This window comes from Callorhinchus milii, unplaced genomic scaffold (assembly GCF_018977255.1).
Source record: "Callorhinchus milii isolate IMCB2004 unplaced genomic scaffold, IMCB_Cmil_1.0 Scaffold7, whole genome shotgun sequence".
Classification (NCBI taxonomy): Eukaryota; Metazoa; Chordata; class Chondrichthyes; order Chimaeriformes; family Callorhinchidae; genus Callorhinchus; species Callorhinchus milii.
Genome location: NW_024704748.1, coordinates 11,593,271 through 11,660,929, shown reverse-complemented (window position 1 = coordinate 11,660,929; position 67,659 = coordinate 11,593,271). Strand labels below are relative to the sequence as shown.

The 67,659-nt window shown below is 37.1% G+C and overlaps 2 protein-coding genes across 2 annotated transcripts in view; one reads left to right on the top strand and one right to left on the bottom strand.

Annotated features, from left to right (window-relative positions):
• The first annotated feature begins 11,482 nt into the window (after nt 1-11,482).
• LOC103181704 (oxoglutarate dehydrogenase like) lies at nt 11,483-50,542 on the top strand. The gene is given in 24 exon segments (XM_042336927.1): nt 11,483-11,611; nt 13,486-13,702; nt 14,291-14,456; nt 14,459-14,472; nt 15,335-15,437; nt 20,921-21,036; nt 22,590-22,744; nt 25,075-25,221; nt 26,046-26,136; nt 27,455-27,634; nt 28,971-29,099; nt 29,200-29,379; nt 30,125-30,277; nt 30,749-30,851; nt 31,613-31,741; nt 34,273-34,423; nt 35,781-35,908; nt 39,422-39,600; nt 40,946-41,017; nt 44,593-44,718; nt 45,608-45,680; nt 46,945-47,108; nt 49,323-49,477; nt 50,189-50,542. Coding segments are annotated over 23 exon segments (3,006 nt in total). The 5' UTR covers nt 11,483-11,611; nt 13,486-13,510; the 3' UTR covers nt 50,289-50,542.
• A 13,080-nt stretch (nt 50,543-63,622) lies between these two features.
• Nucleotides 63,623-67,659, bottom strand: part of cunh10orf53 (chromosome unknown C10orf53 homolog) — a 5,417-nt gene continuing 1,380 nt past the window's right edge. Inside the window, exons 2-3 of the mRNA XM_007898377.2 lie at nt 65,578-65,697; nt 63,623-64,821 (exon numbers count right to left, since the gene is read on the bottom strand). Of these exons, the coding sequence (XP_007896568.1) occupies nt 64,757-64,821; nt 65,578-65,697 (185 nt within the window). The 3' untranslated portion in view covers nt 63,623-64,756. The remainder of the gene's footprint in view (nt 64,822-65,577; nt 65,698-67,659) is intronic.

Sequence of the window (67,659 nt, the reverse complement as noted above, 5' to 3'; positions counted from 1 at the left end):
TTGCTCTTATCTATCAGATAACAGTAATATAGTTAAAATACATAGTGCTTTGCACTGCCCCCTTTGTATTTCATGAGCATCTTTGGCAGAGGCCTAAAATCCCACTCTCCAGTCAAGGAACGGTACGTAGCACAGGGAAACAGACCTATGGACAAAATAAAGAATAAATCAATATCAAAGAAGCTAAGATTATTCCCCTTTCAACATAAAATGGAAATTTCAATTGATATGATTACTTTCACTACTAGGTGTCCGAATGATTAGATTATTTCATTACACGCAACCACTTGCATATATGCAGTAGTTATCACACACATATTAGATTAAATGCAGATCAGAAAAAGAAGTCAAACTAAACAGGTCAGTTAACATGGTTTCAGCTACCTCATCAAAGTCATGTCAATTCCATAATCCTTGGAAATGAAAATGGCAGCTGGCAAGTGAAGAGATGAAAGTGCTGTGGGATTCAGTCAAGCTGTTAAAAAGCACAGAAGCAGCATCTTCAGAGAGCATCACCCATGTGTGGAGAGGCTGGAACTCTAAATGGTGGGGGAGACAGCATCAGGCTTTGAACTGAATTTCTGAACCAGGGCCAGATTACGCATACCTTTTATGAATATTTTATGTGTAAAATCATTCAAGGAGAAGATTCAAAGTATTAGGAGAGTTGTGAATGTAATGGGAGAAGCAAAAGGAAGCTTTGTATGGAAGGTGCACAAGTGGTGTATTTTTTTGAAACTTGAAACTAACATTGCCTCTCTTGTGATCATGTGGGAGCTGTTTTTTTCTTGAAGGATAAGATTAAATGAGCCCAAGCATCTTTTTTTTATTTTGAATCTCTCTTGTGAACAGATTCTTCGGTGGCTTACTTCAAAAAATGCCCTCCACAAGAATGTACATCACAAAAGCATTTTATCCTTCTGAAGAGAAAACAATTTCCTCCTATAAAAACCATAAAATGACTTTAATGCAGTTTGTTGTGGAATTCCACGTGAAAATGTACAGTTCTCCAACTGACAGTTTCCATCCACCTTTGTGGCTACAAACTGGAAATAACTTCATTGAATATGTTGAACAGTTCACATTGTTCGTCACCCTTACTCTCATTATGACATTACACTAGAAATGAAAGGAAAAATTGGGCTAGCGCCTTGGGACGATCTCTCGAAGTGAAAGGCGCTATATAAATGCAATTTGTTGTTGCTTTGCCTCATTTGTCAGGTTTAATCTCAAAATTCACTTGTAGCTCACCAGAACCGGAAGTCTGAAGACAGATTTCACAGCTACCAAGTTACTGTTCCACAACAATCCTGGGCAACACTCGACCTGGACAAATTGTTCATTCACTTCATCACTGTTTTTGGGATCTTGCTGTGTGCAAATAGGGGGCACATTTGCTTATAAATAGAATAACAGTGTACGTCTCCAATATCTGGGACTCTGGTTGAGCCTTACAGTGCATATCTCACATGCTTCAATGTTGACAATGTATTTTGCTTTCCTTTGTATTCAGTCATGAGTACTCAGCATTCCCAGAAACTTCTGTTTTTATTGATGACTATACTGGTCAGACTATCAGGGTCAGACTCCGCCACTGTCAAACGCTCCAGGACACTACCCAACGTGAAGGTCGCTATTTTAATGCAAGTTGTTGTTGCTGGCCCAGTTTCATGACATAATACTTTTACTTTTGCTCTACTGGATGGTTTGTGCCAAAGTGGGCAATGTCAAACTCACTGTCCAGACTCACACCTGCAGTGATGACATTTGCAGATCAAACAACAGGTAATGAGGATTCATAGCATCAGTTTGAAAGAGCCAACTTACAAGCTGTCCATCATTCAAGCTCCTTCCTGTCATACACAGCACCTCTGTGGAATCCCTTACTGCTTGAGTGCACTGTGACTGACAATCCCCTGAAGGAAATATTGGCATTCAAGACAGCACTGTACAAACATTTGATGAATACAGAATACTGCCTTGAGTTTTTCCTTCACAAACTTACCAAACAATCAGGGTTGCGGGGAGATTATGGGGGAGAAATTCTTCCTGGGTCTAGATTTACTTTTACTCTTATTCTCAGAAAATGCTAAATTTGGCATTTTTTAAAATTCAGTCTTAATTTTGAAGTTGGGTTGTTGTTCTTAAAAGTGCACGGGATCTCTAACATCCACCTGAACAGGCAGATGAGGCCTGGATTTAATGTTTCATCCAAAGAATGACACCTCCAAAAATGCCACATACCCTGAGCACTGCACTGAATTGTCAGCTTAGACTATGTGAGTAAAATTGAAACTTGTATTGCCTAAATTGTACCACTGAATATATGTTTAATTGTTGTATAAAGTTATACAATATTTTTCTATAAAGTTTCAATATGGGGCTTGAACCCACAATCGTCTGACTGGGCTTTGCTGCAATAATTTTTTTTGTAGTAGACAACTAATTTTAACTTTTCTGCCTTCGCCATTTACTGTATTTTTGCATTGTTCCATGAAAGAGGTGGGAGAGGTTAAATTGATGTGGCATGTAGGAAGCAGTAGAACAATTCTGTCTAGAGGTAGCATATCTGAACCGACATCCACACTGAACAATATACTATTTCACTGTGGACTATTGGCAAAAGTTGTATATTTTAAAATCATCTCCATCTCTTGCCAACAAATAGGATAGGTGATAGAGTTCCTTGAGGGTCTGTGGATTAGAATGCTTTGCACTGTATGTTGATGGATCAATTAGGACTAGAATTCAGCTTCATCTATCCACATCTTAATTGTACTTGAGGTGTTTATTTTTGCATGAAGTATTATGAAACTGCTGTTCTTTGTAGTGATTGATAATGCTTTACTAAACTTTTGTATAAGTAATGAGGATCTGTGCTGTAATTAACAGTTCAAAAGCAGCACTGCCCTTTTGTGTTTGTCAAATATTTTTCTTATTTTGATTTCTGAACTTGTGAAATAATAGCTTAAAATTACATTGAAATGCAGCATTGCTTAAGTGCTGTTATAACATTGAGACAGAAATTAAGTATGGGTTTTGGACTACCAGATATTTCCAGGAAGACAGTGCCTTTTAACGGAGCTCTATGTTTAAGATTGTTTAACCTGTCTATTTTCTAGCAGTATAATAATGGACATTCATATTCATAAAGGTTACAAATGCAAATATGGCTTACTCAGGCGCTATATTGAAACTGATACAACAGCCTAACAGTTTAGTAACCTGATTCTATGATGAGTTGCCTTTCTGATGTCTAAGATAGATCTGGTTAATTAATTTTTTTGCTTGAAGTTTTAAAAAAAATGTAGATTATTCAGACAAGGTCTAGACTTAAATAACAAAATGGTTCAGTGATTTAATTATACATATAACTTCAATGCGTCCTGGACAACAAGATTCCTCCCCTATGAGTGATCGAGTATTCTGTATTAACATGTGATTATATAACATTATTGCATAATCATATGATTATATATAAATACATGTATTTATTTTATTTTTTCTTGCATTAAATTCTATGTTTTAACTGTAGTTTGTAGTTTATGCAAACTTTAATGGACTTGGAAATATTTTGTTATGTATTAGCAAAACATGAAAGATTTTAATGGAATAGTTGCTTATTTTTCTGTGCAAGTAGGCAATGCCCTTTTTGACGCATTTAATGATACAAATATGACTGAACTTTTTCCGCTGTTTCATGATCAGATATGTAGTTAGAATCTTAACAATACCTTTCCTGACCTTTAAGTAATTCACCAGCTGAAAGTTGTTTGAAAGCTATTATTGGTTGAATGTCATGTTTTTATTTCATTTTAACTGTAAAAGCTTATCAGATGGACGGTTATAAAGGTTCCAGAAACATGGAAACAATTTATTATTTCAGAATGACCGTTTCAGAACCACTTAAATATCAAAGAAATTAAATATATTGTGAATTGAACTTCATAATTGCCTTCCACAAATACCTATACATAACCAAATGTTTCCATGGCTGAATCTCCTACTGCATCAGCCTGGCTCAAAGGTATCACTTTCATCTTTGATTCAGAAGTCGGGTTCAAGTCGGGTATTTGCACTCATACTCCAGTCTGACACTGCAATGTAGTGCGCTGGGAGGAGTGGTGCTGGATTGCCAGAGGTTCCGTCCTTCAGATGAAACATTAAACCAAAGTCCCATCTCCCTAATCAGTTGCACAAACAACAATAACTGGTATTTATATAGTGCCCCTCACGCAAGATAGTGTCCCAGAGCGCTTGACAGTGGCGATTCCATATTCATATACTCAGATATATACATATTAATGTATATCATATATAATAATATTCACATTCATATTTCAGATTCGCTGAAGATTCCATAGTAGTTTTTGAAGAGAAGGGAGTTTCTCTCGGTGTCCTGGCTATTTTAAAGGCACGGATTATTATTTCTAGTCTACCCATTCATAATTAAAGGAGAGGATTTCTGTGTTTTATATGAATCGGTGAAATAATCATACGTATCAACTGTTGAACCTAGATTAATTTGTAAAATAAAGATAAAAATAATAGTGGTTCCTGCTGGTCTAGGGCATGGAATATTACGTCAGGAAAGGTGGAATATTACGTCAGTACCTTGGAATGCGAGATTGGATGGATTATCTGGGGTTGACCTTGTGCTAAAAATACTGCAGTTTAGCATGGAATTGCCACAATTGTTTTGCAGATTCACTGCAAAATATACAGTGTAAATAATGATTGAGTCAGAGCTGGAGCTCCATTGGTGACAAGACCTGGAGAGGCTCTTTTTAGGATCAGTTTGATTCCCCACGCTGTTGTATAAATGCAAAATGAAGTGAATTGATGCCAACTCCATTTCTCTGTGGCCTCCTGAAAACCCTCAGGCAGTTTTCATTCAATTCCCCCTGAAGAGTGAGAAATATAAATCAAGCTGAAATTAATTGAACTAAACTTCAGTAGTTGAACAGAACAGTATACTCTGGAAGAAGAATCTTTTAAATGAGAAGATTTACATATTTTGAACATTGATTGTGAATCTATTAAATGTTTGAAAACGTGCCTGACAAAATGATTTGTCAGAAATGTATGAAAGCACTAAAGGTCAAAATGGCTTGTTGCAGCCAGTTAAGATTTTACAATTTATCTTGAGTTGATGGAGGCCAGGGCCTTCCTCAGTGCCTCTCTGCCCTATCAATCTATTATCAATCTGTATAACAGACCAAAACAATTATCTCACTGCATGGCTGATGTAAATAAATGATCAGATCGTTTTGAAGCTTCTATTCTTATTTCCTATCTGATATATGCTTATCACTGAAACACGATTGACCCCGACTGTGTCCATTTATGAGATACTTTTCCATGCTCTCTGTGATTGGTGAAGTCCCTGTCATTCGTTCAGGAGCACCGGTTTCTTATTACCGCCCGCTACCTCAATTTCAGGGGAATTATGAGTACGGTGACATAGGTGACAGGCTGTCTGTTGTACAATCAAGTCTCACTCTTGGGTAGATTAAATCTGGTGGTTGTGCTGGGTTTACCTCAATCAGTAATAGGAAGGGAATTAAAGAACCCTGTCAACACTAAAAGCAAGCATGTATAAAAACATCACATCTGCTCAAAGGATGGGATGGAGAATTTTCTCCTGCAGATCAATTTACTTTTGCTGCATTCCCTGAACCAAACATTAGCCAACTGTTTGATGAATTATGTAGGCAGATACTTGCATGCAAAATGCATATTTTAATTGTTATTTAAAGCATCTGCCCAATGATACAATTCATAAACAAACAAAATGATAAATTAATGACTGTCCATTTTGAATTGACTATTAATTCACCATACAATGAATTATGCATAATGCTGTGAAAGAGATTTGGATATAATTTAAAATCCAATGTGCAAGTTTGAGTTATTTTGGCAAAGACTAATATATACCCCAGTGTGATAAATATTTCCACAAGTGAGCTGAACTGCAAGTAAATTATGGTCAGCTCGAGAGGAAAGATTATGTGATCAATCATTTATTCCTTTCTGCACATCATATGTATAAATACGATTGTATTTTTAAAAATATAATTTCAATAAGCAGTATTGTTTGTATGGAGCACTTTGGTTATTTCCATTGTATCTAATGAGCTGCCTTTCAATTCTTTCCAGCATATGTTATTGCAAAGTATTGCATCACACTGACTCCTAAATATCAGGTGCGGTTGTCACATTTCATCCATCTTATTTAGCCAGTTTGTTTTACTCATGTGAAGTCCTCACTCTCTTAATGCAAGTTGCCAATATTTACTTCTTATTTAATCACTTGGCATGGGAGATGACAATGGTAATCTGGCAAGGGATCTTAGGACTCTCAAATTAGAGGGCTTGATTTTGAATCGCAGCTTGTGACATATTTCGAATTGTCATTTGAAAAATAGGCAAAGATAGATTGTATTTGCTTGATCGAGATGTTGGTGAATATTTCCCATTTACCAATGTCAGTAGTGAATTATTGTACAGACTTTGCCAGCAGAAGGGTATTTGCGCATATATTGTTGTGGTAAATTAAATTAGACCTGTAAATAATTTTGAAATGTATGTGTTAGATAATGCATAAATAATAATAAATAATAATATCCTTGGATTTGATATAGTGCTTTATCACATCTTCGAGACGTCTCAAAGCGCTTAAAATATACTGTAAAAGCACAATTTTTAAAAAATGTCTTACAGTAATTTAAAGATAGAAAATGCTGAAATGCAAAGCAAGTTGATCAGCAGGTGAAAGGGAAAGGTACCTTAATATTTAGCTTTCACTCTTCATCAGATCTTAATTGCTCTTCGATCACGCACATTTGCAATTCCCAAGGTTGTTGTCATAAAAAAACACTGTCCACAGCATTTAACAATTATTTTGTTGAATATATTGTAAACTGTACTGAAACATTTTTCCTTTCAGGTACAAGAGCAAAAAAATTTTTTTTTAATATGTTTATGTGAGAACCCAATATGACTTCTTATAACAAAAAAATTGTTTATTTTCATGATAATATTCTGTGATCGAAAATGAATCTAAATATTCGATGTACATGGGAATTTTCTGGAAATATTCTCTTAGTTAGATTACGAGATGTAACAAGAAGGATTATTCATCTTGTGCTTCTGAATTACAATGATCAAAATAGACAAAATAGTAATTAATATTAAAATGAGGGTTTTAAAGCTTAGCAGAACCTGACGACCAGATAAACTGCAGCACTAATTTCTGAGTAACTGTTTAACCTTTCATTATTCTATACTTACATTTTGTATTTTACTCTCCCTAAATCCAATCTAATGCAAGATTTTTTTAAAAAATCGATGTTTATGTGCCCAGTAATCAGTGAGCAATTATGTTACAATTTGTTTTTCAACTTCCAAAATGCGTTAGCTTGTAGTGCAAGCAATGCTAGTGAAGATCAGACACTGCCTTAGTGTTTGTATCAATTAGGGAAACTTCTTCATTGTAAACAGTTAACTTTTCAGTTATATAATCCTTGCATTTGATATAGCGTCTTATCACGTCTTCAAGGCAACAATAAAGAGGAACGAGAATCAGAGGGGCCTCTTTGCTGCCTTTGCTGCAAATAACCTTGAAAATGTAGATACAAATAGTATTTAGAACAACTTGCTGTGCTTTATAGAGTTCTAATACTGAACCTTGAGAAAAATAAAAGTGGGGGGAAATTGAAGTGTTCAAAGCCAAAGGAAATTTAAGCAACTGAAAAGGAAACTGGAGTCGAATGCTTTATCCAATTGGTGGAAAGAATTAGAGAACCCATAATTAATACAATAAATATGTTCTAAAATGTTTAAAGCAAGTCCAATATTGTTACTAATACACCTGTTTCTCATAAAATCTGATTATTAAGCAATAAATAAATTAAGAGATAATGAAATTATAGTTCCAAATATTAATGTTGGATTGTTATCTTTATATCATTTACAACTTGACAAGGGATTAGCTTGTTGGGCTATCACTGTGATGAGAGATCATTTTCATGAACAAAATTGATAAAGTACATGACAAATTAATCTTCAATAATTTGTTATATCAACGAGATAAGTCAATTTACAGTTTGTCAGGATTCGGGGCTTCACAACTATCATTTCTGGGAAGTGTTAGTAAAGTCTGACAGACTGATAGGCTTTCTCTTTTCCTGAAGCAAACTGCTGATGAAGTGTTTTCTGCTGCACATTGAAGTCAATATTTAACATCTTCTTTTATTTGAGGAAGATTTTAAATGAATGTCAGACTGATTAAAGAATGAATACGAGGTTTCATAGACCAAGGATTCTTTTAAGTATGACAGAAAACTGACTTCAAAGTTTAGACTGAATTCAACAATTTGTCAAATTTTGCATTATCTGAAATAATAAGAGTAAATCCAGACTGAGGTGAAATTTTCACGCACGGTTTGGGGGAGGGGGGCAGTTCAGAAGAGACACCAAATATTTTACAGAGAAAGTAACAGATGATATGAAATGAGATGGGATAGAACTTGCCAAGAGAAAAGCTAAAAGATTGTGGGTTATCAGTTGACTCATCACAACATCAAAACCGTAAGGCAGCAATAACTAATGCAAACATCTGTGTATTTGTAAGGAGTCCTGTAGCTTAGTGGCAAGAGCACTCGCCTCCAAGCGAGAGAACTGGGTTCGATTCCTGACAGGGCAAAACCTTGGGCAAGTTTCCTTACTCCACTCGCCTAATAATAATCCTTCAAGAAAAAAAGCAATAATAAGTTGGCTGTTTGTGGGACACTGTGCTGCGTGCAATTGAATGCCCACAAATGTACAGTCAATTCACTTTACAGTTTATTCTGTGAAGCGCTTTGAGACGTCTAGAAGACGTGAAAAGCATTGTATCAAATGCAAGGATTATTATTTTTATTATTAAATATGGCAACTAATTTGTGCACCACAAAGTCCCACAAAAAGCTATTGAGTGAATGACCAATTTTGCCTGAAGGAATTTTCACTCAGACCCCAGGAGAAACTCCCTTCACTTTTTTTTGAACAGTGCCATGAGATCTTTGATGTCCACTTGAACAAGCCAGCAGGACCTCAGTTTAATCCAAGGGACCACCAAAATCCCAATGTGGATCTTGAACCCACAGATGGCAGTGAGGAAGCTATGTATTGAGAACAAAATGCAATGCAAATATTCCCAATACAGCAGAACGCGAGGACAAGATTCAGGGTTATAAGGACAGAAACCAGGAAGTATTTCTTTATCCAGAGGTTAATTCATGACTGTAACTGGTTACCAAAATAGGTTGTTGTGCTCATTTAATAAGAAATACATTAGGGATTGTGTCTGGGAAGGAATAAAATACAGTAAGGCAGCATACATGTGATGTATTGTTCAGCTTTGAGTGACTGGTAAAATACAGTGGGAAGAAGACTGCATGAAACTAAGGCCACAGTATATGAGTGAGCATTGGATCTCTTTGTCAGATATATTAGAAAGGATGACATTGTGGTTTCAGTTGTAGAAACGTAGACAGAGACTGTTTGATCCAACATGTTTTCGCCTCCTTCTTAGTAAATTTTATTGTTAATCCCACGTTCTGGCTCTTTCTTCATAACCCCTTCTTGCTTTTTAGCTCAGATGCTTATTTAATTATCTTCTTTTTGTAATAATCATTATCATATTTGCACTTAATATAGGACTTTATATCCAATCACACCAGAAGACTATTCTCTTCGACCAAGCCTTCGATCACGCCCCCTCTCATTCCAGTTTGGCATCAAATTACACGGAGGTGAAGTGCTTCGAGATGCTACCCGCGTGAAGAGCGTACGTTATAAATTTTGTTCATTTACATCAAGATTAGTTACATAGCTATTGAGAAGCAAATGAAAAAAGTAACCCCCACTTTTCCCCGCCTTCCCTCCTCCCCCCGGAAATATTGCTCTCAGACTCTTCCCCTGTTCCCCCGAAGAAGAACAATCCATTTGATTACATATGGATTAATAACTATTATTATTACTAATCCTAATAATAATAATTATTATTATATGTCTGGAACAACTCACCTAGCAGCATACACCACATAGGTGTATGCGCGCAGGTGACAGGTGTGTACGAGGGTGCTCTGATAATAATAATAATAATAATAATCCTTGCATTTGATATAGCGCTTTTCACGTCGGGAGGACGTCCCAAAGCGCTTCACAGAACACACTGTAAAGTGAATTGACTGTATATTTGTGGGCGAACGCAAATATTTGTATATTTGTATATTTGTGGGAGGGTCCCCCCTCCCCTCCCGCCCATTGCGTTTCCAATGTCAGCGCCCCTCCCGACGTGAAAGGCGTTTCTCCCACAAAATATACAGTCACTTCACTTTATGGTATATTCTGTGAACCGATTTGAGAGGTCTCGAAGGCGCAATAAGGCGCTACATCAAATTATTATTATCAATTGCTATGTCATTATTGTTATTTACTGTATCAATTATTATCATTTTGCTATATCAATTATTATTATTAATTGCTATGTCAATATTATTATTAAATGCTATATCCATTATTATTTACTACATAAATTATTATTGATTACTATATGAATTATTATTGATTTTTATATCAATTATTATTCATCACTATATGAATTAGTATTGATTACTATATGAATTATTGAATACTATATCAATTATTAATTACGATATCAATTATTAATTGCTATATCAATTATTATCAATTACTGTATCAATTATTATTGATTATGATATCCATAATAATAATAATCTTTGCATTTGACATAGCGCTCTTCACGTCTTCTCGTCGTCTCAAAGCGCTTCACAGAATAGACTGTAAAGTGAACTGACCTTAGATTTGTGGGCGAAACAGATAATAACATCAATGATCACAGTCATCAATAGTAATTCAATTGATAACCACTGACATTATTATCAATTGAATTATGATCGATTAGTACCTCAATTAGTATTAGTATTATCAGCAGCAAATACCACGCGCATTAGTATCGGTCACTGGAGTTGAACTATTATCAGTTGAATTATTATCGATCACGACACGAATTACTACCCATCGGGAGCGCTGTTGGTGACTGCGTCAACCGGCAAACGTTGCTCTGCGTTGAAGGCCGCATTTGGTCACGTGGCGGCGGCTCACGCGGGGACAGGTGGACGTTTTTGAACAGCGGCGACCGTTGAGAGCGCGAGGGCGGTGGGAGGAGGGGGTGTGGAGAGGTGGGAGGGGAGGGAGGGAGGGAGGAGGAGGAGGAGGAGAGACATGGCGGAGGCAGCGGCCGGGGCCGCGCTGACGATGCGTCTTTCAATGAATTCCCGTTCTTTCAATGTCGTTCTCCTCGCAGCGAGTCACGTTGGGTGAAAAAAAAAGAGCGAGAGAGAAGAGAGAGAGAGAGAGAGCGAGTGAGAAAGAAAGGGAAAAAAAGAGAGAGCGAGAGAGGCTTTTTAATTTGTTTTAATTGGGGGCAAAGGAGAGAGAGAGAGAGAGAGGGAGGTAGTAGTTGGTAGTGTTGAGGTGCGGGTAGAGTAAGGCCTCAGAGCCGTTAGCGCAGTGACTGAGCCTTTCAGCACCTCCTCGAGTGGTCAGTAACACACACACACACACACGCACAGCGCACCTCACACATCATCCATCTCACATCACATCGGTTTATTATCATTTCTACAGTCGTATAATTCAGTGTATAAAGCGCGTGTGTGGTGTGTGTTTTTCTGTCTCAACGCAAAAAAAACCCGCACTGGAGAGAGACAGAGCTGCCGTGTTATTGCCTGAATTCAATCAAAATTCAATCAAAATATGTGGGGTCTGAATTTGGATTTGATTCCCCCCCTCCGCCACCCCTTCCTTTTTTTTTTGCTCCCTCCCTCTTCATCGTTTTTATCGATCTTTTAAAAAAAAATCTTATTATTTGTTGTAATAGCACATGCATTACGTGTTCCATGACTAAATGTGTCACGAATGGCTCTTATTTGTTTCGCAAATCCGTTTATTGCGAACAACGTTACTGTTTGTTTGACAAATGTATTTATTTGATAAATCAACCCCTCCCCATCCTGTAAAAACGCACACATTCACCCATGTCTCCCACGAGTACAGTAATTCTGGTGGTGGGACAGCCCATCGTCTTTCCAGTTGCAATTTCTCGCAACCGATGGTGTGCAGCGGTTGTTTTGAGCAATGGGATTTTTTTAATTTGCAAAACAAAAAAAGCACTTATTTAAACGAAACCGCGAATGCAACCCGACCAGTGTTTTGTTCTCGCTCCCATTTATTTTGTATCTTTTCGAAGGGTTCAGTGCAGCACAAGCTCTCTGACCCCTATTGCGAAAATTGTGAAATGGACCTGTTTATTGTTGTGAAATGGATCTGTTTATATAACACGCCCCTGATGCTTTCCTTTCAGGAGCTTGTCAACGTTTTCATTGTCTGTGCCTTGTCCTAACATCAAAGGCGATATCTGTGATCAACTTTTTAAAATGCGTAACACGCCGCAAAGACACCTATGCATTTTTTTTTCCCGTGGAAGCGTGTGAAAAGGAAGCATGAAATTTGGCAAGGATATGTTGTCTTTAAACACTTCGTTGTAAAGTATAACTCTATGGTAAATTGATGTGGCTTATACAGCTAAAATCAGCTGGTGACTTTCAAAGCCAAGATGACGTTGGCATCATTTTTGTGTGCTGACCTTCAAAATATCAACAGTGATTTGCCCCCTATGATTAAACGTCTCTGACCCCCTGCTATACACTATAGAATATTTTTTGATTGATGGATGCACTGATGTGCGTAAGGAAATGTAAAGTAACAAAGGAGTCCAAGTTTTTCCCAAATGACATAGAATGGATAAAACCTACCCCTTTTTGTATATTAATGAGCTGCAGAATCTTTTACCGCTGATTCTGAAGTTGGAATCAATGATTCTATTTTTCTTGATATCTTGTGTTTTTAAATGGTGTTCTCAGTGCTCAGCTTGTTGCCAGTAAAGGTGACATAGAAGCGCAGGAGCATCAAATGTTTTGAACCACATGTGGAGCTGGATACAACGTGATTTCATGGCAGATTCATAACGTATTATTGTATCTGGCTGTCTATACTGCCCACCAAACTTGCTCTAATGATGGTCTGTTTCACTGCAGCATAACCTTTTTAAAAAATGGAAATGAGACCTTTACATCCCTTCTTATTTGTGGGAGATGTAACCCTTCTGCCTTGCTCCTCTTGCCCCCTCCATGAGATCTCTTTCAGGCTCAGTACACAAAAAGCATCACTGATTTAAGGGCTTAGGAAACAAAACAATCTATGAAAATAATTCCACGATATGTATCTACAAGCATTTATATATTGTAAGAGTTATAAATATTTGGAGTGGGGGAAAAAAACATTTTGCGGAATAATCAGGAATTGCAATTTATAATTTCATAGTTGTTTGCTGTTGATTTGATTGATGTTTTGAAGGGATTGCATTGTGGAAAAGGCAGCCATGAATCACTTGAGGGCATTTGCAACAAAAGTCAAACCACAAACCATCAAGAAATTAACTCAACATGATGCAACAGTGAGGATATTGTTAAAGAGCAGGAGATACTGTGCATCTTACATCAATCACAGTAATTCAAATTATGTTGAGGAAATGTACATTGCATGGCTTGAAAATCCCAAAAATGTTCATAAGGTAAGAATTGCTTGTTAATTGCTAGTTAGTTTTTCTTTGTTTACTGCCAGCAAAATATTTTGGTTTGTCTTGTCTTTATTTGATTGAGAAGCAATTGATCTCACTGAAGCAGAAATATGCTACATGTGAGTTAAATGTTAAATTGCAGAAATGAAACCATATTCATGTTTGGATGTTAAATGTATTGGAATCCAAATTGAAAGAAAATTATTTTAGTTAATTTGCCCTTTTTTGCTGAATTTACAATAATCTGGCATGTAACCAAGCATTAATCTATTCATGTAACCTTTATGCTGCAGAATGTCATTTTTAAATAAATACTAATTGATTGTTCTATATTATTATAACAGGGATAGTTGAAGCTGGTGATCTGTGCAGTCTAAGTGGTGCATTAAAGTAAACATGTGACCTAACTAGAGGTCATAGATAAACTCAATGGGTTGCAAAAGAAGAATAAAACAAATTCAAGTATTATTTAAACATCCCTTAGATTAGGGGAACTTTACATCATTCAACGGCTCTCTTCTATTTGCTCCATTTAGAGAAGATTAATTTGTTGTAATACAGTATAATCTTCTTTTTCTACAGTCATGGGATGTCTTTTTCCAACATTCCAATGGTGCATCTCCAACCTCGTCATACTTTAGCCCTACTTCATTGGATAACATCCAAACTCTGGCTCAAAGTTCAGGCCAAGTGCATGTTACTGCGAAAACTGAAAAATTAATAGCAGATCATCTAGCTGTGCAAACAATGATAGAGCTTACCAGGTGAACTTGTACTTTTTTTTTCTCTCCACTGCTTATATATGTCCAACAAGTAGGTTGGTGTGCTGCAAACTCCTTTGTAATTTGCAAATGGATGAGCCTCAGAGATTCAACGAACTGGGAACAAAATCAATGGGCTGCTGAGGGTAGCTGTTTATACACAGGACTACAGTTTGTGTGCCAGTGATTAGATACAGTTTTAGTTGCAAAGCGATGAGCGTGCTGAACATTGCCACTATTTCGCATTTGATAACTACATTTCAAAGAATATTACCATGATATATACCAGATAAATTCTTCATGAGTATCAATTTACTGAAAAACAAAGCTTCATATTGGGTTTTAACAGGTGTTCCCTTAATTTTGTGACTAATAACCAATGTAAAAGATTATAGAATCATTGGTGGGTTCAAATTAGAACCTGACAGTGATTACAGCGACTTCCCTGGTGCGCTAGTGTGAACTTTATCANTTTTTTTCACAATATCTTCGTGACCTATTGTAGTGAGACTGCTGATTTATGTTGGATTTTGGAGAATCTTTGTACTGTTAATTTGCAATTTGAACTGCTGTGTGCAAATTGGCTGCAGTGTTTACCCACAAGATACACTGCACTTTGCAGAATACCCTCTAAAACGCTTTGGGATGCCCTCCCGATGTCCCCAATCATGCATCTATTTATAATTTGATTTCATATTAATTTAGATAATATGTTCTAGTGAATGATTAGTATATCAATAGGAATGCGTATTATTTCCATGTCACAGAATCATTGTCATACATCTTTGTCGATTTTAAATTGCCGTTGTGGGATAACTTCCTAGTACTAAAAGTTCCTTTTCCTCCCTGTCCCATTTGCTTTTAGATACGTGGACATCATGTGGCACAGCTGGATCCATTGGGTATCATGGATACAGACTTCGACTCGTTTATTCCACTTGATTTAATCACTGCAATTGATAAACTTGGTAAGAAATTTGTGTTTTTGATTCTTTTGATGTCTTCCTTATTACTATCTGCATAGAAGTAAGAGTGTAAAATGTGCTGTTTGCAAATTGGCTGCTGCGTTCATCTACAAAAATACAGTCACTACACTTTTCTGTAAATTCTGTGAAGAGCCTTACAACATGAAATAATAATAAATCTTGCTCAAGGGGCTTCACAGAATTGACTGTGGGCAGGGCGCAGCAGCCAATTGCCTCACAGCAGAGTCACACAAGCAATTGTGGATTGAGGGATTAAATTTGTTTTTGAAAGACTACAACAACAAATCACATTTGTATAGCGCTTTCATGTCGGGAGGATGTCCCAAGACATTGGACAGTCAGTGTTTCGGACTTGAGCTGGGGGTAAGGATTGGGGAGGATGGAGGGTAGAGGGTTAGGAGGGTAACTGAAGACAGTCTAAGAAGAGGGTCTTGACTATATCAAATGCAAGGCTTATTATTTATTGTAATTAAAAAATTCATAGAGCATGTTTCCAATATTTCTTCTATTAACTATACACAATCATGAAACTTGTATTTCAGAAGATTTGATATCTGAAATTTCAAGTGATTGAATCCTCATATATTGTAACAAAATAATACAGTAAAACTAACAAAAGTCGTATCAGTCGGGACCATAACATTTAATTGACTTATGTTAAGTCCAAATTACAGGCAAACTTGTTTAAATCGTATAAAATCTGATTAATCAATAATAATAATAATAATAATCCTTGCATTTGATATAGTGCTTTTCACGTCGGGAGGACGTCCCAAAGCGCTTCGCAGAACACACTGTAAAGTGAATTGACTGTATATTTGTGGGCGAACGCGGCAGCCAATTGCGCACAGTCGTAGATTGAAAATGACCAATTTATTATTGTTTTTGGTTTTGGAGGGATTATTATTAGGCGTGTGGAGTAAGTAAACTTGCCCAAGGTTTCGCCCTCCCTGGAATTGAACTCAGGTCTCTCGCTTGCAAAGCGAGTGCTCTAACCACTGAGCTACAGGACTCCACAAAATCCAAAAATCTGAACCGTGCATACGTAATTCAATGCAGTCAGTAAGTGAGCATGCGGTACTTTGTCATTGCAACCAGTAAGAACGCATGTGGCTGCATTGAATTGCGAGAAATGTTGGAAATGTAATTTTGACCCTTTGCCGCATGCACTCGTCGACAAGTATTGGAATCGTATTGAATCGCAATTCAATGCAACAAGTAAGTCCAGGAGTAATGGAGAATAGGGGAATGGTTTTACAAGTTAGACAATGATTAATATCACTCGTATGAAGAAATCTAAGTGGTTTTGATAGGAAACTGAATGGGACTCGGGTGCATATACGTCTTAGGCGATTATAAAATTTATAAAGATAAGAGTTATTCCAGCTTTACTGTAATTTGATTGCATAAATCAGTGTCAGTACCACTACTCTTTTAAAACATTTGATCAACTCTTCACCAGTGTTTGTCGTACCACAAAACATTATTTAGAACACTGAATGGTACATCAGATTTTTAAAAATGTATTTCATAATTCAATTTATCTTTCAAGAATTTATTGAACAAATTATGAATGGCTGACAAAATAAAAATTTTATTGGAGTTGTTTCAGAATTTACATCAGAACAGCTAGAGACTGTTTATACTTTTTGGAAGTTGTTAAATTGGAAGTAAATATGGATCTGCAGTAATTAAGGTAGCAAGTATTATTCTCTCCAGGGAAGATTTCAAGTACATCATTGGAATTAGTGAATTTAATTCTATACACTACAAAGCTGTATGAAATAAAAATGCAAATGCACTTTTCACAGATGTCTGAGCATACAGATTTTAAATTGCAATTCTTAGAACTTTGACCCTTCATTCCACAATGAATACTGCCTCTCCTTCCCCCTTGAGCAGTGACTTAGTAATTATTAGAAAGAAAAAAAGTAAAATGAAATTACCAGCTGTTCATTCTGTCACATTAAATGAAAACCTAATAACATTTTCCTGGTAAACTCTTTACAAAGGTTACTTTCTGACTAATCTGACCCATCCAATGATTCTGTTGATCTTGCTCCTAGCATCTAATCACATTGATGAGATGTCTCAAAGCACTTCAGATAATATACTGCTCTGTCCTTGGCCCTCTCCTCTTTAATATCTACATGCTCCCCCTTGGTGACATCATCCGCAGACACGGGTTCAACTTCCATATGTATGCGGATGATACCCAACTCTATCTTTCTGCCTCCACCCTCAACTCCAGGACCACTGCTGTCCTGACAGACTACCTGTCAGACATTCAAAGCCTGGATGAGGGCAAACTTCCTACAGTTGAATGTGAACAAGACTGAGGCCCTCTTGATTGACTCGCGCCAGCGCCTCTGCACCTCAGGCTCTGGCAGCATCAACCTCCATGATTGCGCACTTCAACTCACCAAGCCAGTCAGGAACCAAGGTGTCTTGTTCGACCCTCAACTGTCTTTTCTTCCCCCCCATTCAAGCCATGACCCACTCTGCCTTCCTCACCTCCATAACATCATCCAATTCCGCCTCTCCCTCACCCCTCAGGCCGCTGAAACTCTTATTCATGCCTTCATCATCTCCAGGCTCGACTATGCAAACGCCCTGCTTGTCGACCTTCCCAACTCCTCCCTCCACAGGCTGCAGATAATCCAGAACTCTCCCGCACCAAACTCCGTGACCCCATCTCCCCCACTCTCGCCCGACTCCATTGGCTCCCTATCCTTCAGAGGATCCTGTTCAAAATCTGAAATGCTGTACACTGTCCAGCGCCTGGGAACGTCCTCCCGACGTGAAAGGCGCTATACAAATGTAATCTTGTTGTTGTTGTAAAGTGAGTTGAATGTATATTTTGTGGGCGAAACGCGGCAGCCAATTGTGCACAGCAGTGTCCCACAAACAGTTGTGGATTGAGTGAACCAATATTTGGGGGGAGGGATTATTATCCTTGGAAAAGCGATCCGCCAATCGACTAAAAAACGAGTTCCTGCCTACTGTGACGTAAACAGACGTGTGGAGTAAGGAAACTTGCCTACCGTTTCACCCTGCCCAGGAATCAAACCCAGGTCCAATTGGTTAGTGCACTTGCAAGGCAAGTGTGCTAACAAGTATGCTACAGGACTCCACAATATTGCTGTTGAAAGAACACTGTTTAACCACATAGCTTGCCATCGATAGCACTGCCTGGTAAACTTTCCAACTGCTTGTCCTGCTAGGACCGCCCATTAGGGCTTTGACTTGCAGGGTTAACAGGAGCTGAGTCCCTGCCCCTAATGACTGGTCTGCCCTTACAAGTCCTGTTGATGAGCCAGACTGCTGTGCTGTCATCAGCAATGCTCTGCAATACTGGAGACCTTTGATGGATCAGGGTGGATCATCCCTGATGAATTTAATTGAATTCTTTAACAGAACCACTTAAGTGATAAAGGATTCCTATAATTTATATAATTTTTCACATGATATTTAATAAGGTGCCACAAAAGGGATTACTATCTAAAATGAAGGTCGATGGAATTGGAGGAAATCCACAATGGTATGGATAGGAAATTGGTTAGGAACCATGAGGCTAAGAAATGGGATAAAAGGTGCATTCACTGATTGGTGGGCAGTGAAAGTAGCATCCCCCAAGGAGTGGAGGACACAGCTTTTCAGGGCATTTCAGTCACAATTCACCAGATTAATACCTGGACTGAAGGGATTGCGCTGTGATTAGAGGCTGTGCAATTATAGTCCTGGCAAAGGCTAACAATAAAAAATGAAGAATAAAGATTTTTGAAGAGTGGTTCTACCACAGTGTTGATAGAGCAGTATAAAATGTAAAAATATATCATGATTGTCGGGACTTGAGCTGAATCCTCGCAGGATTGAGTTGCTTGTTATCTGAAGATGTTAGGGAGGCTATGTTGGTCGTTCCAGTTGCTGAATTCGATTTTAATTGCTTTAAATCCTCTGGGACTAAAGCATGCTATGCTCAATTATTATTTTATATTTGACAATTATTAAGTTTATTACAGTAATATTATGTTCTTAGAGGGATATAATACATTATTTCTTGAAAACTAGTCTAAATAGAAGAACCATAAGTGAGTTGAAGAAATGGGCTTTATATCTGTCTTATAAATTGGATCAGAGCAACATTTCAGTGTAGAATGCTGTCTTCAGTGTTGAACACTGGAGTCTTTGGTTAATATCTATTCACAATGCCTACTTATTCTGAAGACACCTTGGATGTCTTTTCAAATTACATTCCCGCCTCTTTTTGCACTGTTATGTTATTAATAGAGTTTGTAGTTTGTATTGCTGTGAAAACAGGTCAATTACCTCTGTGGATAAACTGGTCATTTGAAAATTAGCATTTAAGATTTGTCCTTGGGAATTATCTTTCCATACAATAAAAATATTTAATTTCTATAATGTTTTCTGTTCAAAACTGCTTTGCCATTTATTGCTACAAGATAGAAACAAAGCTGTTCAAATTGAAATATCTGTATATACTTGTTTCTGGTAACATTTCATCTGGTGTTTCCCTGTCTCTGCCTCTATCTTTCTGCCCCAAGGCAAACATTCCACCAATTTATAAGTTGTTACTGTTAACTCATAAACACAATTGGAATTCATTTGTAATTCTTTTAACTAGATACCCCATTGGTTATTTCATTCATGCTGAGGGATTGTTTATTAACCTCCTAACAGGAGGTTAAAGCATGTGATTGACTCTGCCCTCAACAACTAATTCATGTTTAACTTTCCTAGTATACCTCTGATAATTTTGATTGCAGTAATCATTTTCTCTGTGCATCACCCACAAAAATGCAGTCAATTTACTTTACAGCATATTCTGTGAAGCGCTTTGAGACGTCTAGAAGACATGAAAAGCACTATATCAAATTCAAGGATTATTATTATTACTATCATCTTGAACTGATCAGAATTTGAGGCAGTTATTTCTATTCTGTTTATTAAACCTTGCACTTTACAAAAAGTGAAGTTCTGATTACAGTCCATCACTAAGCATGATTTTCAGGAAATATAAATAATTTATTAATAATAAAGTATAAACTTTGAATTTCATGTAGCATCTTTTACATTAGGATGATGTCTCAAAGTGCTTCATTTATATAGCACCCTTCATGTGGGTAGCGTCCCGGAGCGCTCGACAGTGGTGGAGTCTGACCCCGAGCCAGGGGAGAGGGGGTGAGGAAGGTGATGTAAGCACAATTAAAAAGGAAGGACTTTTGGTGGGATTTGAAAATGGAGAGGGAGGAGGCAAGGCAGAGGGATTGAGGCAGAGAGTTACAGAGTTTCAGGCATAGTGTCTGAAGGCCATTTCAGTTAATACTGTACTTAACCGTTTTCCTATTTTCAACTGCTCTTCTATTGTAATGTTAACCACTTTTTATCAATTTGCCTTTATCTTATGGAACCCTCCTGTACTGATCAAAATCCTAACAATGTAGCATTATATGGATTGAAAGAGTGTGATATGGACAAAGTTTTTCGACTGCCTACAACCACCTTTATTGGAGGAAATGAATCTTCCCTCTCATTGCGTGAAATCATAAAGCGAATGGAGGTCAGTATATGATATGGTTATTCAGCTTATGTAATCTATTCAGGAATTTTCCTTTCTTGATGTAATTAGTGAAATTCAGCACAACACGTAATGTAAATACCAATGAGGTTGGTCACACATGGGACAAAATCTGCAGCCTCAACTCAAACCCTGAGAGTTCTCTATTGCAATAAATTATTTTGGATTTTGTTTCTCTCTCTGCTCTTCTTTTGATGCTGCCGGACGTTAAAATACTCTTTGTACCTTTGGATTTTGAAGTTCGGTGTGAGCTAAACTCTGTTTGGATGTACACAGCAGATAATGTGATAATGTCAATTAACCTCAAAGCCCCGAAAAATTTAATGTGGGGCAGAATATGAATTTCTTTCATTATTTACCCCTCCCTCACCCTCACACATGGGAAATAGTTTTCTGATCCTTTATTTATTGGAAAATATTTATAAATAGTACTGTTTATGTGTGTGAAAATAACCCACAACATGATGAATTTTAATATGATCAAGTACTGTACCAGAACACCTTTGAAGTTACAAGTGTCTAGTGCTTTGGGACTGACTTACGATTGAGCTGTGGTACCTCAGATGTATTTTTGCTTTGGGCACTTTTATGCTAATTTCCTGACAACTGGGACTTCCTTTTATTTGTTTAATAGTTTATAGAGTGGAATTATACAAGCTGCACTTCATTATCTCAAATAAAATTAGTTTTCCGAGTGGCTGAGAGATATTGTTTCAGCAGCGTTTGTAATTCTTCCATTGACCTATTTGCATTTGTTGTGAATGCTTAACTTACTTTCTGTGGTATCAGTCTCAATCTGTTGGTGGAAATGTTTTTGTCTTTCATCTGGTCCTTTCTATTGAGGGAGAGCCTCACAAGTGATTGAACTCTCAATCTTGTCAGTGTGTCAACGATAAGGCTTATTGTCCCAAGTGGAAGTATCATGTTCTTTTTAGAATCAACCAAATTAACCAGTTTATGCTGTTGGCCTGGATTTTGAAAAGTCGACTCCCAAGTGCATTGATTGTATCATAATTTATTAAAAAAAAGAGCAACTTATTAGCAGAAAATACTTAGAATGTGTTTTCAGTCTTATTTTTGGCACATTCTATCTATTCAGCAGTCATTTTCTACTGTGAGTCATAAAATGCCATATTTGATTAAAATGCGATTTCAGATACATTCCAAATTTTGCATGGTAGATCAGTTTCTGCTGAGTTGTCCTCTGAAATGATTGCAAGGAAACACTGCAATAAAATAGCTTTGTCAGATATCTTTTAAGTAAAAAAATAATCATTCCAGGAAGTACACAACAGTAATTATGAAATATGTATAATGATATAAATGTTAATATGCATTAAATTGCTGTACGCCAGGAAACTAAAAAAACCTGCTATTTAATTGCAACAGTTTTTCATCAAAACTACTTCTTTGTTATTAGTAGATTATTGGTTAATTTTAAGATTAAAGGTGGCTACCGTTATGTAAGAGGGTGACAAATATTTCAGGCTGTTGTTAAAGTTTAGTTTAATTTTCATGTTCTTTATTTGAATCAGACCACTTACTGTCAGCATATTGGTCTGGAGTTCATGTTTATAAATGATGTGGAACAATGCCAATGGATCAGGCAAAAGTTTGAAACTCCTGGCATTACAAAAATTACCAACACTGAGAAAAGAAGGCTATTGGCTCGATTGATCCGTTCAGCAAGGTGTGAACTGGTATCTTTTTTAATTCTGTATTTCTATAGTAATTTTTTTTACATGTTCAACGATGCAAGGTGGCAAACAAAAAGTAGCTCATTTTTTACTTAAGAAATTGATTTTAAAAAGGTTGATCTTTTCAGCATCTGACTCCAACATATTGCAATCTGATGTTATTTTGTTTTTGATTTGCCTTAAGATGTTTCTATTTCCCATATTGCTTTTATATTTAGTTTTTGTAACTGTGTATTTGGTTTTGCCTTTGGATAGTTCATTTCTTATTTATTCTTCTCCTGTAAGCTGTCTTTGTTTGCATTTTTCAATTGTGATAAGCAGAATTAAATTGGTATGTTGATCTTAACAGCAGTGTTGCATTCCTAATGGGGCACATGCAAATTAGAAATTGGAAGTTTCTGTACTTGTTTCCTATAGAAACAAAACTGCTGCCCTGCACTAAAACATTAACTCAAAGCTTGAGAGAACCATTTGAAGAAAAGTGGAATGTGCAAATATAGATTTTAATTTCAATCTCATTTGTTAAGAATGGACCTTTTTTTATTCCAAGTAACAGAAGAAGAGTCTTGTCTCAAACACTGGCATGCAAAAGAATACAGACTACGCATGTTGATTATCACAGACATTAATAATTGTTTTCTTGCAAATAATAAGAATATGGAATGAATTCCCCAGAAGGTCAGTGGAAGGATTTTGGAAAGAGATTGATAGATACTTGAGAGTACAAATATTAAAGAATATGCTAAAAAGGCATGGAGGTAGTATTAGGAGAGGATATTGCACATAGGTCATGAAATGAAAGTTGTTGTTGGAATGCTCTGTGATGGGGCAAGCTCGATGGACCAGCTGGGTATACTATTCCTAACTTCCTGTGCCCTTTTGTGTAAGAGAATGCAGATTTAAGTTATGTAACAGGTCTTGTGTATATTCAGTAAATAAATATATTTTTTAAACAGTTGGCCTCGAATCTCAGAAATTTACGGCACAGAAGGTAACTCTGTACATCTTGTCTGTGCTGGCTCTTTTAATTGCAATCTTTTCAGCCCCATTTACCTTTCCTTCCCCATGATTTCCAATAGTTTACTTTTTTAGGTACTTATTTTGTTTCCTGTTGAAAGCTAATATAAACGTTGCTTCAAGCTCTGCTCAAATATCTACACCAAAGGAGGAGGTGAGGGGGAATCGGTCCGGCCAAGTGTAATTGTAATTTCTGGCTAAATGTAATTACAATAATCACTGACATTTACCAGCAAGGACCATGAGGCGAGGGCGCACGCTAGGAGAGTTGATCTGGCAGGAATCAATACTCATGCGGGCCACGGAGGTTTTTTAAAAAAAATCAGTTTCGGGTCTGGTCCAGCTTGGTACAAATTCCGGACACCCAGAGTCCAATAAACTGGGTGTTACTGTATTTATGATTATTGATCTTTCTCCTTCCGTTGCATCATGCAGACAACCTGCCCGTCTTTCCTGTCCTGCAGCTAATTGTTACAGCTTGTGGTGGCTTTAACTGCAATCTGCCACCCCCCCCCCTTCCTTTCCCCAGCAGCAGAACCTCCCGGATTCTGCTCAGCTACAAACACTGGAGTGTCAACCTAGATAATGAGCTCAATGTCCCATCATGGGACATGAACCCACAACCTTCTGATTCAGAGGTGAGAGTGCTACCAAACCTTTCCTTTGCAAGAGAAATCAAGACTGAGAACTGAGGAAAAAAGAGAGCAGTTGACTAGGAGAGCAATTTTGAACTTGTAGAGTTGATACCAACAAAAATGATGTTCCATATTAGTTTGCATATTTTATTTTAGCGCTCATTTGCAATTTCATACCATATTTACCACCTCTCCTGACTATAGGCATGCTATGGTAGGATACAAATAAGCTTACCTGATTTTTCATTGTGAGCGCAGAGAAAAGGCCATTTCTGCATATGAAGAATTACAATAGTCAGTAACACAAATTGCTGTTATACCCGTCCCTGCAATTAATTGTAGGAATAGCATAGGCAGGAAAGTGGGATTCCATCTTGCCTTCTGTATTGGTTAGGCATATGACAACACAATCCAAAGCCCAGCACTTTAATAACATTGAAAAATGGTTCCTGGGTAAACTATAGGTCTTGTCAGGAACTTCAAAGGATCATTGAGTTTACACCACTATATTTACATTGCTATTCCTAAAGAACAACATACAAGTGAGTTTTGTTTTATCTTTAAAGGAGGAAAAAAAGCAAAGGCAAATACATTCAGTATAATGTAGTATAATTTAGTAAAGCAAATGTTGCTGTCCTTAGATTTTCATTTAGGTGATATCTATATTCAAGGTTTGAAGACTTTCTTGCAAGGAAATGGTCTTCTGAGAAACGTTTTGGTGTCGAAGGGTGTGAGATATTAATTCCAGCTTTGAAGACCATCATCGATAAATCCACTTGCAAGGGAATAGAGAACATTATCATGGGAATGCCACACAGGTAAGGAATATGGAATTTACTTTCAATATTTTATAAATGGGTTGAAATAAAAATAAAATGAATACTAACTGCATAGTTCGCGAATACAATAGTCCTGGTAGATTTTGTTATCGTGCCCAGCAAGGATTACCCTTCAGGTTTTCAGTTGCCGGGTTGAATACATATCAACACCTCCAAAGTTTTTTGATGATCAGACAGATTAGGTTAACATCAACAGTGGCTCAGGTAAATGAGTATCTTCTTGGAGCCAGGTGACCCCACGGGTCCAGAAAGCCGGCACACATTACATTAATTTAGGTGTGGTTGGGGGAAAGAGGTCAAAAGCTGTGTTCTCATTTCCAATAAAAAATAAGAAATTACTTCATTTCAATTATACTTTGAGGGCAGAATTTGCTTTTTTGCCTTGGGATGATTACTCCCAGACATTCTTTGATGTTGACAATATTACATGTTGAAGATGGCTAACAGTGATGAAAGAGCATTATCTTTACTTTTTGAAGCTCCTGACTCCAGGATTTAACCTTAATATTGGTGAACATACACTCGGATAACCATCAGAATAGTCCTGACTCTACTAAATTAGGACTTGATTGGAGAACCCATATAATTCATTCCAGACAGAAGAAGCCATGTTTTATCTGAATGCAAAAGCAAAGATCTGTTTGAAAATCATGTTGATTGATTTGCAGAATCTCATTTTCAATTACATTCCATGTGTTCTTCTAACATGAGGTTTCACTGTCTTTGTTTGTAAATTTTGTTCACCCATAAAAACCGATGCAAATATATTTTCTCACACTTTTAATGCTGGGGATCTTTTCCAGGGGACGGTTAAATGTGTTGGCCAATGTGATCAGAAAGGATCTGGAACAGATTTTCTGTCAGTTTGACCCAAAATTGGAATCTGCTGATGAGGTGAGGACTCAGATGTTGTTGATATACATGGAAACCCTATTCTCATGATTTCGGTATAGTGCGGCTTCACTCGTAAGTCTAGTGTCCGGTGGATCCGTGCCAACTGAAAACATGGCACACCCAGCTGATTGAACAGACGAGCCAACTTTCCAAGCTCATTAAAGGCTGACTTTTAGGTCATCACTTGCTATTTATTGACATCAATTGTGAAGCAAATGTTGGCATCAGCACCCAGAATGTGGTCGCTGAAATACTAGATCCAAATAATCGCACAAACAGTTTGATTCTGTGTTTTAATTTTTAAATTGATATAACTATTCTAAAAATGTTTGTTTTCAAAATTATCTTGCTACAGGGTGACCAAAAAGTCATGATACCGTTAAAGTGTCTAACAAGTCTTAAAGTAATGATTTTTTTTGGATAATAGGGTAGTTATCACAACTTTTTGGTTACCCTGTATAAAAGTTCCTGTTGAAGAATTTTCATCTACTGATAATCTGAATGAGATGAGAATGAGTCTGTAGCAAAAAAAAGATTCAATACATTGCAACTATTATAATTTGTTTAATTTAGCTATTTTTGAAAAAAATCCATGCTGTGGATATTTAGTTGTCAGATACCTGGAGTGATATGGCACAGAAGCATATTTGGCTAAACCAATCTGCGCTGGTTAACAATGCAGCCATTTAAAGGTTTCGCTAAAGAGACTTGCCTGTGCATTTTAAGGTTTCAATGTTAATTTCTTTAAAAAGAAAGTTCTACTTTCACAAAAGGAAGGGTAAAGAAATTCAGTCTATTCCAAATTGAGTCATGATGAAAATGAAAAGAACAGACAAAATATTTTGTGCCCAAATCAAGCGGAATTGAGTCTGGAGCTTGAATGGTTACTTTATTTTTAAATTTAAAAATTGTACATGGGAACTGCAGAACACAGTATTTGATGGCCTTCTGCATTACATCTCTTGTCCTCTGTGATTAAAGAGCGCATTTTCTTGGTCTAAATTACCAAGTTTTTTTATTATTGTGGACTGGTGTAACTGTTAAAGAAAATACAGGTGGTAATTAATGGACGATTAATTCTTACTGAAGTTATGATCAAAACCACTGACATGTATTATGAGTTTTTTTGAGATTTTCTAGGGTTTCTGTTCTGTATTTCTAAGGAGCTATAATTTAAAGAACCTCTTCAGTACTTTTACTCAGCCGGTGCACATCAATTAAATTAGTTGCCAATTCTTGAAAACTTGTAGACGAACAGAAATTTGTCATTTCAGTGTCAGGAATTAAATGCAAACTCTGTTTTAATGCATCATGTTAGGGATCAGGAGATGTGAAGTACCACCTGGGTGTATACAATGAAGTAATAAACCGAGTAAACGATAAGCACATCGCTATGTCACTTATGGCAAATGCTTCACACCTGGAGGCAGTGGATCCAATTGTACAAGGGAAGACCAAAGCAGAGCAGTTCTACCGTGGCGACAATACAGGCAAACAAGTAAGGAGATCAGAAAGGAAAAAAAGACTTTGTTTTGTTGATACGTGTGTTTTGCCTTTCCTGACGTCTGCAACACTTACTCCACTGCCTATCCCCTCAGAGCGCCAAGACCCATATCCATGCATTTGTTACATCTAGGCTCGACTACGCCAACTCCCTGCTTGTCCGCCTTTCCAACTCTTTCCTCCACAAGCTGCAGGTCATTCAGAACTCTGCAGCTCGCGCACCAGGCTCCAAGACCTCATCACCCCCTCCTGCCACTGGCTCCCCATGCCCCAGAGGATAGAGTTCAAAGTGCTCATCGCCTTCAAAGATCTACACGGACTGCTCCTCCCTATTTCTGCAATTTGCTATGTCAACACGTCCATTCTCTGCTCTTCGGAACTCCATCTCACAGCACCTACACTCCCTGCCCTCCAGCACTCCCGATCCCAACCCCCTGCTCGGTCCAAATCCCTGATTGTCTAGTGTTTGGGACGTGCTCCCGATGTGACAGGCACGATACAAACGTAAGTTATTGTTGTTTATTGAATCCTGTTGCAACTAGCAAATGATTATGAGTTCTTACAGTTGAAAAACAACTTTATTTTAACCTGAGGTAACTTACCACCCTGCACCCTTTTGTGTCTGTAAGAAAATCAGTTTATATTTTTCATTACTGTTGTCAAGCAGATACTTAGCAGGTTTTTGTTTGGAGAAGGTAATCTACATTTTTAGCATTAGATGCCATATGGAACTGAAACCAACCATAGCACTATGAGTAGTTCTTCATTATATGCAGACTTTGTATGCATTTGTGAAGTGAATATGTCTGAAAATTCTGAAAATATTCATTTTAATACTTTGGGATCCACTGGAGTGATGTCTTTTATTTTTGCAGTTTCCATAAACAAGCTAGATTTCAATGGATTAATAACTCCGTTTGTTAAGCTATTTTTGTAGAAACATCTTAGTTTTGTGAATTGTGCTGAGATATGTGACCTCAGTCTAGGGAGGGAGGAAATCTGCTTAGGTGCCTGTTGCAGATTATTTTCAGTGATCCACTGCAGCAAAATGTGGACATCAAGGGAGGACAAGATTGGATTTTACTTTGAGCAGCTAGGTGCCCAACACACACACAGAAACCATCATGTGCTTAAATCAGATAGAGCCTGGTTAAGCATTCTACCTGCCCATTTGTCTGGAATGCTTGCGTACTCTCTCCCCAGAGAATGAATTTGAGCCATGTGAGTCAATACATTCTAAATGTACTTTTGAGGATGTTGAACGCCGTGGAGGCGCTATATAAATCCAAGTTGTTGTTGTTGACAATTACAAACTTTTCTTTAAATTAAAGGTGATGTCCATCCTGTTGCATGGTGATGCTTCTTTTGCTGGCCAGGGAATTGTGTATGAGACATTTCATCTAAGTGACCTTCCGTCGTATACAACACATGGCACTATCCACATAGTTGTGAATAATCAGGTAAGAAATCGTCTTATGAACATAAAATGAATTGCTGAATTGTCTTTCATGAGCGAATACATTTATTTCAGATGACAATAATGACAACTGTTCTCTTTAGATTGGTTTTACTACAGATCCTCGTATGGCCCGTTCATCACCTTATCCCACTGATGTTGCTCGAGTTGTGAATGCACCTATCTTTCACGTAAATGCCGATGACCCAGAAGCAGTGATATATGTATGTGGTGTGGCTGCAGAGTGGAGGAACAATTTTAACAAGGACGTTGTAATTGATCTGGTAATTACAAAATAGTAAATCGCAATTTTAAAGCTTAAGATTGAAATCCTTAGAAAAGTAGAAACTTCTTTTAGAATTAAGCTTTCAATATTCAGCTTTCATAGGGTTTAGCAAAGAACCCACCATAACATACGTACTAGCCACTGCAGTGATACCAGTTGTAAAATTGGGAAACAGAGAACTGATTTCAATGTGGAATGTTGTGGATTTATGTTCTACATTTCACAAGTAGTTTAACAATTTAATAACAACAACTTGCATTATATAACGCCCTTCACGCGGCATAGTATCCCAGGGTGTTGAATATAGTAGTCATTTCTGTTGCCACTTTTAGCATTAACTAGCTTACATCCTACTTATTAGTGTGCTGATGTCAATTCCTGCACGCTGCATATGCTATTCTGCATGGGAAGTGCCGCTAACATTGTTTTGAGCAAGAAAGAAACACGAGTTGTGAGGTCAGTGGCAGCTAATGACCCTGAAACTTTTCCTGGCAGCCGTTTCTGAGATGCTCTTGTTATAACACTTGCTACTTTATGTGACCTTTTCATACTGAGCTTCATTTTAAAACAAAAACATGAAATGAAGAACGGTCTGTATTGTCTGTTATGTTCAGCAAAATAGCTATCAAATGCCTATAATTTTGTAATAATTATCATAATTTTACAAATTATGAAAATAGTTGTAGTGTACTAATACTTTACAAATGGAAATATTTCATTGTTCATGCTGCTGTTGTGGGTAGGTTTGCTATCGTAGACGTGGACATAATGAAGTGGATGAGCCAATGTTCACACAGCCTCTGATGTACAAGCGGATCCAAAAACAGGTCCCTGTACTGAAGAAGTATGCGGATAAACTTATAGCCGAAGGAATTCTGACACTTCAGGAGTTTGAGGTCTGCACTATGAACTTTCTATCTCCCGTTCCACCTTTCAACATGATATAGTAAAATGGTTTGCAAGCAACACCTTCACGCTTTAAATGTTGCTGCAACAATTTCAGAATTCAGAATACAATTTCAGAAACCTCATTAAAATATTGTGATTTGGATTCATGATCTCAGATCCCTGTGTTAAAATGAAGGGCAAAAAAAATTGCCCACTTCCAGATCATCAGCTCGCTTCTGACATCACTCCCTGTTCTTGGCACAAGAAGCATCATTGATGGTTCCTACGTGTAGCTTGTCAGCACTGGAAGCCACAAGGCACAATAAGCAAACCCATGCTAAACTATTTTGGGGCATTTCCTTTTTTAATGGGGACACTTGACATACTTGATATTTTCAAGCCATCTCATCTATTATTTTTGGTGGTTGAATGATATTGTAAATAGCAAATGATCTGAGGCTGGGAAATGTGTTTTTCAGGAAGAAGTAGCAGAATATGAAAAAATTTGTGAGGAAGCGTATAATGCATCGAAGGATGAGAAATATTTTCAAATTAAGCACTGGCTTGATTCCCCTTGGCCAGGTAAGCAAATTAATTGTGCCACAAAGGAAAATACAACTTTGAGCTGTTGCGAAAGTACCCTAAAGCTGTACTACAATTTGCATACGTAGAATTATATACTTACAATTTGCAATACTAAACCATGGCATTCAGCCCAACAAGTCTGTGCCACTGTTTATGCTCTACATCCGTCCATCCTATCTTCCCACCTTGTGCAAATAAGCGCAAAAATGGCAGTTAAATAAGTAAATTATAACCTTGGAATGATGTCGATTGCAATGTCACAAATTCCTCCAATAGGTTTTATTGCTGCACTTCTCAATGTTATCAGTCTGTACCTGTAATGGGCATGTGTTTGTATGCTAGCGGTTGGGGGAACAATATTTTAAAAGTAAAAATATAACTTTTTAAAACCTCATTCAAACCTCTCTCTTACACCTTTTTGTATATTGTGTGACTTGAAATAAAACCATCTTGAATTGGTGTTTTTATATGATTTAAAGTAAGCAAGGGTTGTACAAAAATATTATATCTGTTGACTTGAGATAATTTTGCCAACCAAAAGTTATTACACTTTGCAAGAATTGCTGTAAAGCATTTGAGTTTTTTTTATCGGTTAAGGTGCTATAAAATGCAAGTTCTTTCTTTAATTGCATTATCAATTCCCTGTACCGGAGCTGGCATCACTTAGATTAAAATTGTTTTGTAGGGAATTTATTTGTGTTAACTTCTCTGTTTGATTGAGGTATAAAAATTATTACAAACTATATATTTTATCTTAGGTTTCTTTACCCTCAATGGAGAGCCTAAAAGTATGATCTGCCAACCCACTGGTATTCCTAAAGAAACCCTACAGCACATTGGGAATGTAGCTAGCTCTGTGCCTATCGAAAACTTTACCGTTCATACAGGTATGCTCATATGTAGGTAAATAGTATTCACTTGGTGCCTTTAAGGTACAAAACAATTATTTTAACAAAATGATGATTTTGGAAATTGAAAGTGCAGTTTTATTGGATATGTGGTACTAAATTTAAAAACAGAGAATAGATAAAATTAATAACAGATGTACCTTGCATACTTAATTTGAGAAATTATAAGATGCACTTGTCTGTACAAGTAGTCTAGAGTATGAAGTAGACTGAGTGTAAGAGCAATTAGAATTAATCATATTAGAATTCACATCCTTAACCTCCATTTGATACACTGTGTCAGTAGACCACCTGAAGTAGTCCTTACCTATTCACACCCAGAGGGCCCCAGAATTAATCCCTTGTTGAGTTACCAATCTCAGTCCTGTTTATTGAATTTGTTAACTATAAAGAATAGTTACATGAACAAATCCCTTACATGAACAAATCGCTAGTTAAGAAATTGGGTAGATTAACTATTTAAATTTTTTGTCTTTAATCAGTCAAAGGGAAATATGTGAGATTTTTTTCTCCTTTCCCCCTTTTACATTATGGGATTGTAAACAGTAACCGATCGTAGTAATAGTTTGTAATTATGCAAATCACAAATTTATTTAAAGGAAACCATTATGGTATGACAGTTCATGAAATTCCCCAGGGTACCATTTCACTGAAGACTTCAAGACCCGGTGTAAGTAAATGAATGCTTGGATTATAGTCCAGAATTCAAATCTGCTTTGTTCGAAGTAGAAAAACGGTTTTCTCATTGGAAGACATTGGATACCTTGAATTTTATGTGCCTTGAAACACCTGTTTTTGTTAACTTTACATTTGGTTGAAGAAAGAAACTGATTCGATATGTGTCAATCATTGTGTACTTCTGACTCCTTGGGGAGCCAGATGGATTTTTAAAGCAGTAAAAAGAGCCAAAAACTAAACAGAGGTCTAGTGTTCATGATGCTATTTATTATTGATCTAGCATATGGGCACAAACAAATCTTAGCAATGATATGTAACAGCTAACTGCTGTTTATTAATTATGTTATTCATCTTTATGTTAGGCAGCATTCTTATAACCTGGCTTCCAGTGAACAACAATTTTTGAGGACCCTTTCCATATCAATTTAGTTTTATTTTCATGATGTTTATAGTTATATTGTATCAATGCAATTGGAAAGACATTCCTATTCTGATGTATAAAAAATTGAGTAGTCCTGGAATTCATTTGTATCCTAAACTCATTTATGCAGCAACACAAGCTTGTTATTTCAATTTAAAATGCTTCTTTGAATGTTTGCCACAATCTACGATCAGCAGATTCCCTGTGTTTCTTGAAAAAAAAGAGAGTGACAGCCAACAACATGTTTAGAAAACAGTTTGTTGAACATTAATTTATCAGCAACAATTATTATTATCATTAATATCCCAAGAAGGGTTTAGGAGGGAGAAAGGAATGGGTGAAGACTTGTGTGGAGTATAAACACCACTGATTGGGCCAAGTGTCCTGGTTCCATGCTTATATTCTTTGTAAAGACATCTTTATTGTCTTTTTCCTCCCTGCATTGTTACTTTGTTCAAACCAAACTGCATCACATTATCTATGATTTAAATTAATTATGTTCTTGGATCTCTCATACCTCATTCATTCTTGTCTCCCTCATTAAATCTATAAATCCAAATCTAGCATGATTTTCCCTCATTAGATAAATATGCTCTGTGGAGGTCTTGTGTTCAAAAGCCAACCTGTGCTCAGCGGGTATAGTTTCAGTGAGATGGGAGTCTGTGTCCCCAGACTAGAGAGATGAAGATCATCTTACGTTCACAATCCAGATCATTATCTGTAGATTTCTGCAGGGAAAGATGTATGTGGTCAATTCATGTTGCCATCTTATGATTGACTATGATGATTCTATCAATGCTCAGTGGCTAGGCTCACACATAAAAAATCGCTACCCACGTGAGACAAAACATTGCTTGTGCATGCGACACTATAACAACAATAAGATTACATTTGTTTAGCGCCTTTCATGTCGGGAGGATGTCCCAAGGTGCTGAAATGTAGCAGGTGGGACTATTTTGAAGAGTGAATGAGTAAGAGGAGATGGTAGGTTGTTAGGTGCAATTCAAGTATTGGTTTATTGCTTTCATGAAAATGTTTTAGTTTCTTTGGTGATTTTTGGTGAAATTGATTCGTTACTTTGTGTTATCGGACGTTGTGTTAAAAAATCCTTACATGCAAAATAGTGCTTTCATGTCAGGAAAACCTTGAAAAGAAAGGGAGAGTCTTCTAATGTTGTAGCCCACAATGCTCAAGATAAAATCGGTCACTTCCTGGTTGTTCGTGTGACATTGCTGCGCACAGTTGGACTGCTGCATTCACCTACAGAATACATAATCACTATACTTTTCAGAGATTTTGAAGTGCTTTGAGACATTCTAGGAACTATATGAAATGAAACATTTTGTTTGTTTTTTCTGATTCTTATTTTCACTATTTGTCTTAAGACGTCTGACCTATTGAAATGTTTCAGGTTTAATTCGTATTTTAAAGGGAAGAGCAGAAATGATCGCAAATCAGTTGGTTGATTGGGCCCTTGCAGAGTATATGGCATTTGGTTCATTGTTGAAGGAAGGAATACACGTAAGGCTCAGTGGACAGGATGTTGAGCGAGGTACTTTCAAGTAAGTCTGACTGCTAAACTTTACACAAACTAAGTAAGTAAACCACTTTCTCAGCTGTAGGTGCGAGATTTTATGAAATGCCAGCATTTTTGTAACAGTGCAGCTTGGATCCTCATCTGCAATCCATTAAAATTCTTCAGAATATGTGTATTTACATTCACCTGGTTGTGATCCAATTCATCTGTTCATAGGCCAAAAACGACAGTATTGCGCTGGGAAATAAAAATTGGGAGGTCAGCATCAAACAGCTTGTTAGATGTATACTCCTTTCCTGCCCCCACAATATGTGCTAACCACAACTTACAATAAGCCACACACCACCGCCCTGACCTCCACATCCACACAAGTGTGAAGCTTGATATTTGCTATTCTCCACATTTGGGACTTTTTGGATGAGATTGCCCAATTAGTGCTAATTACTGTAGTTCAGAATTAATGACAGTTTTGTGTTGAGGGGCTTTCTGTTGTGGTTTATCATCAGTTGAACTGGATTGAGCAAGTGTAATAAACATTTTAATTTGGTAGCAGTTGTCATGAAAGGGTCACTTCAATAATTTAGATTGGATTCAAAAGCCAACAATTCTTGGTTTTAAAAAATCTGAACCACCCCATGGTGCTTAGTGGCTATCTGTTCTAACGTAAATATGGTGAAGAAGATGCAAGTCTAATTAGTTTGCACAGATATTTCAAAATCTGACACTAAAGCAAGAGAAATTAAATCTATTAAGGCAGGAAAAAAAGTATATTTGTTCAAAACAACATAATTATTCATACCGCGAACATTTTTTGATTGTAAAATATTAGTTTTTTTAATGCAAATCAATGTACTTGAATAATTTGTACAGGAAAAAAATGTGTGCAGACCAACATTGGGTGCACAGAGGTTCAGCATTTGGTCATATCACCATTAAAACAAATAATCAAATCCACATTTATTTAGGTAAAAATTTTGAACGTATTTTTCTGATTTCTTACTTTAGCTAACTGTCTTAGCATATACAACAATTTAATTGTCCTTCTGAATTTTCCAAACTGCAATTCAAAATGAGGAAAAAAGTCCATTGTGTTTTTTATTGGGAGTTTGGGGAAGGGAATAAACTTGTTTTTTGTTTTCCCCCCTCACCCCACATACATCCTTCTTTAAGCAATTTGCTACTAAAACTTGATCCATTTATTCAGATATTCTGGGTAACTCATTATAATATTTGTAACTTCTCATTTTATTATTAGGGAAGTATTTGGAGTGTATTGATTATGTTGACTGTAAAAGTAGCAATCATTTTAGCAATGGTGCATTGTTTACTGTTTTTTAGAGTTCATTAATTATTATCTGAAATACATTGTATTACCTTCACAGCCATCGTCATCATGTATTACATGATCAAGAAATTGACAAGATGACCTGTGTGCCCATGAATCATTTGTGGCCAAACCAAGCTCATTACACTGTTTGCAACAGCTCACTGTCAGAATTTGGTGTATTGGGTATGGTATATTATCTTATTCTTTCTCTATATTAAATGTGCAAGTAATGAGTATATATCCCCAGGCCAGGCTGGTAATCTTGATTTGGAACTATGGGATGAGATAAGAAAAGCGACTTGCAAGGCACCAACTATAATAGTTAGAGATTTTAACTTACCAAAAATTGATTGGGATAAAAATGTGTCTATTGGTAAGATAGGGAAGGAATTTCTAGAGTTAAAGGAAGAATGTTTTTTGACTCAGTTTGTAAAGGAGCCAACAAGGGGAAATAACATTTGGGATTTGGTTATGAGCTGGGTGGGTTATAGAAAATAGCAGACATTTGCCCAAATTACAGGTAGATTTGAAAATTTTGCAGCATTGCGGTGGCGTTTTTGATAAATTTTGCGGAGAATTGTGAGGGTTTGATTGGTGCTATTGAGGTACACTTTACTACCAACCTACATTTTTTCACTTTATTCATGAAAACTAAATATAAAGAAATAACGCATATTAGATTATTAAAAAAAAATGAAGTGCTTCTTTAACAAAAACTGGGTGGCCCATTTTTTTGGGGGGGGCGCGGTGGAGAAACACAAGCAAGGCAACAGGAGCTAACCAACTCCTGCCTCTCATAGCCTGCCACCGCACACAGAGAGACAGACACAGAGACCCAGAGAGAGACAGACAGAGAGACACGCACACACTCACTCACAGATACAGAGAGATATACACACACTCATAGACAGAAAGAGAGAGACACAGACAAAGGAAAGATACACATTCACACAGAGACACTCATATACACACATACAGAGGAGAGAGAGACACAGACACTCACAAACAGATACAGAGAGACACACTCAAACAGCTGTCTCAGGCCTTCTGCACGTCTCTCAATCCCCCCCCTCGCTCCACCATTGGTAGCTATGGCTGGATGCCCCAAATCTCTGCCTGCCACAATCCTGTCTTGTTCCCCCTTTACCCATCTTCAAATTGCACCTAAAGACTTTCCTCTTTGACCGTACCTTTGGTCACCTCCCCTTTTTTTTTCTCAGTGTCAAACCACACTGCTTAGCAGTTTAGCAGCTTGTTATTATGTGTGAAGGATGCTACATAAGTGCAAGTTGTCTTTGTTGTTGATATTTACTAGTTGCCTTGGGTAACATTCAGTATCTTGAGAATTTGTTATAATTAAGGAAACACAATGTGAAGATATACACTCATTATGTTGTTATATTGACTGAATCATTTGCAAAGGATATTATTTATGGTAAAATATTGAACATGTGGATCTATATATTTTGATAGCTTGTAAGAAGCACAATTAACTTTCTATTAGTATAACCTATACACATATTTTATTGTGTTTTTCTACAGTTGGCATTAACATATAGTTCCCCTTTTTGTTTTCTTCTATTTAGATGTAGTGCTAATACAGTAAGTTTGAAACCACTGTAAATATAGCTTTTGATGTACAATTCCCAAATAGGTTTAAACTTTTTCTCTGTTTTCAAATTTGTGAAGATTGTAAAGTGACCAGTGAAACAGAATAAGAGTGGCATTCAGGGATTTCACTGCATTCCCTTGAGTAGGTGGCAGCCAGATAAGCAGACATAAGGCAGATATTATTGCAAACAAACTCACAAATGGTTAGGCAGCCAGATGTTACTTTGCAATGCTGGCACCTGTTCAGAGTTTGAAGCTTTCTATCAAGTTAATGTTTAGGATAAAGTGAACATCTGAGGTATAAATTCTCCTTTGGGAGGATTTTTTGAAATGAGTAATGTGAATCTAAATATGCAGCCTGGATGAAATCTAAAGGATAACAGATTGTATTTGGAAACACAACCATCTTTGTGATAGACATTTTAGCTTGAGCCCACAATCTTCTGACTCAGAGATGATAGTGCAAGAAATTAAGCCAGACTGACATGTTGACATAAAATTATAGTTTAGCTGACCCAACTCTTAACAACAGCATAACATTTTTTTCAGTGCAATTCACTTTAGGATGTTGTGATCACCATTTTTCAGAACCTTAAAAAGAGTTAATCATTGCAGACATTTTCAGTTTAGAATTTGAAATTAATAATAAAGTCTGCACATCACCAGGTAATTGTGCATTTAAAGTCATTATTCTACTGAAAAAATAAATAAAGTTGTTATAACTTCTCATTAAATAATTTTATCACATTAAATTAATTCTATCACATTAATTGGGAGGATTGATGGTTAATCTTGGTGTTTATTTAAACCTTGCATCTGATGAAAAAATTATAACACATATATGTGAATAATGTAAATTGTATTGGCATCCTAAATTGTAATAGAAAGATTTAGAATTTGAGTTGGTTAAGAGGTGATTTGATTGAGCTGATTGAAAGAATGAAAGGAATTGACAGGTTAGATATTGGAGGGATCAAATACAATAGAATATAATTAGAATAGATATAACTGAAGTCAGGAAGCACTTCTTCACACATAGGACTGTGAAAACGTGGAATGCTCTGCCCAGAAAGCTGTAGAGGTGGAATTAATATGGATATTTAATAGAGCGATAGACAGATACTTGGGTTAAAAAGCTGTGAAGGGAGATGGTGAAAGGATGAGCATTTGGATTAAAAGATCTGGCAACATTTATTGAACTGATAAAATGGGCGTGATGGGTCAAATAGCCTCTTGATACGTTTTAAAGCTTAAAAAAACAGTAACTTGGTATTTTTAATTCTCATCAAATTGTCAAAGCCACATTTAAGCTATTTAGGCCTGACCTTAATAAGGAAGGTTTCAGACATTTTGTGCAATATTACGGATTGAATGTATCCTCACAGTGATTTGTGCACGGTGATGTAAAACAGAAACAATGATTTTAATGATTTGATTTTAAAGAAACAACAAGTTTAGGTGAATGCCAAAGTTGATTAGAAGGTGATCTTGGTAATAATGGCTGAAAATTTGAAAAACAGATAGGAACACTCTGAGTATTGATAAACGTTTGCCCTTTCATTGGAATATTTGATTTTTTTCAACAGCGTAAGAACATAAAAAATGCTAGACGAAAAAAGACCATATTTCTAAGGTTTATAAATATAGACTTTACAGAATAACAGATGTGTGTCAGTGTAAATAAAACAAAGCCGGAAGGTGAAAAGCTGGCATTAAATATTCAGAAAGCATATCTTTATATATTTATGATTTGTTGAATCAGAAAGAGCACAGCACAATTTGGAAAATATTGTTATCCCTACTATAATTCGTCTCAATATTTACAGTACCCCGTGTATGATATTTCTATGTACAGTATGCTGGCGGGATGTATATATGTATTTGTTGATTAAATTCCAGCAGTAAATTATGATTCATTATTTGGTTACAGGGCCTCAGCTGGTAGACTGTACGTGGGCAATAATATGATTTGCAATCTTTTTATGGTAGTCTAACAATTGGAAAAAAATCATTTTATAATCTTGTTAATTAGAAAGAGATTTATATTTGTCCTATAACTAATTTGTATTTGTTATCTGATTGTAGGCTTTGAACTTGGATTTGCGATGGCAAGTCCTAATGCCTTGGTGTGTTGGGAGGCTCAGTTTGGTGACTTCCATAACACTGCCCAATGTATTCTGGATCAATTCCTGAGTGCGGGGCAGGCAAAATGGGTGAGGCACAATGGAATTGTTCTGCTTCTACCCCATGGCATGGAGGGCATGGTAAGATTTTTAAAAAAAATACTTTTTATACATGAAACTAATTTCTGCAAATCAAAGATTGAAATAGGCCCTTTGAATTAGGTATAATGTATGAAAAATCATTTATTTTATTACAGGGTAATTTCAGGATTGCATTTTAATAAGCAACTCTCCAGTAGGGATCCATGACCATAATTTTTTTTATTCCTAGGGGTAATTGTTTGATTTATTCAGGATGTATTGGTATGTCATAGCACGCATTTGTTTAATCTGGTTGTTTTCCATCCTTTTCACATGAAAGGCGCTATACAAATGTAACTTGTGGTTGTTGTTTTAGTACACTGAAGCTATGTTTCACAGTATAGCAGCAACCTATTCCTGTGCAGGAGCAGGATACCAAATTCATGCATGTTTAACAAATTATTTTATGGTATTTGAAAAGTTGAAATAATTATTCAGCACAGTTAAGAGGTCATTCTGAAAACTACAAAATTTGTCTTCATAGAATCGTACAGCACAAAAAGAGGCCATTCAGCCCATCGAGTCTTGAAGAAATTGTTATTTTAAATGGTGCAATGTGATGTCCCTTATCCCTCCCCCCCACCCCACCCCCATGCAGCTAAATGTTGCATTCAAAATTCATAGTAGCTCCTCAGAGTTAAGTATCAAGGAGTTCCTTTGTTTGCAGGGTTCAGGGTCTGAGGATGTAGGGGCAAATCGTTTGAACATTTGTAATTTGCTTGATAATGCTCCTGTTGGACTAGATTTAGTCATGATTATGTTGTGCTTTTTTTAATATAATTTTTTAAAAATGTTACTGTCAAGCTCATCCCAAATGTAATGGGCTGTTTAGTATGTCGTCCTTCAGTCCTCATTTAAATGGCAAGAGCTGCAGATAATTTTATTCTGCAGAATTGCTTGCCTAAAAGAATTTCAATTTGTTTCTAGTAAGTGGTAATGTCATTAAAAACATCCTGATTGCATCAATCAATTAATATTCCCACTGGGAAAACTAATCCATTAGTGCTACACTTTTATTATAACCTGTATTTCATGCAATTTGCTAAGTTGATTAGTGGTCTTTAGTTATATAGAGATGATTAATAGCAAAGCTCCGTCCACCCTCAAGATGAGACTCTTGTAATTAATACTGAAAGTGTTGTAAGTTGAATTGGAATTTGAAGACTACAAGACAGATTGCCTTGGATTTGACTTATTTTTTTACAGCAATCCCTGATACTGATATTTTTTATTTTTAGAAGCATCGTTATCATTGTTTAATTCAATACAATAAAAGGTGTACATTGCGACTGAAAGCTTTTAATATTTTTCTTCCAAATTGGTATTTGCTCATTTTCATTTCCAGGGTCCAGAACACTCATCAGCCAGACCAGAACGATTCTTACAAATGAGCAATGCTGATGCGGATGCAAATCCTGTAAGTCTGCCTATCTACCATAAACCAAAAGCAACACAACCTCCACAAATTGATTAAAAAAACAGTCAGAATCAAACAAAGATTAATGATACACATTTCTGTTATCTTTGTAAAATTATCCATGGTAAACCCTGTTCAAGTGAAAACCATCTCAAATTTTCAAGTCACTTCCAACTATTGTCAAACCTTTCATCCTTGCTAATATCATAGTTTAAATATATATTATTATATATATAAAAAATATCAGATCCATATGGTACAATATAGATATACAAGGATTTTATATATAAATATATATTATTATAATATATATTTATATATAAAATCCTTGTATATCTATATTGTACCATATGGATCTGATATTTTTTTATTATGGTGTGCCAAGAACTGGACGAAAAACTTTAACTACAGCTTAACCAATTCCAATTCAGTTCCCGGCAGGACGAAACCTTTGGCAAGTTTCCTTACTCCACATACCTAATAATCCCTCAAGAAAAAAACAATAATAATTTGGTCACTCAATCCACGACTGTTTGTGGGACACTGCTATGGTAATTGGCTGCTGCGTTTCGCCCACAAATATACAGTCAATTCACTTTACAATATATTCTGTGAAGCGCTTTGAGATGTCTAGAAAACGTGAAAAGCTCTATATTTAATGCAAGGATTATTATTATTATTAACATTACTGTTAAGGATTCTCTTGAGAACAGTATTAAGTTGGTAAAGCAAAAGTCTTTTATTAAAATTGACACAATCAGCTGTATTGTAACATTACAATACGTTTAATCAATAGACAGAATCGAGATCATATTACCCAATCGCAGCTTCCGGACAGCGGCGGTTGCAACTCAGTCAGTTGCTATTCTCCGAAACTCTGCCCTGAGTACACACAGCAGTGCTCAAAGCCAGCACTGCTTATCCAGTCTTTAGATCTGGGGTTTTTATAATTTCCTCAATCTTGCAGTTAGTTATACCCATCAGTTTGTTCCACTTCTCCGCAAATGTAGCATATGTTGCTTTCATCTACTGCAACCTTAAAAACAACTCCATACATGAATGTTCCTGACTCGTCAGTTGCTCACTTTCATTCTGGCTTCCTAGTCCCTTAATTCATTTCAATATTACTACTAATACCTTGTTTAATAAGGCCTTATACATAACCCCATAATTATCACACTTAAGCAATTGTTCTCAACATTACCTCCTTGAAAAATTTACACCGAAATAGATGAATAGGTCAGAATGTGATTTCTCAGTTTGTATCAGCAACCTGATTAAGTTAAACTAAAGGTCCCATAAAAGAGGCATTCAAATTCAATGGTGAGGAAATAATTTGAGTTTGCATGTCTCCCCTTGGTGAGTGACTTTCAGCATTTAGCAGTCAGAAAGTGAGATGTTATGGACAGTTTAAATTGTACATGTTGATCATGGAATGAGATTTCTGGTGGTCCTCAGAAGGTATGCAGTTCAGATTGTTCTGTCTGAATCAGGGATGTCAAATTATGGAATAATCTGCAGGAAATTAAGTGACTAATCTCTTCAGTATATTTGGCAAACAAGTTAAGTTACAGTTTTTCTTTTGCTTTTAGTTTCAGTTGTTAAATATAGACAAAACTCAATTAATTCTGCTCCTTTTTCAACTTTGAACATGTAATTTAGCTCTCTTTCACAAATTCTCCAAAAAGTTGCTGCAGAGCCTTTAAATAACATTTTTCAAAACTCTGAGCATACTGCTTTTAAAGCAGCTGGAAATATTGTTCTAATTGATTCAAAAATAAACCAATTCAGATAAATTGTCTCAATTCAAATTAAATGTTGCTTGTAGCTACTTTCCAGAATTAAGATTGCACAGTGTAAAATCTTCTGAAAGATAAATAGATTTATTTATTTATTTATTTTACAATTGTTTCCAATTTGTTTTGTTAGCCAATTTAAAGAAGTGTACAACTTTGTGTTGTGTTTGATTGAGGTTATTAAAATAGCGCTGGTAGGTAGCAATTATAAACCATAGCAAGAGATACCCTTTCAGATTGCACCTTTACTTAAAAAGGCAATTAAAGTACCTGCAATGCTGATGTGAAATGTTTGTAAGGTTGAAAACATGATTTCTGACTGCTATACACAAATCCTTTTATGATATTAGCAGTAATTAATGTTTTAGTCAAAATGCTTTGCAGAAGACTTTTGTGTCATTGGAAATAGGAGAGGAGATTATTCGACCCCTTGAGGCTGTTTCATCAGTTTATTATATCTTGTCAGTCTTTAATCCCAGTGTCCCGTTCTTTCGCCATATCCCGTAACGCCTCTGCTTCCCAAATATTTGTCTCTTGAATAACTATTGATTCCATCTCTACAGCTTTCTGGGTCAGAGCATTCAACATCTTTACTAACCTTGGGATGAAGAAATGCTTCCCTCCCTCAGTACAAATTGCCTTAGTTCTGATTTTAAGAATATGCCCCTTGTAATGGATCCCTCTGCTAAAGGATACTACTATCTAACCTAATTTCTTGGCCGAATGCGCAGTTTTAAAGCTAGATCTTCAGGTGAGGTTTGAAGGTAGAAAGGGAGGGAGCAAGGGATAGGAATGTCAGAATGAAGTTTGAGAGCAGATACAGAATGGCTGAAACCTTGTTCGCTGATTGTGGTTGGAGCGGACAGGGGATTTCAAGAAGTCCACTGCTTGCTAAAAAAAAAGTGACAGTTATTTGTATTACAAACCTTAGCATGAATACAGTGTTTAAATAAATTGGTTACACTCAATATTGCTGCTTTGTTCTTCATCAGTGATGCAATTTTTAGGATTGAATTGAGATTCTGATTGAAACCATAGAACGTGAGAGCACAGAAGAAGGCCATTTGGCTCATTGCTGGCTCTTTCAAAGAGTATTCAATTTGCATACCTGCTTTTCCCCAAAACCCTTAAAATTACTCTTAAAACCCTTATAAATCCTCCTAAACTCTCCCATTGCCAATTAAATTTATGTACTTTCATCAGACTCACTGACCATTGGAAGTAGTTTCTCCCTACCTATTCTATCGAAACTCAAGACTATGTTCTCTGTGACTCATTGTGTCTTGATCTGTCGCTACATGCGCACTTACTGCCAAGCATTGGAATCGCGAGAAATGAAGTTCCTCTGTGCATGCCGGGCCAGATCAAGACTACATTTCCTGCGATTCCATGCAGTAAGTGTGCATGCGTTAAAGATTCGGGACATAATTTCCCACGATTTAATGCAGCCGGTATGTGCAGGAGAAATGGAGGATGGGGAACAGCATTACAAGTTAGGAGATGATAAATACAAGCATTGCAAAGAAATCTAAGTGGTTTTGATAGGAAAATGAATGGGACTCAGGTGCATGTACGACGTAGGGGATTATACAATTTAGATAAAACCTATGCAAGTTTTTATATTTTTAATAAATCTATAAAAGATTTTTTTTAAAAATCTAAAATAGGGTTGTAAAATACCTTCTAATATTTCTGGAAAAAGGATTTACAAGGTTTTTAAAAAAAATGTACTTCATTGTGAAGAATGTTTGAGTGATCTTACGAATGTATGTTTTTCAGCAATTCAGTGGAGACTTTGAGGTGCATCAACTGTTTGACTGCAATTGGATTGTGGTGAACTGCTCCACAGCAGCAAATTTCTTCCATGTCTTGAGGCGACAGATTTTACTGCCATTTAGAAAACCGGTATTAATACCTTTGTATTTCTTTAATAACCTTTCTTATGTTACTTATTCATAATCAGTTCAAAAAGTGGTCAAATAAATATTCTTACGTTATTGAACTACCCTAATATCTTAAGTTTCACAGATGGAATATGTTAAAGGGAAATGTCATCCCTCTGGAATGGTATTACTTCTTTCATTAACTGCCAAATCAAAATAAGGTTGTTGAATTCAACAGTGCTATATAAAGCACCTAACCAAATTGGCTCCACCCGAGGTACAAATTTTTAATTTTCCACCCCTAACTCTCATCAGGGCAAGTGTCCACATCCAGTGAATCATTCTGCAACTTCACCCAAAGCGGTCACTTCATTGTGCGAATCTGGGTAGAGTGTAGACTGTGGAATTATGGGAATGATCACAGCCCAGCTTGATTAATCAGCACATTTCCAATATAAGTTCCTGGAATTAATTGTAGAAACCTGAGTCAATTTTTTTCTCTCCTTACCCATGGGACACAGAGTTCAATTGGTCCCACAGCACCCAATGGAAATTAGGTGTTTGGAGACTTTTTTCAGCTGCATTGTATAGTGGGTTTGGGCCCCACATCATCAGGGATACAAATCAACATTCAAAGTAAAAGTGTCAGTTTCATATTTGCTCCTGTTGGATGATGGAGATTCATTTGAATCAAAGAATAAGCAGTTCAACCATACTTGGGGATATAATTTTATTTAATTACCTTGCTTGTTGCTCTGTATCGATTAGTAGAGTAAGAAAGTACTTTCAGAAAAAAATAAATAGATGCAGATTGCCAGCATTGAATACAAATTGTTATTACTGCATTATGTGATAAAGTCTGTCCTTCATATTCAAGTTAAAGCTTTATTCTTGCAATATTGCTTTTTCAGTTGATTATCCTGACACCAAAATCCCTGCTGAGACATCCTGAAGTCAAATCCCATTTTGATTTAATGGTTACCGGTAGGTTTTTATTTAAAATTCAAAACACAGATCAAATAACTACACTAGCTGGTTCCAGTAGACCAGTAATTGAATGAGAAATCAGCAAATGGCACTAGTATTACAGTTCACAAAGTAAACAACATTTCTGCATTGACACCGTATCTGTCAGAAAAAACATTTGGTTGCCAAAGCTATCAATTACCCTTTTTATGGATAAAATATAGTTAGAAAATGGAAAAAGATAACTGCATTATCATTTAAATTTGTCACAAACAAATCGCACCTGTGTTTCTTTGAACAACAAATTATATTACTCTTTGTTTTTCCCCTCTCTTTAACTTGTCGCTTCATGTTGAGTTTTTGTTATTGTTATCCTGATGTAACTCTAAGGAAAGTGGAAAATGAAAAGTGATGCCCTATTAAATATAATAAAAGTACAAAATAACTATTTTCTCACTCCATCGTCCAGTACAACTTTGGCCTTTCACCCAATAATCTGGGTACCTATACTATGCTAATTGTACACTAAAACTACTCAGCTAACTAATCCAAGTGCATGTTAATAGATCTAAATGATCATAGATATTTGGAATGTAAAGACAAATAATAATAAAAAATCTTGCATTTGATACAGCACATTATCAAGTTGTTGAAATGTCTCAAAGAGCTTCATAGAATATGCTTAAAGAGTTTTGACTGAGATTTTTGGGGCAGAAGACTGGTTTAATTTAGAAAGGTACATTTTTGGCTGTTCATTTGTTTCATAAAACATGCTGATGCAGTATTAAACCAAAAGAACAGTAAATATCTTTCTGACAGCTGGACATATTAGAACTTTGTTTATACATTAATCCAGTTTTTACATTTCAAGTTGTTATTCAAATATATGTCTACATTAACATTGTTGATGACAAACTTCTTCATGAGGAATCTCCCAAACAATCCCAAATAAATTTGGTCATTGGCTGTTCGAGGGATATTGTTATGTGTAAATTAGCTGTTGTGTTCACCTACAAAATGCACAAATAAAATTACAGTTTACAGTATATCCTGTGAAGCCCTTTGAGACATCCTCCAGCTGTGAAAGGTGTTTTATTAAGTGTAAGGATTTATTACATTTTGATCAGATCTAACTTTGTTAAATATATATACCTCTCAAAGGCTTACATATATTCTAACAGGATTTATTATATCTAATTATAGAAAATATTTAGAATTCAGTATTAATAAATGACAAAGCATTGTAACCATTTCAAAATTAAAAATCCTTGTTATTTTATAGGTACAAAATTTCAACGCATCCTTCCTGACGAAGGGCTTGCAAACCAAAATCCAAGCGATGTGAAGAGATTAATTTTCTGCACTGGAAAGGTTTATTATGATCTTAAAAAAGAAAGGAAAAACAGAAACTTGGAGAAAGAAGTGGCTATTGTAAGATTGGAGCAGGTAAATAGGAAATACAGCTTGAGATGACCAAGTGCTGATACCTGATTTTAAAATATGAATTGCAGATACTAGAATTCATCACAGCAGGTTGATAATTTTATTGATTTCAATATATTTAACATTCTAATGTTATACTATTTGTTTCAACGCTCAGATCCTACCCCAAATGCAGGACATTATATAAAATCAAGTTGTTGAGACGTGATCGCAAATCTGACTTAGTAATTGGGAAGTTTTTGCTATACCACGCTATCTTAAAATTTTTTACTATCTCCCCCCATCCATTTGAATCTATTTGAAATCCATTCAAATCTATTTTTGCATTTACTGGGCCAAAGTAATTACTTATATCTGTTTTTTGTGTTGGCCTTCAAAAACATTTTGACGTTTGCCGACCATTGTGGGTAAACTTATGGAGACTCTTATTAAGGATAAAATCATGGAGCATCTGGCCAGAAATAAAATCATAAATAATAACCAATATGGGTTCATGAAGCGAAGGTCTTGCCAATCTAATTTACTGGTTTTCTTTGAGGGTGTGACAAAAGAGTTTGATAATAATAAGGCTGTGGATGTCATATATCTGAATTTCAGTAAGGCCTTTGATACTGTTCCTCTTGAGAGGCTGGTACTGAAAGTAAAGAAAGTGGAGGTATATTGCAATGCATACTCAACCTGTTGACCGAAAGAACCCAGAGTGTGGTGGTACAGGGAATGTCATCAGACTGGGAAAATGTTACCAATGGAGTGCCACAAGGGTCTGTTTTGGGATCTCTTGTTTAATATTTTTTATAAATGATCTGGAACTAGGAGTCCAAGCACAGTGGCTAAGTTTGCGGATGACACTAAGCTAATGAAGGTGGTAGATTACGAAGCTGAACAAGATAGGTTTACAGGAGGATTTGAACATACTTGGGAATTGGGCAGATCGGTGGCAGCTGAAATTCAATGTGGAGAATGTAAACTACTTCACATGGAGACAAAAAATTCTGGAAGGGACTATTATTTGAATGGAAGGAAAATAATATGTATGTAAAATGAAAAAGACTCGGGGATCCTGATTGACAATAAATTGAAGCTTTTCCAACAGTGCTCTATGGCAGTGAGTAAAGCAAACCAGAAATTGGGATGTATCAAAAGATCAATAGCAAGCCGAAATAGTGGGGTAATCCTGCCACTGTATAAATCATTGGTGAGTCCATATTTAGAGTACTTTGTATAGTTCTGGTTGCCGCAGTACAAAAAGGATATTGGAGAAATCGAGAAGATACTGAGGAGGGGAACCAAAATGATTGATGGAATGGAAAAATGGACTATGAGGAGCAACTAAGTAAATTGGGCATGTTCACGCTGGAAAAGAGAAGATTGAAAGGTGACATGATTGCTGACTTTAAAATTCTAAAAGGGCAAAACAATATAGATCATGACAGGCTGTTTCAATTTGTCTAGAATAGTAAAACCAGAAGTCACAGCCTGTGAGTGAAAGGGGGTAAATTCAGAATGAATCTATGCAAACGCTATTTCAGTGAGAGAATAGTGAACCTGATTGTAAAATTGTGTAATTTCATATGAATTTTACAGTGAGAATATGCAGTTTTCTTCTTTCATGTGAATGAAAAGACCATAAGAAGGCATGACACAAGTCAGCTTCATGTGAAGCCCATATAAAATCTTTCTTGCCTTGGATTACATGTATTTTTTTTTTCTGGGGTTGAAGTTATGCAAAGACTTCCTAAATCCCAATCAATTATTCACAAACTCTATTAATATTTTCCTATATCTCGAACATTGAAATATAAATCTTTGCCTCCACAAACAACAGCTGCCACCTTCCTTCTGCTCACCCCCACATCACAGAGATTACTGTTGATGTGCACTGATCCTTCTATCAACCTGCAATAGTGTTCACAAACAGCAAACTTTACTGTTTTTGATAGATTAAAAATTAGACTATTCATTCCACAAACATCGGTATACAGAATGTACTGTATAATGAAGAGATTCTGAGATGCAACTTAAATTTATATGAAAATAGTTAAAATGATTAGTCTGTCATTTACAAATTTCACTTTCAGAATTAATTATAGTTGGAAAAAAAAGTCATTTTTATTCATTTTCCTGCATGATACTTCAAATGCAAAGATAGTTAAAAAGACCAAAGCAAAAAGTTATTTTTCTAGATATTTTTATGCATATTATGTCTTATGTTTTCAGCTAGCGCCATTCCCTTTTGATCTGTTGAAAGTAGAAATTGACAAATATTCCAAGGCTGATCTCTTCTGGTGCCAAGAAGAGCATAAGAACATGGGCTACTATAACTATGTTAAGCCTCGCTTTAAGACACTTGTATGCTACAAACAAAGTATCAGGTAATTATCCGGGGATACTTGCTTTTCTCATGTGTTGATGGATAAAAGAAAGAATAGTCAGTGAAAGGAGGAATAATACTGTCAATAAATATTGGTACTTGCTGCAGTACCTAAATGGAGAGCATAAATTTGATTTAGAAATCATGAATTTGCTCCAATATTCAGTGTAGATGTTAACTTTGCTTTTGTGCTTATCTTTCGCCAGCCGCCTTAGTTTTTTGGATGGAAAAACAACGTTTTGAGTATTACCTTAGGAAAAGGATAAATGCAATGTGATTGAATCACCTTTTAGAAGAGGAATTCACAGTATTGTCTTTTCATCTTTTGCTATTATTAAAGTTTCAATTACAGAAATGACACGTGAATAAAGACGATGTTTAGCTCTTAACATTTAGATTCCATTAGCTGCATCACTGTGAAGGTAATCATTCCAGCACTGGATAATTGTAGTGCATGTAAAATGCTTCTACACAGTTATTAAAGCATATTTCCTGTCCACAGAACGTTAACTATACATGCGAAGCTACATAAAATGATATTTTATTCCATTAGCATAATTTGGTAAACCATTTACCAATCTACTGGTTAAGATTGAATTGCTGAGAAATTTAATTATCAAGTGAGGGGTATCATAATTTTTAATCTGTAATCAGTTATTTGGAGCTGACATCAAATTTAGCTATATTTAACTTGTTTTCTTATTTCCTTCAGGTATGCTGGACGTGACCCTGCATCTGCGCCTGCCACGGGTAACAAGAAAACTCACGTAACTGAGCAGCAAAAGTTCCTGGATGTGTCCTTCACACTTTGAGGGCATGGGGTGTCGAGTCTAATGTGAAACCAATCTCCAACAGTCGCAGTTGATGTTATTTTTTCGCACATGTAATCTGTTACTCTGTTTTTGTTTCCTTCATCACGTAAATAAAATGTCAAATGTTTCCAGACATTAATATTGTCCAAATTTGCTGGTTATTTAGAAAAGCGCTTCTTCTGGTGGGTATTTTGTGAAAAGTGGGACGAAATGAGAATCAGGAGGAAAGGGAGGAATCATAATTATATAGCACAAAAGGAGGCTATTCGGCCCATCACGTCTGTGCTGGCTTTTTGAAAAGAGCTATCCTATTCAATCCCACTCCTCCACTTTTTTCCCACAGCTCTGCAAATTTGTCCTCCCAAAATAATTATCCAGGAAATAAGGAAATAGATAAAGTACCCATTATTGTTTTTGCTCAGTCTGTTGAGGTTATAATTATTTATTGTACCATATTTGTTTTTATTTCCATTCTTTGTAATTTGTAAAGATAGTTTGTTAAAATAAAACATTTTAATTTCATTTGCAACAGGTGTAAGTCAGATGAAATACGGTTCCTACCGTTTATCAGTGTGCAAAATATTTTAATTAATGCAATTTTGTGTTATCCTATAAGGCTTGATAAAACATCTTTATTTACATATTTAATATTTCTGCTTCTAAAATCGTCACCAGTTTAATTGAATAATACAGCTGATTTGTGAGCTAGCTCTTGACGACGAATTATAATTGGTTGGTAGGTGACAAGTCATAATGTAAGAATATGTTATAATCATGATACCATTGCAAAATATTTCAAGAAACTCACTGAATTGATTTCTAACTCTGAATTACTACTTACTGTTAGATTGCTCGAGGACTTCAGATTGCCAATAATTGCTAATGCCACCATTATCAGAGGAGGTAATTCAAGAAAATTGGATAAAAATCAATACACTATTAAACCTTACAACATTCCGTCCATCTATTTGAGAACCAAACCAATTTGAGGTAGGTAGAGTAAAATAACTTCTCATCTACTGAGTAGGATATTTCTATGATGCTTTTGCAATCCCAAATTATGGAACTAAACACAAACCTAACATTTCCAGGATTAACATTCATAAATAGCAGAGAAATGCAAGAGATGTTTTATCTTTTTAAAACAAGGTCAAAGATATTAGTTATGAACACCCATCTACTTTTAGTGATGAGGAGAGGTGAAGACTTCTATTTATTCCTTGTAGGCGAAATTTGTAACAAAATATAGCAGATCTTCCTAGGATAATCATCGGCAGTTATTGACAGGACTGTGATAATAAATCATGTAAACTCTGAACAGTTCCCATACTTGCCAGCCTTTTAATAATTCCAGAATATTGATTGATCAAAAGTGGCATTCAAAGAATACCTTTGTTAAAATAATATTAAGATCTTGATATTTTATTACTTGTACATTTAATATATTTACATTGGATGGTAAATATGTTAGAGATCGCTTCAGTAGAACTGTGAATATAAATGGCACATTTTGGAGCAAAAGTAAAACTGAAGTCTTGTTGTAAACATTCAAATTGTTTTCATGGTTTATAAAGCGCTTTTGCAGTGATCACCAAGACAAAGACACCACACAATCGACTGCTTATTAAGCCTCTTCATGAATTCCAGAAAATGACCCTTTTCTATTTACTCTAATGTATCTGTAAGATCTCTGTAATGTGTTTGAACTTGTTATGTTGTACCTTCCCGCATTATTAAATGAAATAAATCAGATTTGGAGGCTTATGTTTTGAATTGAATGGAAGATTAACAACATTACAATCCTTTGGGTAACTGTTTATCTGACAATTTAATCTATTCTATTTGAAAGAAAATAATGGAATAAATACACAGTATTAAGTATTTCAGTTCTTAATTGATTAATTTTGGTACTTTTATGTCAGAAAATTATTTTGTCCATAGAATCAGTAAACATTTGATTAGGACAAGTTAGATTACAAAACTCAACTAAAAAAAAGGTTCATATATGTAAATGTGCTGAATTAAACATTATATTTGTCCACAGGTTGCAATAGGAGGAATTTGTAACGTCAAACATAGAATTAAGGGAATTATATGATTGAGTTACTGAATGGAGTTGAAGGTATGTTATTTTCTGAAATTGCTTTCTTATACTTTGAGTAACCATTATAAAATTACTGAAAAACAGAACACACTGAAAAATAAACACACTGTAACTATATCTTTTCCAAACTTTCTTAAATTAAACATGTATTAATTTCTCATAATGCTATCAAATTGTAATGTTTTCAGTGATTGATTCAGTGTTTCGGATAATGAAATCCATCATCTAGAGTTGATTAGATATTTTAATGGCCTAGATGGCTTTCACAACCATTAGTTTGGTTGTGAAGGACATCTAATTTTGAATTAATTGAAAGAATGCTTTTATTAAGCATAAATCTAGAATGAGAAAGAAAGAATAGGAAAATGCCATTTAGAATATCAAGCCCACAAGATGCCCAATTGAACTCAGCCAATTACGTTTGATTTCAAGATCCTCATCCTCACCTACAAGGCCATTCACGGCCTTGCTCCCTCCTACCTCTCCAACCTACTATCCCCCTACCTACCTGCCCGTACCCTCCGTTCCTCTGGCTCTGGTCTGCTCCACGTCCCCCGCCCCAACCGCCCTACCATCGGTGGTCGGGCCTTCAGCCTCTCAGCCCCGAGGCTCTGGAACTCCATCCCCCAGTGCCTTCGCCTTGCTTCCTCCCTTTCCTCCTTCAAGGCCGGTCTCAAAACCTTTCTCTTTGACCATGCCTTCAGCTCCCCTCTCGACTCTCTTCCCCCTCCTCGCTCCCTCCCTTCCCTCCCCTCACCCTGACCATTTCCCCCCTCCTCGCTCCCTCCCTTCCCTCACCCTGACCATTTCCCCCCTGCTCGGGTCATGACCCAACTGTGCAGCGCCTTGGGACGTCCTCCTGACGTGAAAGGCGCTTTATAAATGGAATCTTGTTGTTGTTGTTGTTGTTGTATATTCCTGAGGGAAAGTGTCTCCTTAACCCTGAATATAAATGAGAAAATCTCCTAAATATCTATCTTCACTCATCCATTATTTATTTACATTTAGGATATTATTACATTTAGAAAGATGTAAAACATGCTATAGTTTTGCAAATGACCAAACTGAAGTTAATTGTTTCACCCCCAATTATACATTTTTTTTAACTTCATATAATTTTTATAAAAATATAATTTCACCCCCAATTATACAGTCAATTCACTTTACAGTATATTCTGTGACGCGCTTTGAGATATCTAGAAGATGTGAAAAGCGCTATATCAAATGCAAGGATTATTATTACTAATTGAGTAGTTCATGACATGCTTGAAAAGTGTAAATGTTTCTCTTAATCTACTTGTATCTACTTCATCTGTTTTAAGGCCAATAACTGAATAATGTGATTACCATTCAGAGGGGACCTCAACAGAAGAAAGTTAAGTGAACTATTACATCAGCCTTTTTTTTAAACCAGTTGCCAAACTGCCGTCAATAGATTGTACCAGGGAGTTTGCCAATTAGTAATAAAGTTATAAAGCATATTAGTATAAGATTGGCCTTGGCCCTTAATGCAGCATGAAACGCTCTAGAGTTTTATCTTTTAATGAATAACAGCTACATCTTAACTTTTTCCTTTATGCACATTCATTACTTTGCCTTAATGATGTCTGACAGATAGATAACAAGTCCGAGGCTCTCCTGATTGGCTCCCGTCAGCGTTTCCTCACCTCAGGCGCTGACAGTATCACCATCCATGGTTGCACATTCCACCTTGCTAAGCCGGTCCGGAATCTTGGGGACTTGTTCAACCCTCAACTATCCTTTGTACCCCACATTCTCGCCATGACCCGCTCTGCCGTCCCCCACCTCCACAACGTCGCCCGGCTCCGACACTGTCTCATACCGCAGGCCGCCGAAACCGTCATGCATGCCTTCATTACATCGAGGCTCGACAATGCAAACTCACTGCTTGTTGGCCTCCCCAGTTCCTCCCTCCACAGGCTGCAGATCATCCAGAACACTGCAGCCCGTTCTAGGCTCCATGACCCTATCAACCCTATCCTAGCCCAACTCCACTAGCTTTCCATCACATAGAGGATACAGTTCAAGATCCTGGTCCTCACCTTCAAAGCCCTCCATGGTCTTGCTCCCCCTACCTCTCCGACCTCCTTCACCCCCTACCACCCTGTTCACTCCCTCCATTCAGAGGGCTCTAGCCTGCTTCACGTCCCCCGCATTGCTCACCCCACTATCGGCAGGTGGGCCTTCTGCCACTCTGCACTCACCCTCGGGAACTCCATCTTGCAGTCCCTCCATCTCGCCCCTTCCCTTGCCACCTTCAAGACCCACCTCAAGACCCTCCTCTTCGACCGTGCTTTCGATCTCCCTGTCCTCCCCCACCCCGACCCTCAGCTCGGGTCCGAAACTCGGTCCGAAACGCCTTGGGACGTCCTCCCGACGTGAAAGGTGCTATATAACTAATTTTGTTGTTGTTGGTTCAAAACATATTGAAATTGAGAAAAGGATACCAAACAGTCACAAAAGAGCTTTCAATAATACTGAAATGCCCGGGTGAAACTTATTTCAACAACATGTTGCACATATATAACATATTTCTCATAGAGAAATAATTAAATCAGAAACAAACCCTTTTACATATTGCAGATGTCTTCCAAAGCTTCACCTTGCAGTTAGTTGAATAATTTGAACTGAAATGTGCAACAGCTCATTTTGTTAAATGTGATTAATATTCCAATAATGATGTTTATAAGATCTCTTCTACAGTTGCCAGTGAATTTAATTTTACTCAAGAGTGTAATCATTTGATGCTTAAAAACTGCCAAGAATGGCTAAAGTAGTTAAGGACCACATCAGAGTAGAAGGCAAGTAAACATTTAAAATTCAATAGGTATCACCAAGCTATTGTAAAGGAACAAACAATAATTGCATTGGAAGATAATGAGCTTCAAGGGATTGCAAGAGATATTACATCCACAAGGGTTTATTGGAGTTGATTCAGCTGTGAAAAAGAAATAACTCGAGAACAATATTTTCAAATAGTTACATCCCATATCTTCCACGAATTAAAACCGAAAAAGCCATTATTATTGTAAAGTTCCTTCTGGTTTTTCTGTTGCATCCATATTTCATGATTTTTAAAAAAAATAAGGTAACTTGGGCAAAGTAATAGGAAAGTTTGAAAAGTGTCTATAATCCTGCCTGTAATCTTTTCAACTCTTTGGGAAGTCCTCCCGGCGTGAACGGCGCTCTATAAACGTAATTTTGTTGTTGTTGCTCAGTCAAAGTATAAATGGAATGCCTCTGGATTAAATTTGTGAACCTAAATTACAGAACCACTGTATGTAGATTAACAAATGTAACCTTCCAAATGTTTCAATCTGTATTTCTGTCAACAGCAAAAAGACCTCCAAACATAAATCGGTCAAAAGGGAATGAGGGATTGAGTTAAAGTGATTTTAAAAGAAAGTCAGGTTTTCGTAACAGCTGTTTTGCTGTCCATTGCATCCACAAGGTATACAGTCAACACACTTTTTACAATATATTCTGTGAAAGGCTTTAAGGCATCTCAATGATGTGATAACTAACCCTAACCCCCAACCAATTTGTCCATTCCCTCTACTCAGCGGGTTCCTGTGCTTCATGTCCCCCACCTTGCCCGCCCCACCATTGGCGGATGGGCCTTCAGTCACCTCTGCCCCCAACTTCTGGAACTCCATCCCGCAGTCCCTCTGCCTCCACCCACACTTGCCTCCTTCAAGACCTGTTTCAAGACCCTCCTCTTCAACTGTGCCTTCGATCTCCTTATCTCCCCCTGCTCTCCACCCTCCCCAATCCCGACCCCCAGCTCAGGTCAGAAACACTGATTGTCCAGCTCCTTACAATGTCGTCCCGACGTGAAAGCTGCTACACAAATGCAATTTTCGTGATGTTGAAAAGGCTCTATATCAAATGCAAGGATTATAATTTTTTAAAACACAAATCCTAATTAGGCACACGATTGATAACAGTGATGCATATATATATTATTTGTATATAGATATAAAGTAGTGTTTCTTTTTAATCTGTCCAATTATACACAAAAGTGGTACATTTTAAAGCAATTCTCAAGCATGTTTTTTTCTATCATTTCATTGAAGAGATCTATTATCTTTGAATTGCAAAGCTATCCTTATAATCTACAATGGTTTTGATCTATTAGAAAATGAATACCCCAGATTTTTTTTCCGACTTTACAACTGACACTTGATGTGCCTTGTTGAGAGAGGATAATTTGGATTCTTCTACATCACTCACTTCAAGTGGCCAATACAGTAAGAAAATCTAGCTTTATTTTTCAGTGTTATGGACAGAATTTCTTGGAGTCTGAAATTGAAGAATGTTTATTTGCTGCAGTTTAAAACTGATAAATTCTGATGTGAAATGTATATTTCTGGGAGAATATTTCAAAAAGAAAACCTAAATCTAAAGTTAACTATTATAACTAATATTATCTAGCATTATTAATATGAAAGATTGTGGAATTTACAATACAATATAAAATTACATTTATATGGGGCAGTTCACTTTGGGAGGACTTCCCAAGGCGCTGGACAGCACTTTTTTACTTTGTTTTTGTCTGGGCTTAACTTGATAGTGGCCAGAATATAGATTTGATGCTCTATTAGAAATTAATTTTCTGTCAGAGGGGGCAATATTGCAACAATAGAATGTTAAAAGATACCAAAATAATTTGTTTGTGGAAATTTTAGATGTTTTCCTGAAGCAGATTTATGTGGGAGAAGTTTGCTTTGTCACATTTATCTGTCTTTTGTTTCCACTGTATTAACAAGACTATTTTGTAAGCTGCAAGAGTAATTTGATATAAGCATCCGCTGACTTCATTCCATCAAAGCTTTTAACTTCCAGTTACTGTATATTTTATTGCTGGATTAAATCAATATAGAGTGAAGACCCTGGAAAATGATAAACAAGTGTATCACTTTGGTTTATCACCCCTCCTATCAGTTATTGCTTTTTGATTTGTCACTTGGAGGTGATATTATATTAATAGTTTTGATGGTGGGGAGACAATGCTATGTTATGAAAAAGGGAAACACTTTCTGTTAAAGATGGATTTCCAGTTGCTTTGCAAAGAAAAGCAGGCTGCTGAATGTTTTCTGTTGTGTTTGCAAGATTTGAGGGTAGTGTTTGAGTTATCCTATGCTTATGTAAGTGTATTCCTTGCCAGAGATAACGCAATAACCTTGATATAAACCCCAAGGTGAGCTTAGCGATGACAATTGATAACTACATTTTTAATTCAAATAATTGAGTAACAGGAAGTCCTGGGGGGAGGGAGGTGCTGCCTGAGGAATTAAGCAAGAAAATTCAAAGCAGAAGTCCTTCAGCGGTGTAAAACATGTTTTTAAGTGAAAGCTGTTTAATGATTGCTCTGGATCATATTAGCATTCAATAATGTATCTAATACAAGTAAACATTGAAATCCATTTTAATTATTGATAGTTAAAATCATTCCAGTAAGTAATAGTATAAGTAGATAGGACTTGAATCAATTTAGCAGCCAATTCATCTAAGTGCACATTCATGGCAAGGACAGCTCAGATGCACATTAAGTTGGCTTGGGGCTGTTAACATTGAATAGTATTTTCATATAAAAATGTAAAGGTATCACATTGAATTTATTTCACTGTTGCAAATGTAGGGTTGTTTCTCGAAGTTTTCGCAATTGCCTGGAAGATTTATATGTTGATTTGAGTTTGCTGCCAATTTTGAGGAGTAAATAGAATGGACTTTAGATGAAAGAAAAGGGTATTGGAGCAGGATCAAATCTTTGCAATGACCTCCTTATTGGTGGGAAGAGATGGAAGACCCAAGGGTTCAGTTCTGCCCTTTCTCTCCTGTGCACTTTTTTCCCCTGTATATCCGGTCATCACACACTGGTGGAAGAACTCTGTGACCCAACAGAATTTCGACCTACCTGACTGAAGGAGAGTGATGGAAGTCGGCAAAATAATAAATAGCAATAGAAGATGCGGTTGCCTCATTATTATCGCCTGTAAATGTTGGTAGCCCTGTAGTTGGCTTTGAGATACCATTTTCATTGTGCCAAACATTACAACTTGAAATTGTCTGCATAATGATATTGGATTGGCAGAAAATGTGGAGACAGATCAAATTCAGTGCACTTGTGCTGTCCTTGGATATTCTTATCAAGTACACTGCCTCAAATTACAATTAAACTTAATTTATGGGCACTTTTAAAAATAATTTATTGGCAAGACGAGTGGAAGGATCTTTTTATTACTGAAGGAGACTTTAAAAATGAATATTTAGGGGAAATAATTCCATTATAGATTTTTTTAAATTCAAATTGTAACCACACAGTGAAGGCTTTTATTGTGATTTGAGCTAAAAATGTATCAGATTCTTCCTGAGTCTGGTACCACATTCCAATTCTGTTTTACAGTATATACTGGTATCGTAGCAATCATTATATCATCCTATCCTTGATGCACACATTGACAGAACAAGACCACGGGTTAAAGGAGTGCACAAATTATGAAAAGTCAGAATATTTTCCATCAAATTTGTTTTTTGATGTAGATTTACATTTCACTGTTGAAAATGATATTCTCAATGATATTTTAGGTTTAAAAGAACAGTGACAACAGAATTTGAAAATATACTTTTTAAAATTAACATGGAGCCTTTATTCCAAAAATTACAATCAAAATGATTTACATTTTTTTAAAAAATTTGGTTGCAGCATGTTGTCAAATGTATTGTTTTGAAAGTACTGTAGCACTGGTACGGCTTGTACCTAGAGATGAAAGAAACTTGTTATTAAGTGTGCTGCAATTGTTGCTTTTTGTGTCAATACCTGACATATTTTGGCTTCTCTCGCCATAGCTTTATGAGCTTGAAGAGTCCTGTTCATCTCCCTGATTTGAGTACATGTTATTTGGGGGGTTCTGCCTCACACACTTTTATCAGTCTTTGGCAGGAGGTCAGCAATTGGGTGAAAATTCTGGAGAATTCGGCCTAATCTATTTGAGAATACAGGGAAACCTTGTTACAGTACAGTCATTGGGATCCAATATCATTTGAGTGCCACCTTTTAAGTGAAGTGCAAAACAAATGTCTGATTTCTGGGTTATCAGGCTGCTGCAAATTCTCTTTCTATGGACTATGTACAGGAAGCTCCACAAACATCACTTCCAGCATGCAGGAATTGACATTAGTTGGAATCTGATGACGAGGAAGTCCGCTGTACTTTAGTGCTGGAAGCTGGCTCTACAATACATTACAAAATTATATTTGTAAAGCACCTTTCACATCGGGAGGACGTCCCAAGGTGCTGAACAGTCAGGGATTAGGACCCGAGGCGGGGGTTGGGGGAGGGTTGGGATCAGGGAGGGTGGAGGGTGGGAGTAGGAGGGTGGCCAAAGGCATGGTCGAAGAGCAGATTCTTTAGGCGTGACTTGAAGGAGGCGAGGGAGTGAGGCAAAGGGAATGTGGGATGGAGTTCCAGAGAGTGGGAGAGAAGAGGCAGAAGGTCCGACCGCCAATGGTGAAGCGGCCCGGGCAGGCAGGCCAGAGCCTGCTGAGCGGAGGGAGCGAACAGGTTGAAAAGGGGGTAACAGGTCAAAGAGTTAGGAGGAAGCAAGGCCATGGAGGGGCTTGAAGAATTTTGAACTCGATCCTCTGAGGGAATGGGGAACCAGTGGAGCCAGGCAAGGGTGGGTCACGGAGCCTAGTGCGGGAAAGGACACGAGCTGCAGAGTTACATAATAATCCTTGCATTTGATATAGCGCTTTTCACGTCTTCTCAACGTCTCAAAGCGCTTCACAGAATAGACTGTAAAGTGAATTGGCTGCATATTTGTGGGCGAAAACACGGCAGCCAATTGAGCATCGTGTCCCCACAAACAGTCGTGGATTGAAAATGATCAATTTATTATTGTTTTGTTTTGGAAGGATTATTATTAGGCGTGTGGAGTAAGGAAACTTGCCCAAGGTTTCGCCCTGCCTGGAATTGATCCTGGGTGTCTCGCTTGCTAGGCGAGCGCTCTAACCACTGAGCTCCAGGACTCCACTGGATGATCTGCAGCTTGTGGAGGGAAGAGTTGGGGAGGCCGACAAGGAGGGAGTTTCCATCATCAAGCCTTGAGGTGACGAATGTGTCTATGAGGGTTTCGGCGGGGTGAGGCAGTGGCGGAGTCAGGCAATGTTGTGGAGACCCTTAAGTGAAACAAATAAAATAGTTCACCAGCGCAGTTTGGAGATTTTTAAGCTGTAAAACTAAATTTTGAAAGATGGATTTTCCCTTGTTCCTGTTATGCTGCGGCCACTGAAACAGAATGAGACTCCCTCAATGAGATACAACAACAACAACAAGATTACATTTATTGAGCGCCTTTCACGTCGGGAGGACGTCCCAAGGCGCTGTACAGTTGGGTCAGGACCCGAGCAGGGGGGAAATGGTCAGGGTGAGGGGAGGGTAGGGAGGGAGCGAGGAGGTGGTAGAGAGTCGAGAGGAGAGCTGAAGGCACGGTCAAAGAGAAAGGTCTTGAGACTGGCCTTGAAGGAGGAAAGGGAGGAGGCGGCGAAGGCACTGGGGGATAGAGTTCCAGAGCCTCGGGGCTGAGAGGCTGAAGGCCCGGCCACCGATAGTAGGGCGGTTGGGGCGGGGGATGTGGAGCAGACCGGAGCCAGAGGAACGGAGGGTACGGGCGGGTAGGGGGATAGTAGGTCGGAGAGGTAGGAGGGAGCAAGGCCGTGAATGGCCTAGTAGGTGAGGGTGAGGATCTTGAATTCGAAGATAGATGTTCATGCTCTATTTTTCCAAATTTTTTCACATTTTTCCAAATTTTATGAGATTACTGACGTAAACTGGATTTAAATCTTACATTAGGGCAGAAATTACATTACAAATATTTTAGGATTGTACCATTTAACTGTAAACCTTAACAAAGTACAACTCTTACAAAGTAGGAGACTATTGCACATCATTTGATCAAATTGTAGAAAAAAATTGGGCATCAAATCTGTTTGGGGAATTGTTTGCAGAGGTTTACTTGATGTTCCTTGAAAAGTAATCAAAATTTCTCTTTACACTCAACCCAAGTTTTCCAAGGCTGAGTTTGTACATTTGCCAGGGAAAAAGAGGCCTGTGAATCTAGTGAGATGAGTTCATTCGGATTGGAGACCTAAAAGTTTCAAATTTCATCTGAATTGCATATTAAATTAGGTTTAAGAAATAATATGTTGTGGACGATCAAATTTACTTCGGAATCTGCTTTCATAACAAGGTTCCCATAGCCATTAAGTATTCTATTCTCTTATTTTGGTGTGAAATGTGTATTAAAGTGACTGGAATCAAGCTCATCAAATAAATAATCAGAAGAGTTTGTTTAAGTCTTGCTAAAACCTAAGAATTTGTTGTTTAACAAGTAAATTTTGCTGAAAGTATGAAGAATCAGTTGAGTCATTGGAATGGATATTTCACCACTGCGCCCAAATTCACTTGTATTTTATATTTTAAAGATTGTTTACTTGAAGACAGAAAAGTTGTATACTTTCAATAACATAGTTACAATACGCCAATAATATTTGCTCCTATGCTCATGTATAGCAATGTTTTTGTTATGGCAATATCTGAGTCAATAAGTTCACAAGAAATAGGTGAACTTCTCTTGTTTGGGTTTGTTCAAAGGTACAGCCACAAGTACAGCCAACAGCAGAATTAACAACTGTTGAACCTTGGAAGTGCAGCCAGTTGTACCTAACGTTCTGTTGAGCTGATAATCGCGAGCGTTGAATCAAAGAACCAAAGTTGAATCTCTAGCAGTTGCAGCTGCATTCTCGTATCGTTGCAGTTCTTCTATTCTTGTCTTTTATTTTTTTCCTGTGTTGCTGGAATTTTGGAACAGTTGAGGTCGAGTCCAAATGGCTTAAGACACAGAACCTCGAGTAGAAGTTCTGCCTTCCTGGAGGAGCGGAAAACATAGTCGCTCTTTCAATAACTCGAACCGAATGCTCATATGACGAATTCTGACTGAACAACTTAGTTATACTTCTTTTATAATTGTCCTTTTTTTTAAGACACATCAGGGTGGTCGGTGCGTGTCTGCATCTTCTCATCCATCTTATAATTGTTTTCAGGCTGGTTTAAACAAGCAGGGATTGCCCTTGAGAACAGTACCCAGAAGGTGACTCCAATCAAAACAATGCAAGACCATGGCATTGACAACTAACAAGAAAGCTGCAGCTGTAATACAATAAATACCTTTCTTCTGAACCAATTTAATTCTTCAAGGCTCACACTATCATTTTTGTTAATATTTTATCTAAAATTATAACTACCGCATCACATAAATCATGCTTAGACCGAAATTCTGCAATTTTGCTGATTCTTATTAGACTTATAGTGTCTATAAATCATTCCAATACAGACTAACGATTGCACAAGCATTTCTAACTGAACTAAAATGACCTATTAAACAATAATATAATTCTGATTGCAACATTTATTTTCAGGCATTCACTAGTAGTTGCATGTCTGTTAAATCTTAAGAATGCTCAAGATCAGCATTTTCTACCTGATGAGAAGAATTAAGGACACAGACCTGTATTATTTTAATCCATTGCACAAAGCATTGGTTTGAAATACTGTTGCTACTTAGCTGTATGTATTGCTCATGGGGTCTTATGAAACTATGTGCTTGTGTATGTCAGTGCATTGAGGAGAGGGAGAGAATTCAGCTATTCTAAGGATGGCAAGATTCTCTCTGGGTAAAGTGCTCCTACATTATCAATCAACCAGAGTCCTTTAGCTGTTATTTGGTGCATTGCACTTTTTAAGATCCCAGTGGAGCATCTCTGCAGCACCAGTCTAAATATCTCATTAGAGTAATATAAATTCAGCATGTGATGGCTCCTGAAAGCTGGATACAAATATTATTTTACATAAAAGGAAAATGTAAAAAGCTATGACTAAAATGCGCACTTGTTTTATGTTCTTTGACCCATTTTTTCACTTTGACTTAATATGGTGATTTTATTAAAATATTGAATAAAATGAGTTCAGGAGTATCCGACTGACATTAGACAGTGCGTCCAATAACCAGGGGAAAATTATATATGGAAGCTATAAGTTGTTTGTAGCTTGTTTAAGAGAGACATTTACAGTGTGTTATTCAATTAGTTTGCATTTAAAACAATTTCTAATTCTTGCAATTCTTGCAATTTGCGAAGTTTGCAAACTTGATATCAGACCATAAAGAAAGGTCATTTGCTCCATTAAAGACATTCACTGGACAATGTTAAAATTATTCTACCATGAAGTAAAAGCTTGCTGATATTTCTGATCGGAAATGATCTATAAAAATAATTAAATTATTCTGAGGCATAGCTGAAAAGCTGGCACTAAACAGTATCTGTGGCCCATTTGACTATGTTGTGCTTAGCTTTTATTCCAATTCAAGGAGCTTTTATGTTTTTGATACTGGATAACAAATTAATCATTGCCTCTCTGGTACAATTGAAGCTCCTCTCTTACTGCTGTGATAGATTTTTTAGACTTTAGAATTGGACTTCATTGAACTCTTTCTGAGATTGATTCTTTTCTCCCTGTTCGACAAGTGTGTATTCTTGTGTGATGATTGCCTAGTACAAACATTTCTAACTTCTTTTCCCATACATGTGATTTTTGCTGTCACAAATTCATTGCTTTTGTAAATAATTTCTGTGATTTCCTTTTTTTTAAACATCTCAACTGTATGATCAGTATCAACACTTCCAGAATACAGAATGACATTCTGTAGGTTTTTCTGAATGGGCAGAACATCCATGTCCTTAAACATTACCTTATTATGTATGTTTATAAAAGTATTTGTTAAAAATAAACATTGACCATAGTGCAGATTAGATTTGGTTATACACTTATGCCCTTCCTTCCAGAGACTGAGTTGAAATCCCAGCTATCATCATTTGAACAGACCTCAGTCTTCACTGAACTTGCTTCAGAGGTGATCGAAAAGCTCTACCTCTTTCTTGAGGAGTGCGAGGTATTGTTAATATCCTACCACTGTCCAATATTTTTATCATACATTATAATTTTAAAATGTGCTTAAATACAAAACCTAATATAGAAATAGCATATGCAGGAGGATTTTATTTTTCTGGTAATGAATACAGAGAAATGTAGTTGCAAAAATTGTCTGAGCAGTGAAATGTTGCAATTACGTGGTTAATCCCTGGAGAAGGGTATAAATCATCAGCATAAATAAGAAATTCTGACCAGATACCAAAATGCCTGCCATGAGATGGCTGGAAGAAACACTTCATTTCCTTGTAGGAGGGAAATGTGAGAATATAAATGACAATGCAGCTTATCAACTAGTCAGTAGGCATTTCTCACTGCAATCACTGCTTTTGCACAAAGTGGATCCAATAGTCCATCGCCTCCTGTAAAGAAGGTACATGCCAAGTAAAAACATTAAAAAATATATATTTTCACATCAAAGAGAAACATGTGCTATTTCCATCCAGTAACATTTAAAATTTGTTTTCCAAACTATCTGCTAGCTGTTTATATTTTGTTATAGAATGCGACAATGTAAGTATAGTGGTCAGACATATTACATATAAGTGAAAATTTGGATGAATTCTTTGAATCCGTACTTTAAAAAATGTAAGTTGATTGTTGAATGTCCCTTCCAATAGATTACGATATTGTTCAGACATTTTCCATAAGAAATCGACACAGGGACTTGGACAACTTGATGACAGGACATTATGAATATCTCCATTAGTTTATCGGAAATCAAGTTTTCCCATTGGTGGAGCTATAGGAATTTATATTTAAATAAATCATAGACCTTTGATGTGCTGTATTGTCTATTTGTTATTTTGTGGGATGAAAAAACGTGAGCAGCTGGCTCTGAGAAATTATCCTGAATAATACAACAATATCCTTTTGAAAATAAGGTACCTAGTGGTTGCAGTTTAATCATTCACTAATATTTTATAATCCAATTGCTCATGAGATGCATTGAATATGAATTAGGTAAACTTTTTCATAAAACTTTAGATATTTAAGAGTCAGTGTTTGCCCCCAAATCCTTTACAAGATTGTATTGAAAAAAAAGTTATTTAGTTAAAACATTTAGAAGTATTCCATCACAACCATTTTTGACTTTTGAATATTTTAGAATTACTTACCAAAATCAAATTCTTTAATGTTACATTTGAAAACAGACTCTCCTTTCACAACCAGTTCCACTGTATTCCAGTCAAGAAATGGCTCCAGGATGCAGCGGTGACCATCCTCCTCTAGAGCAGCTAAAACAAAGGAAAAAACAAATGTGCCCTGAGATCCCCAATAATTTTTTATTTTGGGGGGGTCAGCCGGGTGTCCGACACATGCAGAAAGCCATCACCATGCTTAACCGTATCCAAACCAAGCTGAGATTTCCATGCATGGAAATCCCAGAGATAGATTGTTGGAATGGAATGTGCACTCTCTCCCTGGAGGGATGCATCCTGCTTACCTAATTCCGTAAAGTATTAGGCACAGGTTGGCAAGAGCCAAGGACCCCAGAATGTGCATTGGGGTACTACTGCTGGAGTTTAACCAGCTAAAACCACATAGCTTGTCAATGATATTGCTCTCTGGCAAGCTTTCCCGTTGCTTGTCCAGCTCAGACCACCCTACCCTACGTTAGGGCTTTGGCTTGCAGGGTTAACCATCCAGGTCCTGCCATAACCCAGGCTGGCTATGCTGTCATCAGCAGTGGAATACTGCCTGGCTCAGGAACCAGACTATCGAGACTGCCACAGAGGACTGGCTCGATTCTGAAATTTTATTGACAGGCATGTCACTTTGTAGCCAGTTCAACTTCAAGGAGACCCAGCTTAGCTTCCCCACCCCACCTCTCACCCAAGGAGGATAGTCACTAGTTTATCGTTCGATATCCGACAAGCGTAAGTTTGAGCCCTCACAAGGTGGATGGTAGGTACAAGGAACTCACTGTGAGCTTCCCAGTGGGCAACACATCTCAGCATGAAATGCGTGAGTATTTCCACCATCTTCCTGTCCACAGCTCAGGCACACATCCCTTCCCATTGAGTGATGATTCCACCAATTGGAAGTGTGGAGTTTAAGCAGCAACTGCTTGCCTCTGTGCAGGCCAATGGATTCCAGGCAGTGGACATACTAACATGTGTTCACAAACTTGGGACTCCAGGTAGCGCCTTCCAGCAGCTGTCCTCCTGGGGCCTCAGAGTTTCCTCAACAGCTCTCTGGCAGCCATCTGCCTTCAGTGCGGCGATAGGACCTTTACAGGACAGTTTGTGACATGTGAACTACATTGCTGCTTCTTGAGGTCCAAGTCCAATGCCCTGTACCAGGCGTACTCAGTATCAGCTGCTTAATCCAAGGATGTTCTTACGATTCTGATGTGGTGAGATTGTTGAGGCAGGTTGAGGATGCACAGGGTCCAGTTGAGCGCACAAACCGCTCACGCTCTCGTTCTGTAGCCTGAAATGCATTGAGGATGTGGACTTCCATCCCCTCCTGAACTCCAATCTCAGATCGAACCATTTGAGATCCCGGTGCCAGTCGACGGCACAGAAGGTTGGCCTTTTGGCGAGGTCTGAATCTGGGCACTTCTCAAGGACGTCCACAGTCAGATCTCTCACTTCTGACCCAGTTGCGTCCATGAGCCCACTCAGCAGTAGCCTTGTACCACCATCCGACCCAGTCTTCCTCCGAGAGCTCGCCTGGTCCGAAAAGATCTTTTCATTCATGCAGCCTTCTCTGCCTCGCAGGAGCACTTCGTCAACATTTTTGTGTTTGCAAGTGAGTGGATTCACTGACAGACCGATTCCAGCCGTGCCTTTGGCCCAGGGTGGGGCTGTACATTTGTTAGGAGGGGCTGCCTCCGTGCAGTGTGCTCCCTGGGTCGGGCTGCTCGGCAGGGGCCAAGCCATTTTGGTGAGCAGCAGTGAAAAAGGCTTGGCCCCTCACAAGCAGCCCCTCCTGACAAATGTGCAACCCGCCCTGGGCTGAAGGGCGAGCTGTGAATTGAAAAGCGATCCAGGAAATATTCTAAATATCCTGTTGATAAATAGAATGTTAATAGAACATTTCCCTTTTTTTTGGAATAATCAGTCGTTGTGGAATGGTCCGCCAACTGAGTTACGTATCCGCTCTGCTTTTCCTCGCTCAAGTACAATTCCGAAGAACTCCCTTTTTATGCCCTACTTCGTCGGTTGCAAGAAATGCAGAATTTAAATAACCTT